Raw genomic sequence first — 72,089 nt, forward strand, 5'->3', positions numbered from 1 at the left:
TCAGCAGTTCTCAAGTCCTGTGCGTGTGTGTGTGTGTGTGTGTGTGTGTGTGTGTGTGTGTGTGTGTTCGGTGAATTTGTTGAATTAAAACTGGTTAAGAAGCAAGTAAAAATTGTACAATTCACATAATGTGCAGCTAACTTTTAAAAAAATTTTGCAGCCTTCAAAAAATGAAGCTACTCACAGGGGTGCCAGCATCCTATTTAACAGATGCCTCTGAGGTGTGATGGGGAGGAAAGTTTGAGAACAGCTTGATCACATCTAGCGGGAGATGGAAAGCCAGATATCCAAGATGATTCTGTAGTTTCCAACTTCAGTGCCCAGACTACATGGCTAACATCTACCAATATAAGAAGAATAGAGGAGAAATAAGTTGGTGGGGTGGACATTGAGTTTCTACTCCTAGAATTAGCAACTTGAATAGTTAACGGATATATGAATAAAAGAGTCAATTCATATAGAACCCTTCCAGCTGTTAGATTTGTATTATTTTCTTCTGACAAACAGGATGCTCTCTTCTACATAACATAAGAGGCTTCTGGGAAGATGATACTTTAAAATATTTGTGACTCTTTCCTAAGCCCTTTATCACTGGGCTTGTAAACCTACTTTATAATGTCATTTTCTTTTGGAGATATTTACTATTTGTCAATTACATTATATAGGATTCTTCCATGTTGCTTCTTCAGCAGTATAATGCCATAATTGTTAAATTACAATTGCAAATTGCCTAATGTTCCTGATTATATTTTAAGTAATCTTTTTTATCCCATATAGTGTGTTGAAGTAGTCCCTCTTGTGGGTGTAAGGAACAAGTAGTTTTCTCTCTGGAACTTTAGAAAATTTGGAAATGTGCATCAAGGAATATTTTCAAGTATTTTTCTAAAACTGCTTAAAAATGATGCCTCAGGCTATTTTTTTCACTAAGAATGAGTTCTGCCTTAATATGAATTTCCAAAATACATAGTAAAGGCAATGGACAAGAACTAGTGAGGAAGGCTAAAAACCATCATGTGAGTTGTTATCAGCTTGATTAGCTCGGATTGACTTTCTTCTATGTGCACACTTACATTTTCTACATTACCAACCGCTGGGATATTAAAAAATTCAGATTTTTAAAACATAAAGAAAATGTAGAATAGGGAATATAGATATTGAGTGTAAGGAAATGTGCTGTGAGAATTTTAATTATTGAAGAGAAGACAAAGAAAATACAACGTCTTCCTACTGAAGTTACATCAACCATGGTTCTCAGATTTCAAAGACACCTTAGAAACTTACCAGTCTCTTTCCATTTAAGAGAACAGAAAATTGAGATATAAGAAAATTTATGCTGAGAAATAATCCTTTTTAGCTATAATGTTTCATTTGCGGCAGTATGTCATCCTGCTTGGATGCACTGAGATCATAAAGAACTGAGTCAGACCCCAGCTCTGCTATTTACTTGGTGCCCAGACCAAGAACCTTATTACTCTGTTTCAAATTCATGCTTTGGAAGTATTTTTTTCCTAAAATGTAAGTGAAAAATGTACACAGAGCGCCAGTAAGTATAGTAAGACCTTGGTTTATGAGAGCTATAACTAGTATTACTGTTTATTTTCTTCAGGATTTGGGAAAGTTAGAAGTTAAAAGAAAGCAGTTTTGAAGTAAGCTTGATAATTGGATCAAAGAATGACACATTTTTTGCATATGATAGAATTGCCTAGATCTGGGTGATTTAGAAACTTTCAAGAAAGGTTATAGATAAAGACGGTATTTGGTCTATACAGATTTTAAATTATAATCATTTTTTTAGTTTATTTGCTGCTCCTATTGACTAAAGCCTCCTTGATGACAGGGACTATGTTCTGGTCCTCTTTAGAAGGTAATGCTGTGTAGAGGCTCTAACATAGAATTTGCACATAGCTAGCACCCCTCTCTCTCCAGTTCATTGATGGGGTGCCTTTCTCTTTGGATAGTAATAAAATCTACTACTAAGGAAGAATATGCTTTCAAACACATACATTGAAATTTTGGTTTCTCTTTATCGGCTCAGTATCCAATACAAAAATTCATTATATTTTCTGACTTTCTATACTGTACTATTTTGGAAGTAATTCAGCAAACTCTAGTCACAGCCTTTACATACACTAACATGTATAGTGAGGGAATCTCTCCATCATAGAGGAGCTAAGTCACTTACTAATTCTCCTTCTTACACAGGAATCAGGAGCAGAGAGGGAGTGCTGGAGAGAAGGCTGAATGGGCCCTGGTATGTCTTCTATCTAAAATGAAACCAGTTATGGGAACATTACAGCCACTTAAAAAAATTTTTTTAGGGTGGGTCTGTGTTTTTCAGAGGGTAAGAGACACAGCAGTAGCTATAGCTTTCATAAACACTGGAAAAATAACACAGAACAGCAAAAATCAATAGTAATAGTTTATTCATAAGGCAAACAGTATAATTAGTTGAGAGACACTTTCTGTATATCACAAATTTCATGTTCCACTGAGGACTGGCAGATTATTTGCACAGAAACTTTAGTCAGCAGATTCTTTTTCCATGAAAAGTCGTCAAAGAGACAAACACTTCTTAAATGTCCTCTTCTTGTCAATTACTTTTCAAATTAAATTGTTGATAAAATGTCAATATAAATGCATTATTAATTAATTTTTAATGTATTTTTATGAATATGCTTTTTAAAATATCTCTCCTGGTTACATATTTTCATATTCCTTTTCCTACTTCTTAAGGAATGTCCTTGCACTACAGAGAATTTTCAACCAATTTTTAAGTATCTATTAGCCCATAGGGTGTACTTCAGTCAGTTTATCCTTTTTAAAAAAACAATAAATCACAGGTTAAATGAAGCTGTAAACATCTTTGAAGTACAAATGATATGTGGAAAGTAAATGAAATGGAGAATACTTGCAAGTGAAATATGGGAAGTCTAAGAGATTAAAAGGTGAAAGCCAGAATTATTTATGGCCATCGTCCTGGGTAAGCCTTAGAATCGCATCCTGGAAACATCAAGTTCGTGTTACCATATGGCCCTGTATCTGAAAAGACATCCCTGTCTTGATGTAGTCTGCAGACATATCATCATCAAAACCTGAAAGCACTTAATGGCAGTAAGTCACTACGTTTGCAGATCATTAAAAAAGATGGAATCCTACTTAACATCTAGATTACATCTGCTTAGTTTCGGAAGGTCTTACTGCAGGGTTACAGGAGGAATAAGCATCTGGTTACATCCAATAAACTCCGTACCTTATGGCTGATTCTGAAGGCATCTGGTTCTACTATATTTGCTCAAAACTCTGCTTTATTTTCAACAAATGATTGTTTATATTGGTTCCCTTGTAGCCCATGGTGATGGTTTAAAAGGTGTTACGTTATTTTTGTTTACTTGAGTAGATATTTATGCATACACTCTTTGGCTTCAGGTATTTTCATTTTATTGTTAGAAATTTGGTATGCATACGCAGAGAAATGCTGATGAGTCACTGCACTTATCTATTGCTCAGAGAGATGATTATGTGTCGTAAACCTAGATATTAAAACACAGCTAGAAGAGTTCATTCTTTTGGGCTTGATCCCTGCATGTTTTTCCTACCTGCAAATAAAACAGGCAGCAGAAGGGAGTCAGATTAATAACCCCTTACATATTATATTTTCTTATATCATTGTTACACCATCAAGTAGAACAAAAACTCGATGCAATTGCTTATATTTATTGCGTCCTCACTCTGTGCCAGACAGCTCTCCAAATGTTGTACGTGAATCAATGCATTTGATCCTCACAACACCCTATGAGGTAAATACTGGTATTATCCTGATTTTGAAGGTGAGATAACTAAAGTACACAGAATATAATAATTTACTCAACATCACACAGTTGGTAAGTGGTAGAGCTGAGATTCATGCCTAGGAAGTTTGGCACTAGAATCCATATGGTTAGCTACCATGCTATGCTGTCTCTCAGTATAACTTGACACCTGAAAGGGCAGAATGATTTATTATGAAGGAATGAATGCTCATTTTGAAGAAATTTGTGAGAATTGTCCATCCAAATCAATTATTACAAAACTTGTCTGATTTATAGAACATTGTAAAATACAGGGATTGGTAAATCTGAGAACAGGTTCTGGGAAAAAAAGGAGAAAAGAAACCATGCAAATGTTTTTAAAAAGGCTGTAAAAATTTGTAGTAAATACTACAATCATATACATTAATTGAGATTGCTTGTTTTCTATTAAAAATTTCAATATCAAATTGATATAACAGAATTATAAAAAGTAGCAGACAATAACTCATGGAAAATTTTTCAAAAATATGAAAATACTACATCAAAAGCCACAATGTGTTTACATGTTCACTGGTGAAATCTTCCAAAGTTTGAAGAGGAATATAATTATCAAGTTACATTATCTGTTCTAGGTCACAAAAACAATGTGATATTAGCAAATTCATCACATAAAGTTAATATTATCTTAATCCCAAGCTCAGTGATAATTAAAAATAGAAAACTCTATACCAATTTCACACATGCACAGAACAAAAATTTTAAACAGAAATTCTAACAACTACAATTAAACGTGATTCAATATCACCAGAAAGAATTGGATCCAAGAATGCAAATAAAGGTGAGCTAATGAGATATATTAATTACTAGGTCAAAAAATTATAGCATCAGTTTAACATATGCTCAAAGTAATAATTTAAATGACTCATCTCAAGCTTTAAATCTGAATTTAACTGTATTAGAGGATGATTCTTATTTAATAAAATATTTTAAATCAAAAATTTAAAAACTCCTTATATTCAGGAAAAATGATTTCTGCTTTACCATTATTATTTAGTATAATTTGGAAATTTTGGTCTGGTCAATGATATAAGTAAGAAAAAATCAGTAGTAATAAATAATGGAAAAGGAGAGATAACTATATTATGTAGAGATGAGGTTATTTTATCCCTAAGAACTCCAAAAGGCATCAGATTAGATTTAACCCACGTTTAGCAACACAGTGGGTAATTTTATCAAAGTCAGTATGCTAAGTGACTACCATAGATAGTGGGCAAGCAAAGATGTGAGAAATCCACATCATATTGCAATGCTTAGAGAAGGCTTCCTGCAGAAGAGTACCAGGAAATTTGAAGGGACACAAGAATGAGCTAGTTGAACCCACAAAGGAGGGCCTTCTGAGTAAAGAGAGTACAAGTGAAACTTGGCATTTGATTGAATCTCTCTTTTTTTTTTTTTTTTTTAAGGTTTTTGTATTGTAATACTGCTCTCCTTTCTCTGACTTTCCTTTGATAGTGTCTCCTATTTGTTCTTACATGTGAAACAGTTTACCAAATTCTGCACGCAGCTGTTATCCCAATACTGTTAAACCCTATACTAAATTATTTGGAATTAATAAATATATTTATTTTGTAATTAAAGTTTTTGAGACACTGTAAATTTCTCTGAATGTAAGTTCAAATAAGGTTTTATATTTCTTCACTTTCATGGCTATGAGTGGACAAGGGCAACTCAGTCATTCTTGGAGTGGTTTCAACTTCATTTTGCTACTCCTGGGTAAAATTTCTCCATTTTGTTTCCTGTCTGTGACATAGTAAGGCGTGAATAGACCGAAGACACCTAAACAATTCTTGTTGTTTGTTTTTTCCACTTTTTGTAATTGAATCCAGTGCTACTCTGAGCAACTTTTTTTCCCCATCACTTTCTGGCAAAGAGCAATTTATGAAATAACAGAAAACTAACTTCTATAAGTAAAAAGTGTGTGAACACGTGTATGTGTGTGTGTGCATATGTGTGTATTTTAAAAATCCAATTCAATCAAGAAAAGAGACAGTCTGGGAACCATGAAAAGAAATCCAAGTACCAAGGAAGGCTTGCAACAGTTTTTACCACTATAGTATTTGTATTGGGCCAAATGGGCGTTATATACTGAATATTTTTGTCCCTCATGAATTCTTATGTTGACGGCCTAACCCCCAATGTAACCATATTTGGAGACAGGGTGTGTGAGGAGGTGATGAAGGTTAAATGAGGTTATAAGAATGGGGCTATAATCTTTTAACGGGAACAGACACCAAAACTCTCTTTCCTTACCGTGTAAGGAAAATGCTAGAAGGCAGCCTTCTGCAAGGCAGGAAGAAAGCTCTCACCAGGAACCAAATTGGTTGGCACCTTGATCTTGGACTTAGACTCTAGGACTACCAGAAATTAATTTCTAGTATTTAAGCCACCCAGTTTATGGTATTTTGCTATGGCAGCCCAAGCACTCTTATACAGATTTTGGTACTGTGGTGTACTGCTGTAACAAATACCTAAAAATGTGAAAGTGGCTTTGGAACTGGGTGATGAGTAGAGACTGAAGAGTTCTGAAGTGCATGATGGTAGAGAAAGCCAAGATTGCTGTAACAGGACTGTTTGTGGAAATACAGATGTTCAAAGTGATGAGGGCTCAGAAAGAAAAGAAGAGAGTCAGAGAGATATTCTTCTTCTTAGAGAGTACATAAATAATCATGAGCAGAATGTTGGTAGAAAATATGGATGTTAAAGTCCAGTTTGGTGAGGTTTCAGATGAAAATGAGGAACACGTTGGAAACTGGAGGAAAGGTGATATTTGTTACAAAGGGGAAAGAACTTGGCTGAATTGTGTTCATGCTCTACGATTCTGTGGAAGGTAGAACTTTTGAATGGCAAAACTGGATGTTTAGCAGAGGAGCTTTTTAAGCAAATTATTGAAGGTGTGGTTTGGGACCCTCTTACTATTTATAACAAAATGTGAGAAGATAGAGATGAGTTGAAGAAGAAACTGCTAAGCAAAAGGGAACAAGACTTGAAGATTTAAAAAATTCTCAGCTTACCCATATTGCAAAAAATTGAAAAAGCTTGTTCTGAAGAGAAGGCTAAGGGTGTGTTTAAACAGCGATTTGATAAAGAAATCATGAGTAAGACTCATGGACTCAATCAGCCATCTTAGCAGAGGCCAAGAGTAGAGATGGGATTTTATCATCTCTGCCAGCTGGCACCAAAGGAAACAGAGAAAATGGTGGGGACTGAAGGAGAGCTGTGAACATACACTATCTTTCAAGAATGACCCTGAAGTCCAATCAGAGATCATCAGGACTGTCATTCCCAACACAGGCCCAGAGGACAAGGCTTCCTCTTCCTAGGTTTCAGAAACCCGAGCCCTTGCAGAGATCTATGTGCGTTAGACCACCCCACAGAGCAAAGGGGCGAGGGCACCTAGTCAAGCTGTAGGGGTGATGCAGCTACCCCAGTGGCCTTGGAGGGCAGAGCATTGGTCCAAAAAGGATTATTCACCAGCCTTAAGATCTAATGGTATTCGCTTTGCTAGGTTTTGGACTTGCTTGGAACCCATCACTCCTTCCTTCATTTCTATTTCTCCCTTTTGGAATTGGAATGTCTATCTTATTCCTGTACCATCATTGTGCACATGTGCACATAATTTTGGTTTGGTTTCACAGGTTCACAGCTGGAGAGGAATTTTCCCTCAGGATAAATCATACCTCCAGTCTCACCCATATTTGGTGTAGATGATATTTCGATGAAACTTTGGGCTTTAGACTTTAGAGTTGATACTGGAATGAGTTAAGTCTTTGGAGATTGTTGGGATGGAATGAATCTATTCTTCATGTGAGAAGGACACAAATTTCAGATGTCAGGGGTGGAATGTTATGGACTGTGTCCCATCAGATTCTTAGATTGAAGCCCTAGGCCCCAACGTGATGATATTAGGAACTGGAGCCTTTGGGATATACTTAGGGTTAGGTGAGGTCAAGAGGGTAGAGCCCTCGTGATGAGAGTAGTGTCCTTATAAAACAAGAAGAGACACCAAAGATTCCTCTCTCTGCCAAGTGTGGATACAGCAAGAAGACAGCCATCTGCAAGCCAGGAAGAGGGCCTTCACCAATAACCAAATCTTCTGGCACCTTGATCTTGAACCTCCAGAACTATGATAAATAGATGTCAGCTCTTTGAATCTATGGCATTTTGTTATAGTAACCTGAGCTAAGACGCCCATCTACAAATTTCAATGGGCAGAAATGAATCCACTGATGGATAGACCTGAGATTATGGAAATGATAAGGCTTAAGCTGTAAAACGAGTCACCAAGTTTCCAAGAAGTCCTGAAGAACACATTTGGATAAGCAGGGGATTATTCCATGTGAACTCTCTAATAAGATTTCATTTGGCATTTAACATTATTAGCAGTAACCAGGCTTTTAGGCCCTGGAAAGAACTTTAATTCTTACTTTTCTTAGATGGAAACCCATTTGAGCATTCGAGCAAAGGAGTGGCATCAACTTATTTATGCTTTTCTTTAGAAACATTAGTGCAATATCTAGTAAAGTGGCAGGAATGAAGCAGGGAATTTTTCCTTAAAGTAGTTGCGGACGATTCAGGCACCATGACTGGTATATAAATATCTATTTCAATTACATAGGAATGTTTTGGGTTTTTTTAATTAATCAATTTATTTTTGGCTGCGTTGGATCTTCGTTGCTGTGCATGGGCTTTCTCTAGGTGCAGCGAGCGGGGGCTACTCTTCATTGCGGTGTGCAGGCTTCTCATTGCGGTGACTTCTCTTGTTGCAGAGCACAGGGTCTAGGCGTGCGGGCTTCAGTAGTTGTGGCACGTGGGCTCAGTAGTTGTGGCGCATGGGCTTAGTTACTCTGCAGCATGTGGGATCTTCCCGGACCAGGGCTGGAACCTGTGTCGCCTGCATTGGCAGTTGGATTCTTAACCACTGCGCCACCAGGGAAGTCCACATAGGAATGTTGATCAAATCCAGCATACCCAGTGAAACAACCTCCTATATGTAATATTTATAGACTAAAGAAAAAAGTTCCTGAGTTTTATAAATGTCTACTTTAGAAGGATATCAATGATCTCAGGAAACTTACATATTCATAGAGTACTTCCGTGTATCTTTATAAAGTTCAAAATTTACCAGTGCTCTCTCCAGTTAGTTCCTTTTACAAAGAGCTCTGTGTGCTCTAAAAGTATGACCTATTCATTTCATACTCATTAAAAAATCAATTTTTTAGAGCAAATGTTGCAAATGAATATTTAATTCAGTTGCAATTAAGAATGTGTATTTATAGAACATTTCTTATTAATTAACACAAACCAGAATGGCTAAACATAGAAAAGTTTGACCTTCTACTATAACCATTCATTTGGCTCAGCATGATTTTCAAAAGCAGGGGAGCTGGATCCAACCTGATCATGTATCCCTCTGTAAACACGTCTATTCCTAATGAGGTTCCACTCCCCAGGTGGTCTGCGGAGGTTCAGTTCTTTGCATTTCTCTGCAAAGGGTCAGACACCTAAATCTACAGCTGATATTGAGAAAGATTTAATATCCAGAAGCCATCCCAATAAGCTTTTATAAAATGTCTTTCCATTACTACTCAAAATGAGCAAAAATGAGTGACTTTCCTCAAAATGAGGCCTTTAGTACAAACATGAAAATACATTTAGATATGCACTTGACCTCTAGCACTAGGAATCACAAATCAGAGGAAAAACTGCATACTAATTTAAGTAGGTCTTTATCACCTTTTTCTCCTGGGGCTTTTCTTCTAATTAAAAGCCAAGACTGACATCAAATAGTTGCAAACTATGTTGTAAAATCTTTACTAAACCAGTCAACTAATTTCTGAATGCATGTGTTCACTAAAGCCAGGTGAATAAAAACAGGTCCCAGCATGCTCCTGGAAGCTTAAGGAAATCACCTGTGTTCTTCTTCCTGACCTTAACAGACAAAAAAAGAGATTATAAACATATTCTTCCCATGTTACACTAAGCCATACCTAAGCCACCAAGTCCCACACGTAGACTATGATGATTTCACACTTCATTTCAACCCTGTAAAAATAAACAACATGCCACATAAGCCACCAGCGTTGCTTATCATTTTGTTAAAATTGTAGTCATCTTCCTAAATATAGAGTCATGAAATAATAAGAGGTAGTTTCATCTACTCTTTTATCACCACTGAACAATGTTTTCTGGGATGTAGAAATTGATATTTGTCAGTTATACACTGACCTTGGGAAGATATATAATAGGGCAATAGTTACATTCTTATTAATATTATACACTAATGTTTTGAAAAGGTTGGCAGAGCATTGGTTCCTAATATTGCTAGAGCCAGTAAGTAGTTATTCATTGCAGATTTATCCCACAAAGTACTTATGTGACAACAAGCTGTTTTCTTAAATGTTAATTAAGGATCTTCTTAATTTATGAAACCCTGTGCTATTTCTGTGTAGCACTGAACTAGACCACTCATACTGCCAAATCAATTCCTCCAAATAAATCAGGTGTCAGTAATGATCATTTGCATTTCTGACAATGCAGGATAATTTAGAGAACATGTCTGAAGGCACCGTGCAGAATGGACAACCACAAAAGACCTCTTCCAACCTTATGATGACTGAGAAGATTTAGTAATATTATCTCTGGGTATGAGGAAACTTGCGTTTCTGCTGGTAATTATTTTTTATGAGAATCAGTAGTACATCTTTCATTTATCCTATTACCCAGGGCATATGCATTTTCAAATATATGAATGAATCATATAAAGGGGGCTCTTTTGGAATGTTATATAAGCATTTTATGATATATTTTTTCTTGGTGGGCACTAAAATGAATCTTTAGGGGAGAAATGAAGAGTCAATCAAGTTTCTATCTTGGAAGACTCAAATAGGAACAATGGTTACTTATTTTCTGTAGGATTCTTGTTCAAAATTGTGGTAGGAAACACTTTTCTAATATCACAATGTGCCAACACTCTCTTGCTGGGGTGAGGTGTGTGTGTGTGATATAAATTGATTCAATGATATATTTTCGCTCCTAGTTTTTAAACATTATATGGAAGGTGTGATGATCACACATAGAATAAATAGAAATGCAATCACATTTCACAACTTACTTAAAATGTTTTTGTATACTATAATGTTCTGTGGTCTATCCGATTTAAGGTAGTTGTATTTCCTTATATTTATATTTTACTGTTAGTGAAAAGATTTTGAGGTTTCATTTGGCAGTCTTGGAGTTCTAGGTTCTATGCTTCTGTCACACGGGTTTGAACAGACAGTCCATGATTTCTCATTCTTATCAACGTCTAATGGAGACTAAAAAGTACTACTGGTACATTAAAACAAAACTTGGTTTTCCAAGTCTCAGTCAATTTTGTGTCCTTTGTGAATGTTTTGATGCTGTCTTTGAATTTCCCTTATAATTCTTGGCATTATTTTAAAATCATGACACAGTTTCACCACACATTTCTGCATGAAGTATAATTTTCCCCTGAAATAGGGTCACGTAATTACCCACTGGTCAATTTCAAAATCCCTTCATATTCACCAATCTCCATACTATCAATAAAATCTTCATTTAGGAATATGAATTCTTTTTTTAAACCATGTTATTGAGGTAAGTTTGACCTATGAAAAGCTGTACATTTTTAATGTATACAACTTGATGAGTTTGGGGATAAGTATACACCCATGAAACCATCACCACCATCAAAGCTATAAACATACTTATCACCTCCAAATTTTTCTCCTGCTCATTATTATTATTGTTGTTGTTTTGTTTTGTGGTAAGAACACTTAACATAAAGCTTAGCAAATTTTAAGTATGCAATATAGTATTGTTAGCTACAGGCATTACTCTGTATAGTAGTTCTTTTAAATACGGAGGCTTTAAAATAATTTTTGTCATAAGGTTTTGGACATTTTTAGGGGCTAACATTTACATTATAGATGAGGAAAATGAGTTTGCTATCAAAATGTATGAAAATTAAATGAACATATAATTGTTTTGTTCTTCTATCTTTGGATATATCAGAACATTTTTGGGGTGGGCAAATTCTGTTTATTTATTGGGTTGTACCTTTTGTATCCTATTTTGTTACATAGAATAGCACTTTGAAAATGAATTTGGTCAAGGTAAGAATTCTGTAACTAAGGTGACAATAGACAGTTTGGTTTGGATATGTTTGAACAACAACAACAGCAATAATAATGTCAACTAGCATTTATTGAGGGATTACTAGTAATAGTGCTAAATAGATTACAAACATTCGCATTTAGTTCTCACAGCCCTACAAGATGAAGGCACAGATATGACCTCCGTTTCACAAATGAAGTTATTAAGACAGAAGTTAAGTGCTATGACCCAATGGACTCAGCAAGTGGTAGAATCAAGAAGCAAACCAGGACACATTATTTTTTGTTTTTTTAAATTGAAGTATAGTTGATTTACAATGTTGTAAAGGACCCATTCTTGCACTCTAACCTTTAGAGAATCTTCTTTCCATTTGATTTTTAACTTCTAGGTAGTCATGTTATTTTATAGAACAGGAATACAAAGACTCCAAATTTTTATTGCTTTTTTTTAAACAAAAAATGAATAAAAAGAGATGAAAAATATTATAGTGCAGAAACGTGCCTACTTTACAAACAGCCAGCTATGGCATAGTAACCAAATACCAGACTTAGAGTTGAAAGGCTAATTTAAATACTTACTATAACCCTTATTAAAGACATCTTGAAATTTCTGAGAATTCTGCTTTCTTTTTCTGTAAAGAAGTGGTAATAATTGTTACTTTATGGGTTTTTGAAAATACCATATTGAATGTATATATTAAAGGAAGCTTTTTATAAATGTGAGAAAACCATGTCTTATGAACAAACTCATTGTCTAATGATATCTGTGTCTTATCTAAGACTGATATTAGACAATTGACTTGACCTATCTTCCCTGTCTTCCTGTTACACATGAGCACTTAAGTGACGTACACATTGGGTTAGAATGTGTTCTGGGTGATTTTGCCAAAACAACTTCATTCTCTGCCATCACCTCCCCTCCTGTGTCCTCTGGTAATAGTTGTGTGCACTTGGAAGAAACAGCAACAAATAATTTAAGTGAAAATTTAGCTCAAACCTCTTTTTAGTTTTCTAACATCTTTATTGGAGTATAATTACTTTACATTGTTGTCTTAGTTTCTGCTGTAAAACAAAGTGAATCAGCTATATGCATACGTATATCCCCATATCCCTTCCCTCTTGCGTCTCCCTCCCACTCTTCTTATCGCACCCTTCTAGGTGGTTGCAAAGCACCGAGCTGATTTCCCTGTGCCTTGCAGCTGCTTCCCACTAGCTATCTGTTTTACATTTGGTAGTGTATATATGTCCATGCCACTCTCTCACTTTGTCCCAGCTTACCCTTCCCCCTCTCCGAGTCCTCAAGTCCATTCTCTATGTCTGAGTCTTTATTTCTTTCCTGCCCCTAGGTTCATCAGAACTTTTTTTTTTTTTTTAGATTCCATATATGTGTTAGCATACGGTATTTGTTTTTCTCTTTCTGACTTACTTCACTCTGTATGACAGACTCTAGGTCCATCCACCTCACTACAAATAACTCAATTTCGTTTCTTCTTATGGCTGAGTAATATTCCATTGTATATACATGCCACATCTTCTTTAACCATTCATCTGTCGATGGACACTTAGGTTGTTTCCATGTTCTGGCTATTGTAAATAGTGCTGCAATGAATACTGTGGCACATGTCTCTTTTTGAATTATGGTTTTCTCAGGGTATATGCCCAGTAGTGGGATTGCTGGGTCATATGGGAGTTCTATTTTTAGTTTTTTAAGGAACCTCCATACTGTTCTCCATAGTGGCTGTATCAATTTACATTCCCACCAACAGTGCAAGAGGGTTCCCTTTTCTTCACACCCTTCTCCAGCATTTATTGTTTGTAGATATTTTGATGATGGCCATTCTGACCTGTGTGAGGTGATACTCATTGCAGTTTTGATTTGCATTTCTCTAATGATTAGTGATGTTGAGCATCCTTTCATGTGTTTGTTGGCAAGCTGTATATCTTCTTTGGAGAAATGTCTATTTAAGTCTTCTGCCCATTTTTGGATTAGGTTTTTGTTTTATTGATATTGAGCTGCATGAGCTGCTTGTATATTTTGGTGATTAATCCTTTGTCAGTTGCTTCGTTTGCAAATATTTTCTCCCATTCTGAGGGTTATCTTCTCGTTTTTTTTTTTTATAGTTTCCTTTGCTGTGCAAAAATTTTAAGTTTCATTTGGTCCCATTTCTTTATTTTTGTTTTTATTTCCATTTATCTAGGAGGTGGGTCAAAAAGGATCTTGCTGTGATTTATGTCAAAGAGTGTTCTTCCTATGTTTTCCTCTAAGAGTTTAATAGTGTCTAACCTTACATTTAGGTTTTTAATCCATTTTGAGTTTATTTTTGTGTATGGTGTTATGGAGTGTTCTAATTCATTCTTTTACATGTAGCTGTCCAGTTTTCCCAGCACCACTTATTGAAGAGGCTGTCTTTTCTCCAATGTATACTCTTGCCTCCTTTATCAAAGATAGGTGACTATATGTGCATGGGTTTCTCTCTGGGCTTTCTCTCCTGTTCCATTGATCTATATTGCTGTTTTTGTGCCAGTACCACATTGTCTTGATTACTGTAGCTTTGTAGTATAGTCTGAAGTCCAGGAGTCTCATTCCTCCAGCTCCATTTTTCTTCCTCAAGATTGCTTTGGCTATTCGGGGTCTTTTGTGTTTCCATAAAAATTGTGAAATTTTTTGTTCTAGTTCTGGGAAAAATGTCACTGGTAGTTTGATAGGGATTACATTGAATCTGTAGATTGCTTTGGGGGGTAGAGTCATTTGCACAATGTTGATTCTTCCAAATCAAGGACATAGTATATCTCTCCATCTCTTGGTATCATCTTTAATTTCTTTCATCAGTATCTTATAGTTTTCTGCATATAAAAGACAGGTCTTTTGTCTCCTTAGGTAGGTTTATTCCTAGGTATTCCTAGGAATATTATTTATATATTTATATATATTTATAAATATATATAAATAGGAATATAGGAATATAGGAATATATTTATTCCTAGGTATTTTATTCTTTTTGTTGCATTGGTAAACGGGAATGTTTCCTTAATTTCTCTTTCAGATTTTTCATCGTTAGTGTATAGGAATGCAAGAAATTTCTGTGCATTATTATTGTATCCTGCTACTTTACCAAATTCATTGATTAGCTCTAGTAATTTTCTTGTAGCATTTTTAGGATCCTCTATGTATAGTATAATGTCATCTGCAAACTGTGACAGTTTTATTTCTTCTTTTCCGATTTGTATTCCTTTTATTTCTTTTCATTCTCTGATTGCTGTGGCTAAAACTTTCAAAACCATGTTGAATAATAGTGATGAGAGTGGGCAACCTTGTCTTATTCCTGATCTTAGAGGAAATGGTTTCAGTTTTTCACCATTGAGAACGATGTTGGCTGTGGGTTTGTCATATATTGCCTTTATTATGTTGAGGTAAGTTCCCTCTATGCCTACTTTCTGGAGAGTTTTTATCATAACTGGGTGTTGAATTTTGTCAAAAGCTTTTTCTGCATCTATTGAGAATATCATATGGTTTTTATCCTTTAGTTTGATAATATGGTGTGTCACACTGATTGATTTGCGTATATTGAAGAATCCTTGCATTCCTGGGATAAACCCCACTTGATTATGGTGTATGATCCTTTTAATGTGCTGTTGGATTCTGTTTGCTATTATTTTGTTGAGGATTTTTGCATCTATGTTCATCAGTGATATTGGCCTGCATTTTTCTTTCTTTGTGACATCTTGTCTGGTTTTGGTATCAGAGTGATGGTGGCCTCGTAGAATGAGTTTGGGAGTGTTCCTCCCTCTGCTATATTTTGGAAGGATTTGAGAAGGATAGGTGTTAGGTTTTCTATAAATGTTGGATAGACTTTGCCTGTGAACCCATCTGGTCCTGGGCTTTTATTTGTTGGAAGATTTTTAATCACAGTCTCAATTTCAGCGCTTGTGATTGGTCTATTTATATTTTCTTTTTCTTCCTGGTTCAGTCTTGGAAGGTTGTGCTTTTCTAAGAATCTGTCCATTTCTTCAGGTTATCCATTTTATTGGCATATAGTTGCTTGTAGTAATCTCTCATGATCCTTTGTATTTCTGCAGTGTCAGTAGTTACTTTTCCTTTTTCATTTCTAATTCTGTTGATATTAGTCTTCTCCCTTCTTTTCTTGATGAGTCTAGCTAGTGGTTTATCAATTTCGTTTATCTTCTCAAAGAACCAGCTTTTTGTTTTATTGATCTTTGCTATTGTTTCCTTCATTTCTTTTTCATTTATTTCTGATCTGATCTTTATGATTTCTTTCCTTCTGCTGACTTTGAGGTTTTTTTGTTCTTCTTTCTCTAATTGCTTTAAGTGCAAGGTTTGGTTGTTTATTTGAGATGTTTCTTGTTCCTTGAGGTAGGATTGCATTGCTATAAACGTCCCTCTTAGAACTGCCTTTGCTGCATCCCATAGGTTTTGGGCTGTTGTTTTTTCATTGTCATTTGTTTCTAGGTAGTTTTTGATTTCTTCTTTGATTTCTTCAGTGATCGTTTGGTTATTTAGTAGTGTATTGTTTAGCCTCCATGTGTTTGTATTTTTTACAGATTTTTTCCTGTAATTGATACCAAGCCTCATAGTGTTATGGTCGGATGAGACACTTGATATGATTTCAGTGTTCTTAAATTTACCAAGGCTTGATTTCTGACCCAAGACATGGTCTATCCAGGAGAATGTTCCATGAGCACTTGAGAGGAAAGTGTTTTCTGTTGTTTTTGGTTGGAATGTCCCATAAATATAAATTAAGTCCATCTTGTTTAATGTGTCATTTAAAGCTTGTGTTTCCTTATTTATTTTCATTTTGGATGATCTGCCCATTGGTGAAAATGGGGTGTTAAAATCCCTTAATATGATTGTCTTACTGTCGATTTCCCCCTTTATGGCTGTTAGCATTTGCCTTATGTATTGAGGTGCTCTTATGTTGGGTGCATAAATATTTACAATTGTTATATCTTCTTCTTGGATTGGTCCCTTGAACATTATGTAGTGTCCTTCTTTGTCTCTTGTAATAGTCTTTATTTTAAAGTCTACTTTATCTGGTATGAAAATTGTTACTCCAGCTTTCTTTTGATTTCCATTTTCATAGAATATCTTTTTCCATCCCCTTACTTTCAGTCTGTATGTGTCCCTAGGTCTGAAATGGGTCTCTTGTAGACAGCATATGTGCGGGTCTTGTTTTTGCATCCATTCAGCCAGTCTACGTCTTTCGGTTGGAGCATTTAATCCATTTACATTTAAGGTAAATTATCAATATGTATTTTCCTATTACCATTTTCTTAATTGTTTTGGGTTTGTTATTATAGGTCTTTTCCTTCTCTTGTTTTTCCCACTAGAGAAGTTCCTTTAGCATTTGTTGTAAAGCTGGTTTGGTGGTGCTGAATTCTCTTAACTTTTGCTTATCTGTAAAGGTTTTAATTTCTCCATCAAATCTGAATGAGATCCTTGCTGGGTAGAGTAATCTTGGTTTTAGATTTTTCCCTTTCATCACTTTTATATATGTCTTGCCACTCTCTTCTGGCTTGCAGAGCTTCTGCTGAAAGATCAGCTGTTAACTTTATGGGGATTCCCTTGTATATTATTTGTTGCTTTTCCCTTGCTGCTTTCAACATATTTTCTTTGTATTTAATTTTTGATAGTTTGATTAATATGTGTCTTGGCGTGTTTCTCTTTGGGTCTATCCTGTGTGGTACTGTCTGTACTTCCTTGACTTGATTGACTATTTCCTTTCCCATGTTAGGGAAGTTTTCAACTATAATCTCTTCAAATATTTTCTCCGACCCTTTCTTTTTCTCTTCTCCTTCTGGGACCCCTATTATTTGAATGTTGGTGCATTTAATGTTGTCCCAGAGGTCTCTGAGACTGTCCTCAATTCTTTTCATTCTTTTTCCTTTATTCTGCTCCCTGGCAGTTATTTCCACCATTTTATCTTCCAGCTCACTTATCCGTTCTTCTGCCTCAGTTTTTCTGTTACTGATTCCTTCTAGAGTATTTTCAATTTCAGTATTTGTGTCATTCATCACTGTTTGTTTGCTCTTTAGTTCTTCTAGATCCTTGTTAAATGTTTCTTGTATTTTCTCCATTGTTTCCGAGATTTTGGATCATCTTTACTATCATTACTCTGAATTCTTTTTCAGGTAGGTTGCCTATTTCATCTTCATTTATTTGGTCTTGTAGGTTTTTCCCTTGCTCCTTCGTGTGTAACAAATTTTTTCATCATTTCATTTTTTTTTTTTTTTTTTTGATGAGTGGTGCTGTGTTTCTTTCTTATTGGTTGTTTGGCCTGAGACGTCCAGCACTGGAGTTTGCAGGTAGTTGGATAAAGCTGGGTCTTGGTGCTGAGATGAGGACATCTGGGAGCCACACTCCAATTGATATTCCCTGGGGTCTGAGGTTCTCTGTTAGTCCAGTTGTTTGGACTCGGAGCTCCCACTACAAGAGCTCAGGCCCAACGTCTGGCCTGGGAACCAAGATCCCACAAGATTTGTGGCACAGTGAAAAAAAAAAAGAAATAAAAAAAGGAACAAAGAAAGAAAAAAAAGAGCAGTACAATATAAAAGAATAAAAAACAAAATAAAATTAGAAAGATAAAAAATATATTAGGAAAAATAAAACTATTATTGAAACAATTGCAACAAGGTAAAATAAAACCACAACAGAAAAAAGAAAAAAAAGGGGGGGAGGGGAGGGGGGCACTGGCAGAACAAGCCAAAAGGAGAGATCAGTAACAACATATAATGAATAAAATAAAATTAGAAAAATAAAAGATTTATTAGGAAAAATAAAAATATAGAAGAATCAACAACAATAAATCAACAAGGTAAAACAGAACCCCAATCTAAAAGAGGAACAAAGAAAAGAAAATTTTAAAAAAACCTTGGCTATGGTGGTTGAATTCAGGTGGGAGATGGAACTTAGGCAGGGGTGGAGTTTTGGGTGGGTGGAACCTAGGTGGATGGGGTGGTGACATTTGAGCATGGGGCGTGGCCTAGGCAGGGCAATGTTCAAGCATGGGACAGGGCCCCTGCTTAGTACCTGCACAGAAGGGGTGCGGCAGCACATTGGAAGGAGGGCCTCTGGAGTGTGGAGTTCCGGAGTTTGGAGTTATGGCCCTGGCTGATGGTGTGTGGGTGGGGTTTAGGCCCAGCACATTGGTTGGAGTCCCTGAGTGTAGAGGTAGGGCCCAGGGTGGGGGTATAGGTCAGGGCTTGGGCTCTGTGTGGCAGGAGGGAGACTCCAAGGGCAGAGGATTAGGCCTGGGAGCCCAACAGGCTTCTCAGTGCCGAAGTGGACAGGGAAAGCGCTGGCCGTATTCCCTTCCATTCCTTTGTGCCCCTCCACCACCGTCTCCCCTAGGGTCTTCCCCTCGCCACTGGACCCCTAGTAGGTGGGTCCCGCTAGGTGCAGGAACTCCTTCCCTCCCCCAGCCAACACTCAGGGGTGCCAGTCCTGGAGGTCCGGCCTTTACTTTTGCTCCCCCTTCCCTCCCTCCTACTCCCTCAGGACCCGCACAGCTGGAGGGGGTCTCTGTGGGCAGAGGATCAGGCCCGGGATCTCAGCAGGTTCCCAGGGGCCCAAGTGGGCAGGGGAAGCCTGGCCACGCTCCCTTTTGATCCTCTGCCCTCCCAGTGGTTCCCCAATTTCCCCCTTTGGGCGTGGGATCCCTTCCCCTCCCCCAGCCGCCCCTCAGGGATGCTAGTCCCATCCCACCTCCACTTGTCCTCCTCCTTCACTACTCCCAAGCCCCACATCTTACCTGGTCACTGGGGGTTCTTCCCGTCCCCTTATTTGTCCATGGTCCCCCACCAGTGCCTGGGAGGTGTCCTAGCTGTGAGGAGATGAGAATTCCACGTCCTCCTAGTATGGCATCTTGACTCCACCCCCCAAAAACCTTTTTTAATAGATGAAGAACTAGGTCTTGGGGAAAAAAAAGTTACTTGCCGCAGATTTGATTAGTGGCAGAGTGAAGATTAAGCCCTGGTCCTGACAACCAGTCCAAGGGTTCTCTTTAAATACACTCTTCCTGGTTGGAGCACTGTCAGGCTATGAACAAGGAAGACATTAATCGGCCCTTACAAGATAATAATAATGAATTACTTGACAGGTCTTCTATAGAGGAGAGCAATGATCATTGATGAATTAAAAGGTGGTTTGTGATTACCTAAAATATCATAGAATCCCTTCTAGGTATTGCCTTGCTTAAATACCATGTATCAATTCATGTGACAGAATCATTCATTTCTTCTGAAACATTATTCTATAAATGCATTGGGGGGTGATGGTGGGATGAATTGGGAGATTGGGATTGACACATATACAATAATATGTATAAAATAGATAACTAATAAGAACCTGCTGTATAAATAAATAAATAAATAAATAAAAATAAATATATTCAACGAACGTAATTGTGTCAGGCATTATTTTAGATGCTTAACTAGACGAAAGGAGGATGACAGTATAGGACGCTAATTCAAGGCGGGCTTTCATGTTTAAATTGGATCTGGGTTTTAGCTCTATTTCCAACATCAATTACCTGTGCAAACTTGATAATTATAATTAACTCCTTTAAATAGATCCTTATTGCATCTGTACATAACTGAGGACCTATTATAAATCAGGCATGTTTTCAGTATTCTTCATGTAGAAATTTATTTAATCCTACAATTGTGCATCATGGTATATATTTTCACCTTTGCTTTGTCGTTGAGAAAACTGAGGAGAAGACTGTTTAAGTAACTTACTCAAAATCACCCAGTCAATACATGGAAGACCTGGAAATTTGACCCAGGTATCTGTCTCTAGGATAGATTTTTAATCATTACATTATACTCTATCCTTGCACAGTTCTACCATTTAAAGATAGACTGAGATAATGCATGCAAAAGCACTTACACGTGTCTCATTTTGAGGGCTGTACCAGGGTTATTTATTATTGTTATATACTAAAGGCAATCTCACTAGGTCTTATGCATCACTGAAAGCCATTTGAAAAGCATATAGGACAAGATGCATTCTACGTCTCAGTGTTTAGTATGACAGTGGCAATAATCTATGTTTTAAAGAGCAAATAGAGTAAACAAAACATGATCTTTTTTCCCAGTGGGTTTCTTTATTTCCTCTTCTGCCTTTCCTATCACCATTTCACTATTCATTAACACTTTCATAAGAGGGTGAACTAAGTCAGGGCACCTTCGTGAAAGCTGATAGTTAATTTGGCAGCACTTATGAAAGATATGGATTTAAAAGAAGGAGAACATGAACATGAAACATTGTTTAAAATTAACCTTAAGAGTTTAAAGATTTTGATTACTCATATTACCTGTTTCCCTCGTGGCTATGTATAACAGAATTTCTTTTTGTCTCTATTCCATTTCATTATTCTCAGGCAACTTGAACTATAACCTGTCAAAAATATCATATTATTTTCATGATTTCATGAATAGGAAATTAAGGTTCAGAAGATGCAAAAATCACCAAACCCATCTAAGCATTTTAGAAGCTCAGAAAACATTTAACTTTCAGTCTGTCTTATAGGCTTTCATTTTTTAAATGGTAGTTCTTTCCAGTGGCTACAGAATATTAATTTCCCCTAGTTTATGATGCATTTGAAAAGTGCCATGTTGCCCAAATGGTCTGGAAATATACATGATGGTTGTAGGTTGTCATATTCCAATGGATGATGGTGCTGTTTTAGGATTTCAGTGTTCTGTTTATTGAAGATCAGTTTATTTGGAATGGGAGAAAAGCTTTGTTAGATCCATCTTTTTTACTTTATTCCCCACTTTAAATATTTGTCAGAGATGGCTCATCTTACTAACAACAAAGCCATTGTCATCTCTATATATGCATTTACAAATAAATAATAAAGTTTTATAATATTCTCAACAGGAGTTCCCTATGGTTTCTATTGAAAACTAATTAGCTGAATTTAGATTTTCAATTAATGCTACACTAGAACAATGCAAGAAACCACTAAACATCAAAAAAATACATGCTATTTATATAAAAGCTATTATTTCTTTTTTATGTTGGTTTCTAGGATAAGCTTGCTATAATATGGTTCTAAAAATTATGTTCTAGTTTAAAAAGTACTGCTGCACTCTGCAGTGGTTTCAGTAGAAAGAGAGGAATAATGGTACAAATTACCTCTCTTCCATACAGGGTTCTAACCTTTGTAATATATTACTGAAAATCACTAGTAAAGCAGAAAATAGATATCAGCTGTGCATCTAAATCTTGGGGCCATATTATGTTCAGACGTGCTTGCTGAAATATGACAGAGACCAGATATGGTTTTCTCTTACCCAAATAGTGACATAGGGAAGGATTACAGGCCTGATATATATTCCCATTTACAAGTGAGAGAGACACTATGTGGTTCCTTCTTCTAGGAAGAGTGGAGAAGTCATGCTTTGATATGCCTCCCAGGGGAAAGAGAAGTTCAAGAGAGTCAGTTGTGTATTAGCCAGTAATGTAAAGAATTAACCAGAAGACAAACTTGCAAAAAATAAAATTGGAGGGCTTATGATACCTGCTTTCAAGACTTATTATAATTTTAGAGTAAACAGTGTTGTATTGGCTTAAATGTAGACAAATAGATCAATGAATAAGGATAGGAATGAAAAATAGACCCTAATTACATGATCAATTGATATGTTTTACAAAAGTTGCTAAAATGATTTAATGAGATTAAGAAAGTCTTTTAAACATATAGTATAGAAAAATTTAATATCTGTATAAAAATAAAAAGATCATATTTTATATCAAACACAAAAATTAATTTGAGATGGATCATAGACCTAAAAGTAAAGGTTAAAGGAAATAAGCTTCTAGAAGGAGAGACGGAAGTATCATCATGATCTTGGAATAAGCAAAGATTTTCTTTTGATGGAACATGGCTGCAGTACATATATTTGTTAAGGGGCTTCCATTCTGAATGTATAAATAACTCCTACAACACAATGATAAAAAAGACAATAACTGAATAAAAAGGCAGTAGATATAAACAGGCACTACAAAAATAAAGAAATACAAATGATTTAAAAGCACACACAGTGGATTTCTCAGCAGAAAGTCTACAAGCCAGAAGGGAATGACATGATATATTTAAAGTGATGAAAGGGAAGAAACTACAACCAAGATTACTCTACCTGGTAAGGATCTCATTCAGATTCGACAGAGAAATCAAAAGCTTTACAGACAACAAAAGCTAAGGGAATTCAGCACCACCAAACCAGCTGTATAACAAATGCTAAAAGAACTTCTCTAAGTGGGAAACACAAGAGAAGAAAAGGACCTATAAAAACAAACTCATAACAATTAAGAAAATGGTAATAGGAACATACATATCGATACTTACCTTAACCGTGAATGGTTTAATGCTCCAACCAAAAGACACAGGCTCACTGAATGGATACAAAAACAGGACCCATCTATGTGCTGTCTACAAAAAACCCACTTCAGACCTAGGGACACATACAGACTGAAATTGAGGGGATGGAAAAAGATATTCATGCAAACGGATATCAAAAGAAAGCTGGAGTAGCAATACTCATATCAGATAAAATAGACTTTAAGATAAAGAATGTTACAAGAAACAAGGAAGGACACTACATAATGATCAAAGGTTCAATCCAAGAAGAAGATATAACAATTATAAATATATATGCACCCAACAATGGAGCACCTCAATACATAGGGCAACTGCTAACAGCTATAAAAGAGGAAATCAGCAGTAACACAATAATAGTGGGAGACTTTAACACCTCACTTACACCAATGGACAGATCATCCAAACAGAAAATTAATAAGAAAACACAAGCTTTAAATGACACAATAGACCAGATAGATTTAATTGATATTTATAGGACATTCCATCCAAAAACAGCAGATTACACTTTCTTCTCAAGTGTACATGGAACATTCTGCAGGATAGATCACATCTTGGGTCACAAAATAAGCCTCAATAAATTTAAGAAAATTGAAATCATATCAAGCATGTTTTCTGACCACTACGCTATGAGATTACAAATCAATTACAGGGAAAAAAACCTTAAAAAACACAAACACATGGAGGTTAAACAATACGTTTCTAAATAACCAAGAGATCACTGAAGAAATCAAAGAGGAAATCAAAAAATACCTAGAGACAAATCACAACGAAAACACAATGATCCAAAACCTATGGGATGCAGCAAAAGCAGCTCTAAGAGGGAAGTTTATAGCAATAGAAGCCTACCTCAAGAAACAAGAAAAATGTCAAATAGACAATCTAACCTTACACCTAAAGGAACTAGAGAAAGAAGAACAAAAAAAAACCCAAAGTTAGTAGAAGGAAAGTAATCATAAAGATCAGAGCAGAAATAAATGAAATAGAAATGAAGAAATCAATAGCAAGGATCAATAAAACTAAAAGCTGGTTCTTTAAGAAGATAAACAAAATTGATAAACCATTAGGCAGACCCATCAAGAAAAAGAGGAAGAAGACTCAAATCAATAAAATAAGAAATGAAAAAGATGAAGTTACAGTAGACACAACAGAAATACAAGGCATCCTAAGAGACTACTAGAAGCAACTCTATGCCAATAAAATGGACAACCTGGAAGAAATGGACAAATTCTTGGGAAGGTATAATCTTCCAATACTGAACCAGGAAGAAACAGAAAATCTGAACAGACCAATCACAAGTAATGAAATTGAAACTGTGATTTAAAATCTTCCAACCAACAAAAGTTCAGGACCAGATGGCTTTACAGGAGAATTCTATCAAACATTTAGAGAAGAGCTAACACCAATCCTTCTCAAACTTTTCCAAAAAATTGCAGAGGAAGGAACACTCCCAAACTCATTCTATGAGACCACCATCACCCTGACACCAAAACCAGACAAAGATACTACAGAAAAAGAAAATTACAGACCAATATCACTGATGAATATAGATGCAAAAATCCTCAACAAAATACTAGCAAACAGAATCCAACAACACATTAAAAGGATCATACACTATAATCAAGTGGGATTTATGCCAGGGATGCAAGAATTCTTCAATATATGCAAATCAATCAATGTGCTACACCATATTAACAAACTGAAGAATAAAAACCATATGATCATCTCAATAGATGCAGAAAGAGCTTTTGACAAAATTCAACACCCATTTATCATAAAAACTCTCCAGAGAGTGGGCATAGAGGGAACCTACCTAAAATAATAAAGGCCATATATGACAAACCCACAGCAAACATCATTCTCAATGTTGAAAAACTGAAAGCATTTCCTCTAAGATCAGGAACAAGACCAGGATGTCCACTCTCGCCACTATTATTCAACAGAGTTTTGGAAGTCCTAGCCATGGCAATCAGAGAAGAAAAAGAAATAAAAGGAATCCAAATCGGAAAAGAAGAAGTAAAACTGTCACTGTTTGCAGATGACATGATACTATACATAGAGAATCCTACAGATGCCACCAGAAAACTACTAGAGCTAATCAATTAATTTGGTAAAGTTGCAGGATACAAAATTAATGCACAGAAATCTTGCATTCCTATACACTAATGATGAAAAATCTGAAAGAGAAATTAAGGAAACACTCCCATTTACCATTGCAACAAAAAGAATGAAATACCTAGGAATAAACCTACCTAGAGAGACAAAAGACCTGTATGCAGAAAACTATAAGACACTGATGAAGGAAATTAAAGATGATACAAACAGATGGAGAGATATACCATGTTATTGGATTGGAAGAATCAATATTGTTTAAATTACTATACTACCCAAAGCAATCTACAGATTCAATGCAATCCCTATCAAATTACCAATAACATTTTTTACAGAACTAGAACAAAAAATCTTAAAATTTGTATGGAGACCCAAAAGACCCCAAATAGCCAAAGCAGTCTTGAATGAAAAAAACGGAGTTGGAGGAATCAGACTCCTTGACTTCAGACTATACTACAAAGCTACAGTAATCAAGACAATGTGGTACTGGCACAAAAACAGAAATATATTTCAATGGAACAGGATAGAAAACCCAGAGATAAACTCATGCACCTATGGTCAACTGATCTATGACAAAGGAGGCAAGGATATGCAATGGAGAAAAGACAGTCTCTTCAATAAGTGGTGCTGGGAAAACTGGATAATAAAATGTAAAAGAATGAAATTAGAACACTCCCTAACACCGTACACAAAAATAAACTCAAAATGGATTAGAGACCTAAATGTAAGACTGGACACTATAAAACTCTTAGAGGAAAACATAGGAAGAACACCCTTTGGCATAAATCACAGCAAGATCTTTTTTGATCCACCTCCTAGAGTAATGGAAATAAAAACAAAACTAAACACTGGGACCTGATAAGACTTAAAAGCTTTTGCAAAGCAAAGGAAACTACAAACAAGATGAAAAGACAACCCTCAGAATGGTAGAAAGTATTTGCAAACAAATCAATGGACAAAGGATTAATCTCCAAAATATATAAACAGCTCATGCAGCTCAATATTAAAAAAACAAACAACCCAATCCAAAAATGGGCAGAAGACCTAAAAAGACATTTCTCCAAAGAAAACATACAGATGGCTAAGAAGCACATGAAAAGCTGCTCAACATCACTAATTATTAGAGAAATGTAAATCAAAACTACAATGAGGTATCACCTCACACCAGTTCAAATGGGCATCATCAGAAAATCTACAAACAAGAAATGCTGGAGAGGGTGTGGAGAAAAGGGAACCCTCTTGCCCTGCCGGTGGGAATGTAAATTGATACAGCCACTATGGAGAACAGTATGGAGGTTCCTTAAAAAACTAAAAATAGAATTACCATATGACCCAGCAATCCCACTACTGGGCATATACCCAGAGAAAGCCATAATTCAAAAAGACACATGCACCCCAATGTTCATTGTAGCACTATTTACAATAGCCAGGTCATGGAAGCAAGCTAAGTGTCCATCGACGGATGAATGGATAAAGAAGATGTGGTACATATATACAATAGAATATTACTCAGCCATAAAAAGGAACAAAATTGGGTCATTTGTAGAGACATGGATGGATCTAGAGACTGCCGTACAGAGTGAATTAAGTCAGAAAGAGAATAACAAATATCATATATTAACACATATATGTGCAACCTAGAAAAATGGTATGGATGAACCTGTTTGCAGGGCAGAAATAGAGACACAGATGTAGAGAACATACATATGGACACCAAGGGGGGAATGTGGCGGTGGGGGTGGTGGTGGTGTGATGAATTGGGAGATTGGGATTGACATGTATACACTAATATGTATAAAATGGATGACTAATATAAAAAAATAATATAAATAAAAAAATAAATAAAATAAAATTTTATAAAAAATTTTATAAAAATTATAAAATAAAAAATAAATAAAATAAAATAAAAATAAATAAAATAAAATTCAAAAATTCAAAAAAAAAGTATGCTGAGTAAAAGGAAACATGTACAGAGTATGTACTTTGTGATTCAATTTATATTAAGTTATAAGACCGGCAAAAGAAATGGTGAAAAAAATTAGAACAGTAGTTGTCTATTGGTTTGGGCGATCTGGGAAGGAAAGTGGCACAAAGGAAAATTCAAGGGTGATGGAAATGTTCTATATATTGATAAGAGCATGAGTTATGAGTCTATTTGTCAAAATTCATCAAACTGTCCTCAAGATTTGTTCATTTCATTATATGTAAATTCAAAAATTTAAAGTATTACCCATTCAGTGAAAAATTTCTGTGGACAATGAAAATAATTAGGTAAAAAAATAAAAGTGCTAACATTCTTTATTCAATCCATCACCCATGGTAAGCACGATTTTGTCTGTAGTATACACTATGATCTAGCTGCTCCTCACCACTTGTACATGTACAACTCTACCAATATAATATCTTTCTTAGACTAATTCATTAACCTCTTGATTTGTTTCACTATTTCAATTCTTACTACCCTATAGTTATTTTGTTCTTCAAGCAGCATCAAAGATAAAGAAAGCCAGACAAGAGTTAAAGTGGTAAGAACAGATGCATTCAGTGATAACTATTGCAATAGGGTAGAGGGTCCAGCATGAACAGATCTCAACTTTGATTTGTGTAGAGGTGACTGGGAGTTTTAAAGGGAGAGTGAGGAAATGGGACAATTATTGAAGAAATTTGCTTAAACCTATTTCCAAATGTTACATTGGCAATTTGATGATATTATAGACAAGATATATTGAATCTGATAAAAGCTGATAAAAAATTAAGGTACTTTTTGATTAATAACACATTAATTAGAAAAATAAGCAGTGATACAAACACACAAGAATGGCAGTGGGTGGAGAACACTTAACTACCCTTGTTCAGCAGTATACTCTACTGAATTTAAATTAATAGAGCTATTCCGTCTACAGAATGTCCATCTTGGGCCTTTTTTCAACTCGAAATAAAGTAAGCACTTACTTGAAAGAAAAGAATTGTCATTTGATGGTGGTGATAATGACTTTTGTACATTACATCTCTGTAGGATTAAGGATTAGATATTCTTCCTGGGGACATGGGTGCCTCCTGAATGACCATTAATCTCCAGGAAGTCACCTGCACTTTGATTCTTATCCTTAAATTAAAACTTAGGGGCAACACCAAGGACCAGGCAACGGATCACAATTCTCTCAAATTCAAGTACCAAATTATGTTCCAGTAAAGAATTCTAGTCTTAATAGAATCTTATAATAAATGACAGAAGAAAATAAATGGATGTGTTTTTTAACAGCCCTGGCCAGATAATTGAGAAGCCTTGATACAATTCAATATCTAAATGGTAGCAGGTCTCCAGGTATTTTAAAAACTTATATGAAAATTACTGGATATACATTTCCTCCTCTATTTAAATTAATTTTAGGCTTTAATAAAGGGATATCACTAGTGGGAAATGTGTTTGAATGGTGAATTGTAGGGGGATGAAAAGGGGGAGTGGTGGGAGAAAGAAGATAGTAATGGTCATCTTTCCATAAGCTCTCAGGACTAAAAGGTAATAGTCAACAGGAAGGCAAGGTCATTTCTTTATATAATAAGCAGTGGAAAGTCCAGACACTAAAATTAGACTTCTGAGCCTTGTATGCAGGCCATAGATGGGCAGTGAGGCAATGAAGTTTCATTAAATCCAAAGTAATGTAATTAAGCTTTCTTGAGGCAAAGTACGGTGGTGGTTCTTTGATTAATGTTAGAGACAAAATTGTCTTTAGGAAACCTAAACTAGTAGATTAAAAGTCATTTATGAAGTGAAATGTGCATTTCTCTATTGATGCAGAAATAAAAATTGATATAATTGGAGATAAATGTTTGTATATAAAAAAAATAACTCCCTGGAAGTATTTTGAAGAAGGTATATACTTTGACTCTATGTCAACTAATAAATAAAAATAAATTAATAACTTTTTGGAAGAGTTTTCCAGATTTCGAAAGGAAGGCACAGCCAAAAGACGAAAAGGACTCATTTCACTTTGTAGTGAGGCAGGAAGTGGAGGAGAAGGACGAAGCATAAGGGAAGACAGTATATAACCAGTAATTAGGTAGGATAAACCTTTCTAAAAGGGGGAGAAAGTTAGAAGAAAGGTCCCTTAAAATAAACGATGCACTAGTGCTTCAGAAAGTAAATGGAAATCAGCTGATTTTAACCATGGCGTATAATATGCATTATTTCTTGACTCTTCAGTAATCTTTAAAGGTTAAAACTTTCAGTAAAACTAATGAATCCTTCATTATCTCATTGGTCATTAAATCTATTTTCTTTCTTGGTTCTTCTTCATTTCCTGAACCTTTTAGTGTATCCCAAAGTGGAGGCCATGGCCTCTTCTCTGTGTACTCACTCTCTTGATAGTGCCCTAAAATTCAGATGCCTATAACCAACTCTCTGCAGTATATTTACCTGAGTATCTAACAGGCATTATAAAAGTAATACGTAAAAACAAACTCATAATATTTCTACCTAGTGTATTGCCTCAATCTTACCTTTGTTTATTATAGGCAGTTCTGGTTATTGTACTTGCTTACGCTTAAACACCTAGAATTATACTTAACCTTGTTCTTATTTCTTGTACCTCATGTCCAATCCATCAGAAAATCATGCTATCCTTTCGAAATATATTTATAATTTGACCACTCCTTACCACGTCTAAACCACCCATTATTTCATCCCTGCATTATTTTAATATTCTTCCGGGTGGTTGTGTTTTGCTTCTACTCTTGTACTCCTACAGTATGTTTCAATAGTCAGAAAGATGCTGCTAACATAGAAGTCAGATCAGGTCACTCCTCTGCTCAAAATATTCCAAAGTTTCCTCACCTCACTCAGAGTATGACCAAAATCCTTTTCAGTGGGTTACAAGACTCTACTGGAATCAGACCACCGTTATTTCTTTAAGTTCATCATCTACGAGTCTTCCTTTTTCTCACTCTGTTCCAACCTTGTTATTCCTTGGCCACACCAGGAATATTCATGTCTCAGGGCTTTTGCCCATGCTGTGTCCACTTTTGGAAAGTTCTTCCTTCATGTCTTCAAACTGTTCCCCCTTCACGTTCTCCAGGGGTTTCACTAAATCAGTCAGGCTGTGCTTGAGAGCATATTTAATTTGTGAGTCCCTATTCCCACCTCTACCTCCAGATCCTTATCTCCCTTTTTTGTTTTACTTTTTTCCCAGAATGTTTGCCACCATCTACATACTATATATTTTATTATTTATTTTGTTTTAAAGTAAGCTACTTGGTTGTGATATTTATTTGTTCCCTGCTTTTTCTTAAGCAACCAGAACCTGACTGGCATATAGTGGGAACTCAATAAATATTTTTTGGATGAATTAATGAGAGGTGATATTTGTCAGCTACTACCAGGCAATAATCTAACTCAGTGCCACAGTTTTTTCTTAAAATAATATAACCAAATAATTCAAAGAGACCTCATCCTTTTACCATTAGACATGGTTTGATTATTTTACAAAAATGGATGCCAACTATATCATCATATGATCATTTAAAATTTCTTACCATTTTCTTATTCTTTCACTTAAAAAAGAAAAAAAAAACTTTTGTCTCTTTCTAGTGTTTTTTACTTTCAATTAATTTGTCAAAAAGGCAATACATATTTGAAAGATGATCAACCTGATAGTCATGGAAATTCAAATAAAACAATAAATGGGATGCCATTTTTATCCCCATCATTTGACCCAAAACTAAAAGTAGATAAATAGCTGTTAAAGATATATATATTGGTAAGACAATTTTGGAAAAGAAATCAATGTTATTTTGTGACATTGGAGAATATGCCTGACAGTCTAATGCTAGGTGTATATGCCACATATAAACTGTTGGCAATGGGAACCAGGACATATTTACAAGTCATTGCACTGTTTAAGATAGCAAATAGAAGAAGTTAAGGGGAAACTGCTTGTAGATATTTATATCTTTCATTTACAGCTGTTTGCCTCCCTGCCCTTGCCACATTCCCTTAAGGGTAGGGTATATTTCCCACACTATTGATTTCAGGCTGTCATGTAAGATCACACAACCAATGGAATGCAATGCCATGATTTGTTCATTTATAATAATAATTGCACAAATAAATGTTTAACTAAAATATGAATAAGCTTTTATGAACTGAACCAGATACCCCATTATACAAGGCTTCTGAGTGATGGACCTGCAGAAAAGACAAAGACAAGCAAATAAATGACTTTTTAGCGTTTAGGCCCCAAATCCTAAGAAGCTAGGGCATGTCATATGGAATCCTCATCTCTCCCTGTGTCTCTCTCCCTTCTTTGTTTTCTTCTTTAAAAAGCAACAAGTCTAAGACCTAAACACAAATCTGGCTAAGTGGCTTTCTTGCTTTTTTTCTGACTAAATTCACATATAGCCCTCAATATTCTCTTATCTTGCCACCCGAATGGTGAGGTAAGGTCACTTCAAACAAGATGGAACCAGTCAATGAGTATAATAAATAAGTATTTGTCTCTAATGCCAAAGAAGAGCTGCTCTTATTGGCAGAGCCTTGGGCAGTGGTAAGAGTCCTTTGTGTGACCCAGCCAACCTATGTAGGAGAAAGTACTAGAAACAGAGGCATTTACCCCCATAAGCAAATGAGTGGGAGGAATCAAGAGAAGCCTTGAGTCATCTCTGATGTGTAACAGTAACTATGCCTATTCCTAGGTCTTCAGAGCTAGATTTATAGTTAACAAAATACCAGTCAAGGCTGGTATATTACTTCAGCTAAACAACTCATTAGATGAGTAAAAGAAATAATAGACCAGGAGATGGAAAAGGAACAATTCTGTAATGACTGAATCTCTCACTTTTTAATTCTTTGAATCATTTAAAAAAATCCACGCCTTTAGGCCAATAAAAGACTTGAGAATGTTCAGTAGAAGGATAATGTCAATCAACTTTTGTAGTCATCAGATAATCAGGCAAATAAGATATTCAGTGTAATGGTCTGGGTTCTCGCAAGAAACAGAACCAAATGGTGATATCTTTATATCTCTATCTCTATCTCTCTCTCCAGCTCTCTATCTCTATTTCTATAAGGAATTGGCTCACATGGTTATGGAGGCTGAGAAGTCCCAGGATTTGCAGTGAGCCAGCTGGAGACCCAGGAGAGTTGATGGTAGAGTTCCAGTCTGAATCCAAAGCCTGAGAACAGGAGAGCAGATGGTGCAAGTTCTACACTAAAGGCTGACAGGTTTGAGAGTCAAGGAGGGCCGGTTTTTCAGTTTGAGTCTGAAGGCAGGAAAAGACCAATGTCCCAGCTCAAAGATAGGCAGAGAAATTGAATTTTTCCTTACTCTCCCTTTATGTTCTATTCGGGCGTTCAAAGGATTTAATGAGGATCACTCACATTGGAGAGGGGAATCTGCTTTATTAATTCTACCTATTCAAATGTTAACCTCATCCAGAAGCACCCTCCCAGGCACACCTAGAATAATGTTAAACCAAATACCTGGGCATGCCATAGCCTGGTCAAGCTTGTTAACTATCACATTCAGGCATCTTTGAAAACAGAACTTTTTAGGAAGCCGTAGTTCCTGTGTTAAGAAATCCTTGATGTTTGGTTTCATCACTACTTTTTTTTCCCTAAATTTTCCTTTATTTCTTTTTACTTCTAACAGGATATATTTTCTTCAAATGATTTTTATAGCTTACAAAGAATATATTGTGTACAACAACAAAAAAAGAAATAAAAACTTAAGCCCTAGGGTTAGTAATATTTAGCCTTGCCATACATCAATTAACTTGGATACTTTGGGAAGTTTAGATCTCGGGTGGTCTCGGCGTGCAACCACTTGAGCAGGATTTCAGTTCCCATCCAGAGGTTGAAGTCAGCCTGCGGCAATGAGAACGCTGAATCCTAGCCACTAGAGTAGCGGCCATTGACAAGGCCCTGGCCCTTTGGCTTTGTAGAAATGAATTCCCACCAAGACAGAAAGTAGTAAAACAAGTAAAGTATTAGGAGAAAAAAGAGTACGTGTGAATAAGCACACGTGGGTGGACTCAAAGAGAGAGAGTCATGCCCTCATGGTAGTTTGAATCACTTATATGGGGCATACCTTCCAGGTTTCCTTTGGCCAGTCGTCTTGCTTTACCTGGTTCTAAGTCCGTATTTGGTTTATCTCAGGGTCCTCCCATGTGTGCATGCACAGATATCTCTCAACTAAGATGGGTTCTAATGAAGAGGCCTGTGGGTAGGTTGACATCACTCCCTTTTTGACCTCCAAGGAGCTTTTTTGTGCATGTATAGTAAGGAAGGTCTCCTTGACCTTGAGAATGAGAAATATGTGGTCTTTTATCTGGGTAGGGCTCAGCTCCTCCTCTTATCTTGGAGTATCTATCCACAGGGGACAAACTCCAGCTGTTCAGCCTGGGGCCCATCTATCTCCTGCCTCAGTTTTATTAATCTTTTCAGGTATCATTTAATAGATTGTAATTTTTCCTGATGGCCAGAAATATCATGATTGATACATAGAGAAGAACGTACAAATTGGAAGATTAGCCTTTAATATTTGCCTTTAAGGATGATATTTAAAGCCTTCCATAATTTGCTCCCGATTGTGTTTATTTCCTTATTTGCTAGTGCAGCCCTTCCAAGACGTCTCTCAATTTGGTTGTCTCACTGCCTTTACCCTTTGACTTTGTCCTTGCTTCCTTGCCACATGTTTTTCCTGCATTTGGAGTTGCCCACCACTGAGAAACATAATGGAAAAGGCACTTTAAATGGGTTCAGAGACACTGGATTTGTTTCAGCACTACCACTACCATCTGTGTAATCTTGTGCATAAACATCTCTTCAAGTGGGTTTAACATACATTATATATGTTTTATTCTCTAATCAGAATAGATTTAGTTTATAGTCAAAACTTTTTAATCACAAACATGCAAACCAGTTCTGAGTCTGTGGAGGTAGAAAAAAATTTCTTACTATCGAATGTTACAAAATCATCTTCCATCATGATCTTCCATTTTTATTGTGAATCTTATTAGCTCTACGTTTTAAAAGAGCAGGCCAGGTTAAAGTGTTGGATCATTTTAAGATACTCCCAAAATACCGCTGAAAGAAAATTGGTAATTTGATTAATATCAAATCTTTGGCGATGACAATAGTGAAAATAACAAAATGACTATAAATATACAGTTTTATCTTAAAAACTATTTTGGGGAAAATGTGTTTTTCTTAGTTCAGTATAATGTTTGACGTCGACTGAAAAAAAACGCACGATGTGAGAGCTGTGAGTTAAGTTTTAATGGGAGCAAAATGAGGACTATAGCCTGGGAGACAGACTCTTTGATAGCGCTGCGGAACTGCTCCGAAGAGGTGGTGGGAGGTCAGTATATATGTGATTTTGGTGGAGGGAGATACGTGCAGTCAAGCACACGTTTTGGCTGAGGGTTGCTGCTAGTCACGAGGAGCAGATGTCTCCGTTAAAGATTTTAGTGCTTCTCTAGATATGAAAAGATGCAAGAAATTGGGCTCATAAAATCTCCTGAAAATATCTAACTATCTGTTCTGCCAGTTTTTTTCCCAGAGCACAGAGTGCCTCATTCGTGGTCTTGGCCCTGAACTACTTTTAGGGTGTATTGAAGGTCAGCGACTGCAGTGGCTAGTGACCTAACCCTTGTAGAGGCAGATGGCAAGTGATCATTTTTAGTTGGCATTGATTAGCATGAAAGAATTCAATATAGGTTCAATAATATAAGGAAAAAAAGATGCAGAACAAATTAAATTCATCTGGAAAAATAAATATGTCCTGATTTATTGTCCAAAGAGAATCCACAGAATGGTGACTATATCTACTTCTACGTTTAGTACTGTACCTACCATATTAATAGGGCTCAATAAATGTAAGAGTAAAGTGTTCAGTTTATGTGAAAGTGTAAAAGAAACTTCTTGGAACAGAATTACTTGATTCTATATCTTAAATTTTATAGAATATTGGGAGTATTATATCTCCAAAATGAACTTCAAAAATCACTAGGGCCTTGAATTTTAAAATGGTCTTGCATGAATTCTTGCATGAGTCACTTAAAGAACAAAGTTACTGTATCAAGCATTTCATTTAAAAAGCAGCGATTTCCACAGAAATAGAATAATCAGAACTGCAGTACTGTGAGAAGCTACAACACTAACGATGGTACAGAACTCAAGTTTATGTAGATAAAATGGATTCTGACAAAAAATAAAGCCACAAAGTCACCACAAAAAGTAAATATATGTAAAAAATTTCCACTGAAAAATGACAGTTCTTAGGAGATCAAGATTGAGAACAGTTTCCGTTTTCATAAGTACTATTGCCTGTATCTCATCTCTTGTCAGACAGACATAGAAGTAGAATTTTTTATTGCAAATATTAAGTTGGAAAATAGAAAAGATGATCTATTCTAAATGAAATATAGAACATCATTTGTTTACAGTTATGTAGTGGAAGTAAAACAACATCATTGTATGCAATTATGAAAATTATAAACTAAATTAAAATAAATTTCAAATGATTAAATATTAAAACATAATCTTTAATACTAGTCTGGCTCAAAATGTGAATAAGTAGATGAAAAAATTCATTATTATGAGATAAGATGACATCTTAAAATTAAATCACAATATCATTTATAAAGTACATCATATTGGTTTATGATATAAAAAAATACAAAATATTTTTTCAGTATATTTCTGATTAGCCAAGCATGGAATCTGCACAGTTATTTCAAATAGGTTTCCTGAACATTAGAAATTATATTTCTATATTACAGGAAACAATAGTATTTTTTCAGAGACAATAATTCTCCAAAGGTAGTTATTGAAATTGCCTTTAATTATTGAACTGAACAGTTCAGAAAACAAGCTCATTTTCACTCCAGTATTGTATGTGCACTTGTTATTCTTATTTAAAATTATGCAAGTACCTTAGGTGCCCTGCTGAGTATAATTGTATAGATTAAAAAGTTACTTATGTTATCATAATTGTATAAATTAATCCATGTCTGGTCTAGTGAATAACCATAAATAAACATAAACCAGCTAATTCTTGAAAAAAATTCATAAACTTCTGGTCATTTACCTAAACACAACATTGGAATACAAACTTATAATTCTTGCATACCTTGGATTCTGCTGTTTTCTGTCTTAAATGGCTCTGTTCTTATTCCACCTCAATTTATATGTGACCTACACTCTGAATAATACCCAACTTCCTGGAGCAGATTTACCACTTCTTTCTATATTAATCCTATGAATATTTGATCTATCAAATATCATTTTAGCATTATTTTAGCATCTATTGGGTTATACTGCTCTATTTTGTTTAAAAAATCTGAGTCTCTTAGGTTTGGACATCTTAAAGGCAGGAACCCTATTAAATTAATATTTGTAGCCATGATGCATAATACAGTAAAAGAAGAAGAGGGTTATCCAATAAATAATGCTTATGTATCCTATTTGTTAGATATATATGTATACATAAATATATAAATGTATATAAATATATAAATGTGTGTGCATATATATAGAGAGAGAGAGGGAGAGAGAGAGAACAGGACCTCATTGAAGCTATTTTTAACACAGAAGAAAGAATACTGGACAGATTTTGTAGAGCCTGAAACAAATAAATTGGGGGGTCTTTTTAAAGAAAAAGAATGCAATATTATAAGTAAAAATGATGAATGAAAATAGGTCGTTAGAGCATTCTTTGAGCCATTCCTATGACCAGCACTAGCACTAACTACTCATGGAAGGGACTGAAAATCATATAAATATATCCCATAAGCCCAACTAAATGTATATCCAACTCAGGTTCCCCTTAGTGGATTGCCAAAATGTCCCTGGCCACTCCAAAGATACAACACAATAGGGAACATGATGAAGGGGTGGTTAGAGTTGAACTAGATGGTATTATGAAACGATTGAAGTGAAGGTACTTCTGCAAAATTTACAAAAGCAGTAATTTATGTGAACACATTGCTTGACTGTTTCTAAAGCTTTGGATGGGGCCAGTGAAGGTGAAGGAACATCAAACCAGCTTCCTTACTTTCACAATGGAGCCACCTCTGCCAGACAAGTTAAGAGATGTGTAAACAAGTTCCAGACAAGAAGTTAGGAGACTTGAACTCAAGTTCCAGTTTTTCCACTTACCAGTGTTATTAATTTTTTTTGTTTCAAAGTTCATTTTCTTTCCTTATAGAATGAAAAAAATTTAAAGGCCATCTGGTTTTGGATTTCTCTATCACATTATAATTCTGTCACGATATTTTACTCTCCTTTCAAGTTAGTTGATTCTTACTCTATAGATGAAAAACTTGAGGCTTATAGAAATTAAGAAAGAGGCCATGGCTATAGAGTGAGTAGATAGCAAAGTCAAATTGAGAATTTAAACCTAATGCATTTAGTACAGAACATGCTACCTTCCATTAGTCAAACTGGAAATTTTATAAAATTAAGCTGCAAAAAGAATTTGAACTAATGCAATCAACTTCACCAATTCTTCTGGGAAATTTAAATATACAAAGAAATATAATCATTCTTTGTCATTCAAATAAATTAAGACTTACAAGCAAAGATAATTCTCTGTAGCCATTTAAAAACTAATGTTTATAAATAAGGAATTACTATAAAAATTGCATCACACTTTTCTGTAACCTGCTATTTTAAATGATAATAACATGTTGGAAAAGTAATCTCATATTACAAATGCAGAAATACTTTGTTATTTTAAATGGCTTGCATAAACATATAATCATTTAATTTCTTATTGTCACATAATCTATTTTTAATTTTCAGTATTATACATAATGATTACGTTAGTGAAAACATTAGTGATAATGTTTTCAAAATATATCTTTTTAAGTCAGACTTTTTTCTTTTGATCCATATATCAAACTGTTTTTCTTCCCTCTCTCCTTGGATATAATAAGGGCACTGGAAACTCAACATGCTTGTAACCAACAAATATTACTACATCTCTATCTCTGTCTTCCTCCAAGATTCCTTCTCTGTCTCCAAAAATGAACTCATCACTACACTTTTGTAAAAGCCAAAGACTGAGAAGTTATTAGAATTTCCCTTTCTGCTAAACTCCATATATAATTAAAATACGTTATTGATTTTCTTATATAGTTCTCAAAACTATCACCTTTTCTCCATATTCACAGCTTCCATACTTAAGTCACTATCAGATTTTGGTGGGTTTCTAGGAAGTCTTGTAATTCCAGGAAGTTTGCACCCTCCAACAACTTCAAATTATAGTCCACACTTCAATAAACACATTTTTGGAACACAAATATGATCATGACACTTTCTGCTTAAAACCGTCAATAGGTTTCGCACTTCTAGTAGAATGAAATAAATGTCCTTGATATAGCTGTTAAGGTTTTGCACAGTCTGACCCCTCTACACTGTCCCTGCCCTCATTCGATAGCACCAGCCACCACACTGGTCGCACCACTCATAATAGCTTTGTTCCTCATGTTCACCATTCTCCCACCAACTTCAAAAAGTATAGGTACTTTTTGTTCCATTAATATTCTCTTTCATATTGACAAAGAGATCAATTGATTATAGTTCAGCCCTCAACTAGCCATGGAAACTGAAATTAATAAAATGGAGCCCACAGGAATAGTAGGAAACTTAAAGAAATCTAAATGATAGGCTTTTAAATGACAAAATAAAAAAAAATTCACAATCTTGAATTTGAAAGAAAAAGAAAAAAAGATTGAGGAAGAGTGCAGTTAGCAAGATGGCAGAATAGGAGGTCCGAGCCCTAATACCCTGAGGGAAACAGATTTAGCAAATATCCACAGGTAACAATGCCTTTGTGAGAGTTCTGGACCCAAGAGATGAGGTTGTGCTGCCTGGTAGTACACAAAAACAGAGAAAAGCTGCGTTAAAAGAGGAACCGTTTCACTTTGTCCATATTGCCCTCTCCCGGTGCAGTGTCTGGCTGAGAAGGATCCTTTGGGCTGGTGATTTCTCTAGTGGGGCAAGAGAAACCAAGGTGGATATCGACTTTCCCAGCATTTTGGAGCACTGCCTGAGAGGCCCACTCTGTCCTGCCTCACACAAAACATTGGAGGAATTGGAAGGGCTGGACCACCTGAGGACAGCAGGAAACAAAGAAAAGGGGTAGAGACTCTTAGCTACCCTGTGATCCAGGAATCCCACTTCTGGATATACGTACAAAAGAACTGAAATCAGGATCTCAAAGAGACATCCATACAACGATGTTCATTGCAGCATTATTCACAATAGCTAAGATATGGAAACAACCCAAATGTCCATTGACAGATGAATGGACAAGAAAAATGTAGTATATGCATACAATAGAGTATTACTTATTATGCTAAGTGAAATAAGTCAGTCACAGAAGGACAAACACTGCATGATTTCTCTTATGTGAGCCATCTAAAATAGTCAATGGTATAGAAATGGAAAAGAATGATGGTTACTAGAGAATGGAGGGAGAATAAGGGGAGTTGTTGTTCAATGATTAGAGAGTCACAGCTATACAAGATGTATAAGTTCCAGAGATCTGTTGTGCATAGTAGTGCCTGTGGTTATCAAAAAGGTATTCTGCAGTTAAAAATTTGTTAAGAGGGTAGATCTCATGGTAAGCATCCTTACCACCACAATAAAAAACCATAGGACGCAAAGAAAATTTGCAGGTGATGGATATGCTTGTTACCTGGATTTTAATGACAGTAATATTAGTATATACATATGTTCAAACTCACCAAATTTTATACATTAATTATGTGCAGATTTTATGTACCAATTATATCACAATAAAGCTGGAAAAAATAAAAATATTAAGAGAAAAATGAACATGATTAGAAAAAGGAAAGGATTCCAAACAGAAGATGTTGGTGTAATTAAAATAATTATAAGAAAGTTCTAAGTGCAACTTTATGGTTGGAAAAATGAATGAATGAATGAATGAATGTTAAAGGAAATGATTTCTTGAAAAAAATTAAAATTAACAAAATTAACCCCAAAAGAATCAAAATACTTGATTTAACCATTTATCATTGAAAACAGTGGAAAAACTATTAAGACCTACCTTTAAAAATAACATCAAGACCAAACACCAGTTATTTCTAATATTATTTAAATGATACCAGGCCCTAAAAGATACAAATATACAAACTGCTGTGGTTGGAAGGTTTGTGTCCACCAAAAATTCATATGTTGAACTCCGAGCCCCCAAAGATGATGGTATTAGGAGATACGGCTTTAGGAAGGTGATTGGGTCATTAGGATGGGACCCACATGAACGGAATTAGTATTTTTATAAAAGAGGCTCCAGAGAGATCCCTAGCCCCTTCCATCATAAAGACATAGCAAGAAAGCACCAGCTATGAACCAGGAAGACAGTCCTCATCAGAAGACAATCATACTGGCACCCTGATCTTGAACTTCCCAGCCTACAGAACTGTGAGCAACGAATTTCTGTTGTTTATAAGCCACCCAGTCAGTGATGTTTTGTTATAGCAACCCAAACAGACTAAGATGAAAACTTTACTAAAAACACTAATTAAAAATAGTTCAGGGCTTCCCTGGTGGCGCAGTGGTTGAGAATCCGCCTGCCAATGCAGGGGACACGGGTTCGAGCCCTGGTCTGGGAGGATCCCACATGCCGCGGAGCAACTGGGCCCGTGAGCCACAACTACTGAGCCTGCGCGTCTGGAGCCTGTGCTCCGCAGCAAGAGAGGCCGCGATAGTGAGAGGCCCGCGCACCGCGATGAAGAGTGGCCCCCGCTCGCTGCAACTGGAGAAAGCCCTCGCACAGAAACGAAGACCCAACACAGCCATAAATAAATAAATTTTAAAAAATAGTTCATATATACACTACTTATACTATGTATAAAATAGATAACTAATGAGAACCTACTGTATAACACAGGGAACTCTATTCAATGCTCTGTGGTGACCTAAATGGGAAGGAAATCCAAAAAAGAGGGGATATATGTATACATATAGCTGATTCACTTTGCTCTACAGTAGAAACTAACACAACATTGTAAAGCAACTATACTCCAATAAAAATTTTTTAAAAATAGTTCAGAAAAAGAAATCTATATGCCAATTTATAGGGTTATTGGAATGGATAAACAATTTGAAACTTACATATTTTAAAAAATAGGCAATAGTAATTGGGTAACACAGATTTATTCTAAAAAAAAATGCTTAACTAAATTCCTGGTCTCTGCCAAACTAGTAATTTGACAATTTTAAAATTTTGTGTTCTTAAGTAGTAAGTAATTTTGTCACTGAAGCTGTGAAGCATAGTTTTCAAATTTCACCATCCTCTAGTGTACGAATTTGGTCAGTCATTTACGTTACCATAAACTTTCAGGAATTAGAAGTTATTTTGGGGGTTAATCTAAATCTGTAGTCATCTATTTACTGTTATTTATCTTCATATTCAAGAAAATGCACAACATTCATGGGTTTATCAACAGCTTTGTTTGTACAAGTATAATTCTATTATAGGAGATCCCTGAGAAAAAAATAAAGGAAATTTAGAAAAACAAAACCATTCAGCATGCTCCAGTGGCTGCATATAGGAATTTAAAAATAGTCTTCAATGTCCCCTTCAATGTCAAAAATTCATTTGTTTGTAAGTTTTGTCTCTCAGAGACCTTTGATCTGAATCCTATTTCCCATCTTACAACTTCAACATTTATAATGTTGATTCATTATTTTCTGACATTTTGCTTCCTAGTGAGCAGGTGGAACTCTAAAATGACATATAAAAGCAATTTCTACTGGGTTTCCAGCACCTAAGAGGCTATCTGTTTTTCAATGACTCATTTGAATGCAGAATCTCATGTTTGAGGCTCTGAAGATTTCATAAAAATGTACACATTTTTTACATTACTATTCAAAGGAGTTTTGATGATTTAAAAAAAAAAATCTCCTCTTAGTGTGTGAATGTAAATTATTACTGTGAGAATTAGAGAGTACTCATAAACGCATTGGCTGACATGAAGTTTGGGATGCCATCACTGTTGCCCTGAGCATGTTTATTACTTTATAGTGAACAATACTGAATTTCACAACCTTTCCCAGATTTCACTGCTTACTGAGACCATGAAACATAAAGCAAATCGCGCTTGATTAAATATCAAAATTAAAATAGTGATTGCCAGTTAGTGTGGTTAAGAAAAAAAAAGAAAACTTAGAAGTTGGAAATTAGGCAAAGGGTGGGTAGCATGAACTTTCAATGTCTTACTTGGGCATTGTTTAACAGGGCTACCTAAGGCTTATTCAACTCTCTAGGAGGATGTGTCTGTGTTTGACTTTGCCATTTACTCTTGATTAGAGCCCACATTCTATGGAATTATAAATTAATTTGTAGGTTTTTGTCTGCTAGTTATGCAAATGATCTATTTCTGATAGAAATCATAATGTCAAAGGTTATAGTTCTGATTTCATGGCCTTGTAGGTTATTAACTAGTTTTATATATAATGTAACAATTTTATTCTCATGTTTATTTTTCATTGCTTGTAAATTACTCATTTCAACAAATAATATTTGAATCAGCTTTACCATCTTGATAGTTTATTCATGAATAAGTTAAATAACTATTTGACAAATTAATGGAATAAGTTCAATATGGTTCACTAAAAATTAGTAGACATTCTTCAGGTCATGCTACATTTATATAATAATCTTTTAAATTTTTTTTTGAAAATTATAATTTGGCATTTTCAATCATAGTCCATTAATTAAATCTCTTCAAATTTGATGCAGCTTTTCTGAACTTATTTCACCATGGAAACTTGTCATGTAATAGGCATGAAATTCCATACTATTAGTAATGTAAATTGCCTGAAATATGGTTACAATGGCAACCTACTGACCCTACAATTTTTGTGACACCATCGTTACCAAAGTAACTAAATGCCTTGGTCATCACAGTGTATCTCCTAATGCTTTGCTAATCACTTGCCCTTCTTTCAATGTCATCCTATTAATAATTTGTTTAATTATTCCCACACATTCAAGGATTGCCAATGTCTCATTTCCCTTAGCAAGCAAGTTATGAGCAATCTTCAAATACGTGATGTTGTCAGATATTACCAGGAATAATTGTTACTCCTGGTATTAATTATATTTTAGTTTACTGGCAGGAAAAAGATAGATGCTTAAAAAAGATAAATAATGAGAGAATAAGTTAATGGATTATTTACAAAGTATGGTCAGGGTTAAAGGAGACCTGTAAGGAGTGTTGAAGTACTCCAGGACTTCCAATAACAGGGAGCCATTGCCTAAAACCCAGTGGTAAGAAGGCAGGGAAGTGAACCCCAATCTCTTGCTGGTGACTACCATTGGAGGTCAGGAGTCAAGAGGATTCAGTTGATGCAGTCCACAGAGGTCAGCTTCACAGGGCATGAAAAAGAATGGAGAGTGGAGATATAAGGGCAAACAGAGAATATCCAAAATATTCAGAATATTATCTGAAATTTGCACAAAATTCCCTTGTCAGACGTGTCTTAATTTTTATTTCAGGTCATTACTAGAGAGGACCATCCAAGCTCAAGTTATAATTTGATAATCCCAACATTTGAACTATGAGTACATGATTTACAAAAAACCTGTCAATTCAAAAATGAATAACAGGGCTTCCCTGGTGGTGCAGTGGTTGAGAATCTGCCTGCCAATGCACGGGACACGGGTTCGAGCCCTGGTCTGGGAAGATCCCACATGCCGCGGAGCAACTGGGCCCGTGAGCCACAACTACTGAGCCTGCGCGTCTGGAGCCTGTGCTCCCCAACGGGAGAGGCCGCGATAGTGAGAGGGCCGTGCACCGCGATGAAGAGTGGCCCCTGATCGCCACAACTAGAGAAAGCCCTTGCACAGAAATGAAGACCCAGCACAGCCAAAAATAAATAATTAAAAAAAAAGAATAATATTTGTTTAATTTTCGGACCAAGTTAAGATCTCATGTTGTGCATTTTGACCCTGGTATAAGAGAATCAACAACTATAAAAGCAGCTGAACTGACAAGAGTCCTTCCCCTGGAACACTACACCTTAGAGAATTCCAGAAAATGGAAGAAGCAGGGCAAAACTCCCCCATCCCTATGAAAAAAATGCCCCTTTTTTTCAGATGGGAACAGAACTTGCCGAAATAGTGAGATATTTGCTGGGTTGATTTTATGAAAGCCCTTGATTGATTTGTTTCCTGAATCTTTTGTTTGTTTGCCATTTGAACCTTCCCTTTTTATAGGAATAATTTCTCCTTCTTAAAATTTTAATGATTGGGATGCTCACTGATGTTAATGAGGAGATACCAGAGGGGTGAGAATGGAGCTGTAACAAAGCTAGTTTAAATTCTGTGAAGAAATCCCATGAAATGTTCTTCATTCTTTCTCCTTTTTCACTCATATCTTCTCATACGACCCATACTCACCCTACTCCTTCAAATCTTCTGCAGCTTTATTGCCCTACAGTAGCATCAAGCTGAGCCTGTACCATTAAAGAGTCTCCTAGACTCTAAAATACTCTTGACCCCTTAGTACATGCAAAGTGAATAGTAGTTTCATGAAATTTACAAATGTGAATATAACTTTCAGTATTTAAAAAAAAATTATTCATGAGAATTCTTGGTAGGCAAATGATATGAATTAGAAAACTCTGAGCAGAGGCATTTCTTCTAGTGTCTCTTTAAAGATCCTATAGTCTTTTGAAATTTGTTTACTAATTGTATTTCTTAATTTGTGAATTACCTTTTTCTGTTCTCCGCCTATTTGCTTTTTAAAATATCAAATTCTAGGAAAATAATAAATAACCATCAAAAAAAAAAAAAATCCTATAGTGTGTTCCTACTCACCCTTCTAGCACATTACCAAGAAACAAGCAAATACATAAAACAAAACGAGGTTAAACAACTGTCATCTGTGAATTCAGGAGAGAATTTTGGACCAGTATGAAGGTTCTGTTTCCTTGAAGGTACACTGAAAGTTTACTGTATCCTTTGAATACATATAAAATGCATATGAAAAACAGTCCCAATTCTCTTTCTATAATCAACTGACTAAAGAGTTGATCTAGATCTGTAGAATCCTGAATTGCATTTTTGAAAATTGTTTCTTAACATATTTATACTTGTTTTTAGAGCTATTAAGCTTTGAAGTTTTTTCTTTTCTTTTTTTTAATGTTTAAGAATACGCTTCAGTAACTTTACTGATTCTGGAAAGACAAAATTTAAGACTCTAAAAGTTCTTTTTGGATTAATACAGCCAGGGTTATAACAAATATGATGTTATCCAATTTGAGCAGAATACAATAAAGATTTTGCCATGTTATAGGTACTCCCACATGTTCCTCTGATGCCATCTTTGCTGGTTGTTTTCATATGTTTTCAATGCACAGGTGAGCTATGGTGTGGCAGTGGGTGGGTCAGCTTTCCCTGAGGCAGTAGTAGAGGAAGACTCCTTCCCCCAAAACAGACACACTCACCAACAGCTGCCAGGGGTATCATCTTGCTTTTCTTAGTGTTTCACTTCCATGGGGCATAATTCAAAGGTAGTGTCTGGAGAGAGCATACAAAGTTTTTAACCAATTATTTTAATATTTGGTACTAGCACATGATATTTGCTTTTAGTCCCATTAAATCTGAGTTTTAAAAAAAAGTTAGAATTAAGATATAGGGACTTGATCCTCTGCATAGAGCACACTGAGTTTTGCAAATAGATGAGCCCAACTTAGAAATCCTCATTTCCCACGTGCAGACTAAAAATGATATAGGATCAATAGAAAAGGGATGTCTTAATTAAGGCTCTTTTGTCAACATATAATTGAAAGCCATCCCAGCTGTTTGTTTATTTTTTTACAGCTTTATCGAAGTAGTATTTACATACCATAAAATTCATCCATTGTAAGTGTACGATTTTTCAGTAAATTTATAGGGTTATACCATTATCACTGCAATCCAGTTTTTTAACATTTCCATAACACCACAAAATTTGCATGAGCTCTTTTATAGTTAACCCCCACTCCCAACCCAGGCTGCCAACAATTGATGATTTTATTTCTTCTGTATTCATCAATTTGTATTTTTCTGAATATTTCTCATAAATGGACTCTTTGGTATCTGTCTTCTTTCACTTAGCATACTGTTTTTGAAGTTCATCCATGTTGAAACATCATTCATCAGTATTCCTTTTTACTTGCCTTTTAGTGCATCATTCTCACAAACATGGAAACATGCTGTAATTTTCCCAGTCTTAAAAAAGAAACAAGCAGAAAACCCTCCCTTGACACTGCATTCTGTCCCACTATTGCTCTCATCACACGAAAGTCTCCAAAAAAGATGTCTCTATTGTTATCTCCATTTTTTCATTTCCTTGTTCTCATGAAACACTTCCAGTGTGGGCTTTTCTCCCACCTGTCCAAGTAACTGGTATTTCCACAATCTACAATGGATTAAATTTCAATTTTTGTTTTATTTTACAAGTTTATTCTTTTTACAAGTAGAAAAAAATCCTTTTAAAATGTAAGTCTAATCTCTTCATTCTTTTACTTAAATTCCTCCAATTCTTTATCATTTCAGTCAGAATAAAAGTTAAAACCCTCATAATAACCTATTATGCCCTACCTGATGTGAGCTCATGTTACCTCTTTTTTCCCATCTCCTCTTCCTTGTCCCTTTGAGCATCTATAAGAGCCATCACGGCCTTCTTGATATTTTTGAAAGACATCATTTCTGCTTCCACTTTTCAACTGGCTATATCTTCTTGCCGGAAGGCAATTCATACATGTATTCTCATGACTTAACCCTTTCTTTCTTCTTATCAATAAGGATTTCCCTGAATGTATATTTAAAACATTCCATTATCACCTTCTTAATTTTTCTCCTTAGCACTTATCAACATCTGACAAACGATATATTTTACTTATTTATGTCATATTTTTTTCTTGTCCCACCACTAGAATGTACACTCTGATGGCACATATTATTAGGTGCTTAATAAACATAATGATTGAATGAATAAATTTTAATCATTTTCTTTCCAGTAAAAAGATACTATTGAGGAAAAAAAAGAAATCAAAATCTTGGGGAAAATAATAATAGGATCATGGAGGACTGTTTTCATTAATGGCACTGATTTTTCATGAATCTCTAAATTCTCTCCATTTGTCAGTTGCCATCCCAAATTGACGCTGTGCTTGGCCATGTGAATAGCCATGGCTGATGGGATGGTAGCCCACTTGATATAAGTAGATACTAGAAAAGTACTTGCATACTTTTACCTTCTATCTTGTTCCACTGCCTGCTTTACTAGAACTTCCTCAGGCCAGCCTGCTGGAGGATGAGACACAGAGAGCAGAGCCCAGTCAACCCCAAAGCCCCAGCCTAAGGCTCCAGACATGTGACAAATCCCAACCAAGATCTTCAAAACTACCAAGTCAAACCTCAGCTGAGAGCAAATGCATGAGTGAGCCAAACTGAGCCCAACCCAGATAAAAACAACTGACTAGACAATCCACAGACTAAGGAGCAAATATAAGCATTTATTATTTTATGACACTAAGACTTTATGGTTGTTTGCTGCACATCATGATAATAGCAATAGATAGCTAGATAATACAAGAATGATTTTATACTAGAGTGTCTGAAATATAGCTGAATACACCAAATACTGATGTACAGATACTGACTCACTAGATATGAGGATGTAAAGAATAGAAACGTTACCTTTAAAACTCAAAACTAAAAATGGAAGTATCTATTTTTGGACATAACTTGTCCAAAAATTTGTATATACATATAAGTATTTGTGTTAGGAGATATACAATAGGCCTAAATGGACAATAATGCTAATATATCAAATTAACAACACAAATTATTTTTCCTTTACAAAAAATAGGAATCCAGCCTTCAATTTAAGTATTTCTCATACCATTTAATGTTAAGAATAAAAAATTTAAAATTTCTTTATAAAACAAAGAAAAAAGTGTAACAGATGATGGGACTTTAAACTTGAATTGATGATCTGATTTCTTAATGAAAGTGCGTACTCCAAAATCCCAAATGTCTTAAAACAGTAATACAGATTGAGAATTGTGAATATAACAGCAGCATATGGGCAATATCTTAACCATAAATGTCTGCCAACAGAGTTCGAATCTACACCAAAAAAGCTCAGATAATGAGCTATCAACTATGGAGAGAAAAACACAAACCTATGCTTTAGTTGATTAATTTTTTAACATGCAAACAAAAAGAATCTCAAGCTAATCAAGTACATCTCTGTTTAATAGAATAGATTGCTCCTTTTTCATAGCAATATTCTGTTAATTGATGACAGGAGATAAATTCTTTTTTTTTTTTTAATTAATTAATTTATTTATTTTTGGCTGTGTTGGGTCTTTGTTTCTGTGCGAGGGCTTTCTCTAGTTGTGGCGAGCGGAGGCCACTGTTCATCGTGGTGCGCGGGCCTCTCACTATCGCGGCCTCTCTTGTTGCAGAGCACAGGCTCCAGACGCGCAGGCTCAGTAGTTGTGGCTCACGGGCCCAGTTGCTCCGCGGCATGTGGGATCTTCCCAGACGAGGGCTCGAACCCGTGTCCCCTGCATTGGCAGGCATATTCTCAACCACTGCGCCACCAGGAAAGCCCAGGAGATAAATTCTTATCATGATCTAAACCAACATGTTAACTAAACTAGGAAAGGTATCACAATTAGTGTGATTTGATCTCACTATGAAGGTTAAATAGGGTGGGAGACAAATGAAGAAATACAGAAATTGGGATCTGTGGAATCACTTTGAAGTCTGCTTACTAGCTTATTATCTTTTTGTCAATACAACATTTAGAGAGTTAAAAGATTGAGGAAGTTCTACGTAAAACCAAGATCTTCAGGTCAGCAGGTGGCCATAGTCTTCTGCTTTTATGGTTCTGGCATCCTCCCCCTTTATTTGTAATGTCTTTGAATCATACTTATCATCAAGCACCAGAACAAATTAAAAATGCACTAAGGTCCTAAATTTTGACCACCCTACCATTGGCAGCCAAAATAGTGATATAGGTAAGATTTACCTGTAGAACTCATTCAGAGTTGTCCAGCTTTTCCTTGGTTTGGCTTTTCTCTATTTTCATAGTTTTAATAGTTATTTCATGTCATTTTTTTAAAAAGGCTATTCCAAATAGTCTCATACAAAAAATCCAAACGAATATGTTTAGGAACAAGGGACAAGTATGCTACTTTTCTAGATGGTTTACTTTTTAACATATTTGCATTTTGTTATTGGGCTTTGATGGGTTAAAGCATAAATATTTCGGGATGTATAAGCACTTTGGTGAGGAAAACTACTCTGTGACTAGGCGATGCTTTTTTCCATTAATCAGAGTGTGTAGCCATTTTGAAGACTGGGTGATTCTAGGCCATACACCAGCAGGTATAACTCATTCCCAGTAAAAAATACAATGCCTTACATGGAGAAAGTGCTTTAGAAATAAGAGTAACACTGTTTTAATAATAGCATCATTCCAATACTCTTAGAAAATAACAAATTATATTTAAATTTGTCCTCCCTTCATTTTTTAAATCTCGATTTTTTTCTCCTCATTAAATTATTAACATGTTTCATTTATTAACTTTTATCATTTTGCTTAGTAGAGAGATATTAAAGGAAAAGCTCTGGGTTGCCGTAAACGTCCATGAAATTAAGTCATTTTGTTTCCAAACTAAAATAATTTGCAATATACCCCATTTATTTCAGAAATTGTTATTTAAAAATAAAACTCCAGAACAAATGGGATATAGAAAAAGTAAAAAAAAAAAAAAAAAAATACAATGAACTAATGAGCAAGTATACAAATAATTCAATTTGTATACACCTATGTATATTTTAATCAATTGAAAACTATTCAGACTTATAATTTGTTTACTTTTGCATAATGAAAAGCACTTTGATGATATAAGAAATGTATGGTAGTTTATAAGAAATGTATGGTAGTTTATAAATTCGAATTGTGATTTATAAATACATAACTGTGATATTATGTCTATGTATGACAACTTATTATTGAAATTGATATTCATTTTTGGATTTCTACATAGTATAATACAATCACCTTCTTATAATTCAGCACAATGTGCTTAAGTAGACATAAAAAAGATAATGTCTTGCAGAAAAAAAAATCTTACCAATAAAATGGAGATGTTCACATTATAAAAATGTTTTACAGTGACTCCACTACCCTCTAGAAGATAGTATCTTTTATTATCACTTCTTTAAAACTTTCTTCTAACATTCTTCATTTTTAATGTTAATTCTTATTTTTTAAAGTAATTAAAATGCATGAGTGTGTGTATTTAAAAATTCAGAAATATGTCCCCAAATCAACCATTTGTAAAGAGAACTTCTATAGTTACTTCAGTCATATGACTGAGTCTACATTTATTTAAGCTCATTGTTGGAATGTTCCAGAAGGACAGAATATATGCAAATAGGAATGGAAGTCTGTTCTAATTGGAAAGTATAATAAAAAATACTAATTCCTTTTGTCAAGAGAAATTAATGTTTTGACATTGGGAAATAAACTTAAAAGTTGGAGGAATAGAAAATTGATATACTCTTTACCTAGATTCACTATTATAAACTTTGTATGCTATTTGATTTTAATTGTGCTTTCTTTCCTCATTTTCACTTGTCTGGTGTTTGATCATGATTAAATTCAGTTTATTCCTGGCTGAAGTATTAAAACACATAACTCTGTGCTTTGTGGGTATTACATCTGGAGACACACTATTTCCATCTGGCATTTACTGGTGATATTAATTGGTCAAGGTGTTATCTGATTTCTCCATAGAATAAGTACTATTTTTTTCCCCTTGTAACTACTAAGCAATCTATTGGGAGAGAAATAGTCCTCATCAAAATTTCACCCTAGATTTATCATCTGTCCATGATTCCTTTCTAAATGAATTTTTAAGATGATGGTTGCAAAATGGGTATTTGCCAATCCCACTTCTTCCTTGTTAATGAATTAACACTCAGCATTCTATAGCCAAGGAGGTCTTCCTTTTCCCTTTATCTATCAATCTATCTATCATTTATCTACCTAATTTAACAATCATCTATTATCAGTATAAACTCATGAAATCCTACTTTTCCAGTTGCTTATAATCCATTTCTCTACCTAATGACTTTTTGTTTAATCTGATTTCCCAGATTTATCCATAGGAGCTCCTTTAAGCTAGCTCCTGTATCCTTGTGACACGTGTCCATCATTTTTTGAGCACTTCCTTTATTTCTGGTATAACAAAATACACCCAGCTCATTTTGTACTTAGCCTGCCATAAATCTGAAAACAGCAAATTCTTCAAAAAGCCCTCATTCTTTTAGTTGGAAATAACATTAGAGACCTAGATCTGAGTGCTAGATTTGCTCATTATACTGCAAGAATTTGCCCATTCAGTGGACTGTACAGGAAAATAAATGCACGTATTAATATAAACTCTATAAATACATATACATGTGCACATTGTTAAAGGATGAGTTTTTTTCAAAAGGCAAATTCAAGTTTCCCATCAAATATAAAATGAATACATGTCAAAGATTTTATGTAATTTATTAATCAGTGAGGACACTATGTATTACAATTTGTTCAAAAGATAATTCAAAGAGCAGAGATATATAGAAAATAAGTTATTTTATAAATAGAGGCAAAATACATCTATCAATAGGGCAATAAGCAATTGCATTCCTTTGGACACTGTATTTGCACTTCTATTGATAAAAATCTTTCACATTATTACCAGTTTTCAGAAACTTACAGATTTGGAAGTAGACTTTCATCTTGGGGTGGGCATAACAGTCTGGCTTCAACTAATGGGATAATCTCTCTTAAACCACAGAAATAAATGCAGAGAAAGGCATGGAAACCTAAACCAATCTAATCAGACTAAATCCCAGGATTTCAATTTGAAAATTGGTGGCAAAATTATGTTCTTTCTCTTAAACAAGAATGAGGAAGAATTTATCCTAGGAGTCATTGACAGTACTCATGGGTCCAAAAGTACAGATATTAGATGAGTATGAATCCTATGCTAAAGCAGAGGAGCCAAAATAGAAAAGCATTTTTTCAAAGCAAATACTATTTCTGACGGTCTTACAACTATTTCTAACTACTCATTCTTAGAAAATTAGATGCTGGGTTAGTACAAAAAATAATTTGATATTGAACTAAAAGTTTTTGCCACCCAGGGTTATTAGGTATTGCTGTTGTTAGTTAATTCTGTGATATATTAAAATACTGTGCTGTGATTTTCTAAAGCATACTTTTAGTCAATGCATAGTATTTCCTTTGAAGTTTTGTGGAATAAAAGTTTATTCCAAAGAATCAATGAAGCTAGAGAAAAACTATATTTTTGAAGGTACTTAATGGGGAAGTAAGCCTTTAAATTTAGTTTTTAATGAACTGAAAGTATAGTGTTGAAATTTTCTCTTCCTCTCTCTTTCTCCATAAATATATTTAGAAAACTTGAAAAGAAATAGCAGACTAATGTACTTGTTATGAACTCTACATCATCTTATAAAATTCCCCAGTTATCCATCAACATACAGGAAATCATTGATGAATCAAAATTTTATTATTTACTGATATTTTTGTTCTCAGAAAGTTTTAAAATTTCATTTAAGATTCACTGGCAGCAGAATTCCCTAGCAGGAGAATATTAGCAAGCAACTTATATAATAAGATGTATAATATCAATTATACTTCTAATATGATTTGATACTTTTCAAGAGAGAATTATGTTAATTATGATTATCACATTTTGGCACCAGTTAAGGCCAACCTTACTTTGCTACTGTTCTTTTCCATGTAGTTTATACAAGCACAATTTCCAAAAGAAAATCTTACTTATAACTAGAGCAGTTTTCCTCACATAAATTAATGCCATTCTTTATTTAAAGAACTCAAATTATTTTATCTAAGTTATTACAAAGCTTAAAGCTGATTAACTGAAAAGAAAATGTGCCATGGTCTTAAGGAAATTCTTTGATCAGACCTCTTTAAATTCTACCTGCGCTACAAAATTTTCAGTAGAGAAGTGAATATGTTATTGACATTGTGCGTGTCTCATAAAAAGATACATGATTAAAAATTCGAGTAAACCACAGAACTTAAAACTTCAGAGCCACAAGATGTGGCTCAACAGGAACAGAAAACTTAGAAATATGTCAGCAAAATCAGAAAATGAATTTTGTAAAGCACAAACACTCAAATAACTCTCTTTAGAACTGCAGTAAAGTAGGAGGCTGGAGTAGAATCTGGCTTTCTGCCAAAAGAGCTTTTTAATGCTTCTGAAGTGATTCATTTTCATACATGGAAGAAAGCAAAGAGAACATGATTTCCAGCCCTGGAAAGATATCATCACTGCATAGAAGTTTGTACACTTTTTAAATTAAACCTTGTAGCATACAGACATAAAAACGTATCCGTAACAAAGATCTAATCTTTTAGAAGATTTGGGATGACATAGAAGAGAAAGACTGGTTAAAGTCTTCACTGCTTCCCTGAAAGGGGATTAGTATTTTAATTTGAATTCCTTTTGTCCAGAAATGTAAATTTTAGTTGCTGAGTAATGCTGACATCTTATGTGAACACCCAGAATAGACTTGAAGCCAAGTCTTCTTATGTCCTTTCTTGTTCCCTTTTTGTCCACTGAATTCCTAAAGAAACCATGAAAACAATCATTTTATTTAAAAAATACTAAGGGCAAACAAACCAACTTTATACACATGGTGTTTCGAAAAGTTGACCAGGCTTAAGTTTGGTGAAGTACCTTTGGAAATGATCTAACTTAAAAAAAAAAAGACTATTTCCATGGCATAATATACTTTTATTGTATTGAATTTTTAAAAAAAGAGAAAGCCTGTGAAACATTTTTAAATGTTGTTACTTTTATGTGTGGTAAGATGTCACTGGAGTTATGCTTAATTCTTTTGGACACCTATTCCCATATCAGAATTTAATGTAACCTCTAGCTCTTACTTATTGGGGTTGTTTGTTTATATATTTATTTTATTTATTTATGTATATATGCATGTTTTGGTCCCTGAGCCCCAAGACCTTTATTCCCTTACCTCGAAGTGTATTAAATCAGTGTTTTACACTACAGTGAATTATTACTGCCCTTTTGCTTCTCAAAGTTCTGATACATCCCCTGGGTGATCTTTAGATACTGAAGAGAATATATACTCACCACTTTTTTTTAACAAGGTATGTTTTAATGGCCTTTATTTCATAAAGTTTTGTTTTTCTCCTCATATTTTTTCAGTCTGACTATATCTCTCTATGTTCCAGTTTCTTCCCCTGTAAAATAAATATAATAACTTGCCTCACAGGGTTGACTAAGTCTCACATGAAGGCGCATAAATTGTCTAGTACAATGCCAAGAACAAAGTAAGTATTCTGTAAAAATATATACGATTACTTTTAACATCAGGTTTGGGAGGATTATTTGAGACGTATCTCCAACCAAAGTGTACAATAACATCTGATACTCTAAGAAAATGAACTGATCTACTTGTTTTTAAATAACCAAAACTTACTGTTGAGTCAATTCGTTAAAATTTATTTTAAATTGGAATTTTTCTAAAATGTGACATGTATGTTTTTTTTCTTTCTAAGTCAAACAGCATAAATAAAAAATAATTACAATTACTCTTGATGATGAGGTCTTTTAGGAGAAGTAAAATTTAAAGGTATCTTTAGTAGTTGCTTGCTGTATGCCATGCCTTATACAAAACACTTTGCACAGATTTTCTCATTTAATCCTCCTCAAAAACCTACAAGTTAGGTATGGATAATACATTTATAGGCAACATAACTGAAGGTCAGAAAAGTTAAGAAACTTGCTCAAGGTCAGAGACAAGGAGTAAATAGCACAAGCTACATTTTTAAATCCAGTTTTGTGTAAGTTGAAAACTTGTAGTTTTGATTACTATGAGTAAGATTTGCTAAAATTTGAGATAAATAGTAAACACTATTATTTTCATGACATTTTCACAAAGTGCTTTCCTGTATATGAGTTTTTGTGGACAGGTTAATAGAATTATGCATGCTTCATTTGCATAATGGGAAAATTGCAGTTAAAAGAGAGTATATGTTTTGCCAAGTGTAAACAGTAACTGGTAGATATATTGTCCCTTTTTTCCAGTATAATGTGTGATCTAAATGAGACACAGAATGTGATAGGATATGTGGATCCAGTTTTCATTGAAGTTAATGACAAACTGTAACTTTGAATTAAACTGATTCTTACTCAGTGCTTACTCTTGGTGTAAAAACTCATTGTTAACTTGGACTGTATTGATACACATATAGTGTTTGGGTTAAGGAAGTCCTTTGTTCCAACATACTAAGCATAATATTTACTGCTGCTGGTATGATTTTCAATAGGACACAGACAATGAAGACAAATTAAGAGCAGTGTGAACAAGAAAATCAAATGTTTGTAGCTCCTGTTACTGAAAAACGTTGGCAGATACTGAAGATACTCAGCTTCAGAGGAGTTGGCGGCATGATTTCTGCTTTCAAGTATTTGAAAATCTGAAACCTGGAAGAGGAATTGGAATTGGTGTTCCCTAGAGCTACAGGAATGAGTTAGAACAATTGAATGGAGACAGACTTTGATTTCAGTATAAGGAATAGTTGCCTGGCTGAGCTATTCAGCAATGTAATGAGTTGCTTATATGATTAGGAAGGTCTCATCCCTAAAATGTTTTGTCTTCTCAATAAAATATGTTGTAGGTTATATAAAATTTAATAGTCTGTAAAATGTATGCTTAGGTGACAGTTTGATTATTTTTTTCATCCTAAACATCAAATATGTGCTCATTACTCTCAACTCTCAATTCCCAGTAGAAATCAAGGTAAGTATAGCATGTTAATGAAATCTAGAACTGATCCCCAAATCTCATTTGAACAATTAAATTCCAACCTCCTTTCTTTATCAAAATCTTCCTGGCTTGGTTAACAAGCAGGCCTACCAGACTGATTTACATTTTAGAACTTCTTCATTTTCTGGTTTAAGCAAGTATGGGGGGGAATGGGGGATAAATAAGCAACGGGAAAGAAACAGACACCTGAAGTTTTAAGATGATAGTTTTAAAGGGTTAATTTGTTTGCATATTGACTCTCCATAGTACAGTCTATATTTTCTCTATTAGTAGATATTTGCAAAGGTTCATTGAAATTATTTTACCTGTCTTCCTCTTTGAAAACAACTCTCTTTTTATTTCATCTTTCCCTCCTCTGAATACTCTCTTAGTTTTCCATGCCATTGCTCCTCAGCAGGTGACCTCACATATAATTTAATGAGAAAATTGTCAATTCTTTCATAAAGAAACAGTGTTAATTTCTATACCTACAATTGAACTTTCATCTATGTATCTTTGTCTTGAGTTAAATACTCTATGCCATTGCTTCTTATGAGTGGTCCCAAGACCAGTAGCCTTGCCATCACCTGGAGCTTGTTAGAAATGCAGAACTTCAAGCCCCATCTCAGAACTTACTGATCTGACTCTACATTTTAACAAGATTTCAAAATGATTCCACTCCACGCTAAAGTTTGAGAGGCAATTCTCTCAAAGCTTTAATTTTCACCTATATGCTGATTTATTTGTTCGTCAATTCATTCAATCACGCTTTCATTAGAGAAATATTTTTTGAGGATCTATTATGTTCATAACACTATTCTAAATGTTAGGCATACAGCACTTAAAAATATAAACAAGATCCTGACCCTCTAGTAGCATATATTATAGCAATGAACAAACAAACAAACAAACAAAATAATTTCAGACATATGTTGACAAATACTTATCTGAGTCTGTGGTTTGCCTTTCCATCCTCTTAATACTGATTGGTTTTTTTTTTTTGAAGGGAAGCAAGTTTTAAATTTTGGTGATGCCCGGCTTCCCAAAGTGTTCTTTTATGGATTGCACTGTAGTGCTGTAGCTAAGAGATCTTTGCCTAAGCCAAAGTAAAAAAAATTTATTTCTTTTAGGAATTATATAGTTTTGAGTTTTATATTTAGATCTATGATGCATTTTGAGTTATTTTTGTTTATGATGTGAGGATGCATGAAGGTTCATGTTTTGTTTTGAATAGGAATATCCAATTAATTAATACCATTTGTTGAAAAGATCCTTTCTATACTGAATTAATTGCCTTTGAATTTTTGTCAGAAATTAGTTGTCCATAAATATATGGGTCTATATTTGGACTCTCTATTCTGTTCCTTTGATTTGTTTCACTACTTTTGCACCAATATTGGATTCTTTCGATCACTGCAGCTTTATAATAACCATGCCACAATTTATGGAATCAGGAGTCTTAGCCCTCCCACTTTCTTTTTCAATAAAAAGATATTTTTGTTTTAGCTATTCCAGGCCCTAAACACTTTGAATTTTAAAATCGTTTGTTGGTTTCTATTTTTTTAAAAAACCTGTAGGAATTTTGATTGGTATTGTGTTGAATCTATACATCAGTTTAGGGAGAATTTATATGGTAACAATATTGAGTCGTCTGACTCATGAACAAGGTATATTTCTCCATTTATTTAAGACTTCTTTAATTTCTCCCAGCAATGATTTGTAGTTTTTATTTATAACTCTTGCACATATTTGGCAGATTTATATGTAAATATTTCATTTATTTTGATGCCATTGTAAACGGTATGTTTTTACTTTCAATTTCTTATAGTTTATTACTAGTATATAAAAATACACTTCCTTTTTATATTGTATTTTGAAATGCTGCTAAACTCATTTATTTGTTCTATAAGCTATTTTTGTGGGTACCATCAGGTTTTCTACATAGATGATCACGTCTTCTTCAAATAAAGGCAGTTGCACTTCTCCCTTTCCAATCTGGATACCATCTTTTATTTATTTCAGTTTTGCCTAATGGCACTGACTAGAATCTCCAGTACAATGTGTTTTATATATATATATATATACACATATATATATATATACATATATATATGTATGTATTCTTAAAACTCACTAATAAAACAATCATTACAATTTAAAAATAGGCAAAGATTTAAACATTTTACTAATGGTGATAAATGGATGGCATATAAACATGTGAGAAGATGCTCAATATCATTAGTCATTTGGGAAATGCAAATTAATACTATACTAAGCTATCACTGTATATCTATACCAATTAGAATGGCTACAATTGAAACAACTGACCATTCTAAGTGCTGGCAAGGATGTAGAGGAACTGAAAATCTGATACATTACTGTTGGGAATACAAAATGGTACAATCACTTTGGAAAATTTGACATTTTCTTAAAAAAGCTAAAATGTACCTATCATGTTATTCAGACACACTGCTTGTGGGTATTTACCAAAAGAATAGAAAGCATATGACCATACAAATCCTTTAAATGAATATTTGAAGCAACGTTATTTGTAATAGTCAAAACTGGAAAGAATCAAATGTTCATCAACAAGTGATAGGTTAAACAAACTGTGATTTATCAATACAGTGGAATAGTACTCAGCAAAAAGAGTAATAAACTATTGCTACCTGTAAGACAGCTAATGAATCTCAAAGTAACTATGCCAACTGAAAGACACCTCAGACAAAAGAGAGTGCCAACTGCTTGATACTATGTATATAAAACTCATCTACTAACAGGAAACAGTTCAGTTGTAGTGGGAGGGGCTGGAGAGGGTATTACACAGGGTCAGGAAGAAACTCTTGGGAAGGATAAATACGTTTATTATCTTCATTGTGGTGATGGCTTATACATATGTAGATATAAAACTGTTTTTCATTCATTCATTCATCCATTCATTTATTAATTCATTCATATATTTAGTCAGTGTAGTGCATACTCCATTAATTATTTGTTAATTCCTTATATCATAATGTCTAAAAGCACAGATTCTGGACCCAAACTGCCTGGATTCACTTCTGGTTCTATTACATAATACTGTGTGATCTGAAACACACTGTTTAACCTCTCAGGTTTCTCTTTATTTATAATGAGTCTAACAGTAGTAGGTACCTCATAGAGACCTTATAGTTCTCTGAAGGGCATTAAATGCTTTTGATATAAGTTAAGCATCTAGCATGCCAGGTATTATATAAGTAAGAGATACTTTGTTTAATACTTAGATGCAGACAAACGCCTTTCATAACTTTCACACTTTTCCCCTTTTCTTCCGTCTATTTTCTCTTTTCTCTTTAGATATAAAAATTTAGGCCTCACAAAACATGTGTATAGGACCTAAAGGGAAGCATTTTCAGCTGAATGAATTCAAATTCTCCATATGCACTAGGTGTAGAATGATATAATCAAATAAGAAAGACTGTTAGTAGAAAAGCTCATCCAGCCTCTTTCTCCATGAAAACCTATGAATACAATAAATGATGCTTTCACAGCTGAAAATCAACGGGCATTATAAACACTTACAAAGTGGGTTAAGAAAATGTTTTTCTTCTTATAGGAGCTGCAGTTTAGAGGCCTAATGATGCAAATTATGATAAGTAGCTGGTAAATGTTTCATCAAAAACACTGACCCACACTCTCTTAGCAGGTGCTCATTAAATGTGGTAGATTCTACTCTTAATAACAATTTACCGCCTTGTAATATATACATATGTAGTAAAGGAAAAGATAGCATTCAATATTTTGCTGGAGAGACTCATAAGGCTGTGATAACTAACATTAATGCTGTCATAAATGTTTTCTTTTTTCAGGCATGATACTAAAAGTTGTCTTATATATGCATACTTTTCATCCACAAAATGATATTAAGAGAATGCCATTTTTAGGTAAAGTATTTAAAAGCTCTAGATTTCTATAATTCTAAAAATTATATTAATGAATATTTGATTAGACAAGGGACATCTTGGAAACAACTATCTCAGTTATTGTTTTATTTTATTTATTTCAGATTTATAGCACAAATTCTTCTAAAACAGAATGTAAGGGCTGAGTTAAAATTCTTCATGTTTAATGTAGACAAAAATAACCAGTTTTTAAAAATATGTAATGCATTCACTTGGTTAAAAAATGAAATCATATACAAATGTTTAGAGTGAAAATCCTCAATCTCAACACTGCCCTTTCCCAGTCCACTACTTAAGTAACTAATTTTATTAATGTCTCTTTCCAAGGAAATATGACCATAAATAATCATACATTTCTTCCATTTCTTTCACAAAAGTTAATATAACATGTGCCTTGTCTGCATCTTCTTGTTTTTTGTTTGTTTGTTTTAGAATGAGTAGTATAAACCAAATAAAACTGCCCAAGTACTATTATATTTGACTCACCAATTTCATATATCTTGAAAATCTATTCACATTAGCACATAGAGAGTTTCCTTATTTTTTTTCCTTCATGTTTTCAACAGTTGCAGGCATTCCATTGTGCAACAATTTCATAGTTGACTTAATCAGTCCCATATTAATGAACACTGGTTTGTTACAATCCTTTGACCAATCCTTTGGAAATATAAATAAAAATCAACTAATATGCTCTCAAACGCATTTTAATCATATGCCATAGTATCTAAAGGATGTACTCTTAGAAGTAGAGTTAGACAAGTATATTTGTAATTTTGATAGAAACGGGCAAGATTAAGATTTTCTATCAATTATTAGCTAAAGAGTTAAAAACTGAAGCTGCAGCACAATTGTAGCAGCATCCCCCTGGCCAGCGCTTCCAACTCCTGTGTAAGTATCTTCCAGATGGAGCTGGAAGTCTCTAGGTTATACTTTATTTGGCCTAGTATGTGAGAGTCTTTCTGGGAAAAACAGCTAAAATTTCTGATAATATTTTCTGTTCGTGTGTCTAGTTTAAAGTGAAACTTTTCTAAACTACTAAAATATTTTCATGAGGGAATAGTTCATAAGAAACAGAGTATTCTTCATATTCTGGCCACATAGGAATTCAGGCCTAAACAATACTGTCTAAATTAGGTGTTTAGGGACCTGCTTTTAGCAGATGAGGGAAATCAGAAATTAGAATGTCTTTGTTTCCATAAAAAATGGCACATCAAAATCTGTTAACTATGTTTATACTGTCAATTTTAAAGTAAAGTCATTTTCCCTAGGTAATGATGGGTTCCTTTCAAATTGTCACAAATTCTGACTGAAAGGTGTTCATATTAATAACTTCTATTCAAGGAAGAGTCAAATGATATACTGCCTACACTATATCCACATTGACTTCTGAAGTATGACTTCAACTTATAAATTCTATTGCATAAGATTCCAAGGGAGGAGCCATTATGTCCTCTACCTGACCTCCTCCAGCTGGATTTGAGCTTGGACAAACAATCTCCCTGCCCCTCTGTTGGTCCACCACTGGAAAGAATGATTACTGTATAGTTGAAATGGTCTTCGTGCTCTGGCCTGGTGCCAGGCCTGAGCCTCTGAGGTGGGAGAGCCGAGTTCAGGACATTGGACCACCAGAGACCTCCCGGCCCCACATAAGAGCTCTTCCAGAGATCTCCATCTCAACGCTAAGACCCAACTCCACCCAATGGCCAGCAAGCCCCAGTGCTGGATGCCTCAAACCAAACAACTAGCAAGACAGGAACACAACACCACCTATTAGCAGAGAGGCTGCCTAAAGTCATACTAAGTTCACAGATACCCCAAAACACACCACGGAACACAGCCCTGCCCGCCAGAAGGACAAGATCCAGCCCCACCCACTGGAACACAGGCAACAGTCCCCTCCACTAGGAAGCCAGCACAAGCCACAAAACCAACCTCATCCACTGGGTGTAGTCATCAAAAACAACGGGAAATACAAACCTGCAGCCTGCAAAAAGGAGACCCTAAACGCAGTAAGTTAAACAAAATGAGAAGACAGGGAAATCCGCAGCAGATGAAGGAGCAAGGTAAAAACCCATAAGACCTAACAAATGAAGAGGAAATCGGCAGTTTACCTGAAAAAGAATTTAGAGTAATGATAGTAAATATGATCCAAAATCTTGGAAACAGAATGGAGAAAATACAAGAAACGTTTTAAAAGGACCTAGAAGAACTAAAGCACAAGCAATCAATGATGAACAACAAAATACAGGAAATTAAAAATTCTCTAGAAGGAATCAATAGCAGAACAACTGAGGCAGAAGAACTGATAAGTGACGTGGAAAATACAATAATTACTGCAGAGCAAAATAAAGAAAAAAGAATGAAAATAATTGAGGACAGTCTCAGAGACCTCTGGGACAACATAAATGCACCAATATTCTAATTATAGAGGTCCCAGAAGAAGAAGAGAAAAAGAAAGGGTCTGAGAAAATATTTGAAGAGATTATAGTTGAAAACTTTCCTAACATGGGAAAGGAAATAGTCAAGTCCAGGAAGCGCAGAGAATCCGATACAGGATAAATCCAAGGAGAAATATACCAAGACACATATCACTCAAACTATCAAAAATTAAATACAAAGAAAAAAATATTAAAAGCAGCAAGAGAAAACCAACAAATTACATACAAGGGAATCCCCATAAGGTTAACAGCTGGTCTTTCAGCAGAAACTCTGCAAGCCAGAAGGGAGTGGCAGGACATATTAAAAGTGATGAAAGGGAAAAACCTACAACCAAGGTTACTCTACACAGCAAGGATCTCATTCATTTCAACGGAGAAATTAAAAGCTTTACAGACAAGCAAAAGTTAAGAGAATTCAGCACCACCAAACCAGCATTACAACAAATGCTAAAGGAACTTCTCTAGGAAGGAAACACAAGAGAAGCAAAAGACCTACAATAACAAACCAAAACAATTAAGAAAATGGTAACAGGAACATACATATTGATAACTACCTTAAATGTAAATGGATTATATGCTCCAGTCATAGACTGGCTGAATAGATACAAAAACAAGACCAGCATATATGCTGTCTACAAGAGACCCACTTCAGACCTAGGGACACATACAGACTGAAAGTGAGGAAATGGAAAAAGATATTCCATGTAAATGGAAATCAAAAGAAAGCTGGAGTAGCAATACTCATATCAGACAAAATAGACTTTAAAATAAAGACTATTACAGGAGAAAAAGAAAGACACTACATAATGATCAAGGGATCAATCCAAGAAGAAGATATAACAATTGTAAATATTTATGCACCCAACATAGGAACACCTCAACACATAAGGCAAATGCTAACAGCCAAAAACGGGAAATCGACATAACACAATAATAGTAGGGGACTCTAACACCCCACTTTCACCAATGGACAGATCATCCAAAATGAAAATAAATAAGGAAACACAAGCTTTAAATGACACATTAAACAAGATGGACTTAATTGATATTTATACTACATTCCATACAAAAAAAACAGAACACACTTTCTTCCCAAGTGCTTATGGAACATTCCCCAAGATAGATCATATCTTGGGTCACAAATCAAGCCTTGGTAAATTTAAGAAAATTGAAATCATATCAAGTATCTTTTCTGACCACAACACTATGAGACTAGATATCAATTACACGGAAAAAAACTGTAAAAAATACAAACACATGGAGGCTAAACAATATGCTACTAAGTAACCAAGAGATCACTGGAGAAATCAAAGAAGAAATTAAAAAATACCTAGAAACATATGACAATGAAAACACGATGACCCAAAACCTATGGGATACAGCAAAAGCAGTTCTAAGAGGGAAGTTTATAGCAATACAATCCTACCTCAAGAAACAAGAAACATCTCAAATAAACAACCTAACCTTACACCTAAAGTAATTAGAGAAAGCAGAACAAAAAACCCCAAAGTTAGCAAAGGAAAGAAATCATAAAGATCAGATCAGAAATAAATGAAACAGAAACAAAGGAAACATTAGCAAAGATCAATAAAACTAAAAGCTGGTTCTTTGAAAAGATAAACAAAATTGATAAACCACTAGCCGGGCTCATCAAGAAAAAAAGGGAGAAGACTCAAATCAACAGAATTAGAAATGAAAAAGGAGAAGTAACAACTGACACTGCAGAAATACAAAGGATCATGAGAGATTACTACAAGCAACTATATGCCAATAAAATGGACAACCTGGAAGAAATGGACAGATTCTTAGAAGAGCACAATCTTCTGAGACTGAACCAGGAAGAAATAGAAAACATAAACAGACCAATCACAAGCACTAAAATTGAAACTGTGATTACAAATCTTCCAACAAACAAAAGCCCTGGACCAGATGGCTTCACAGGCGAATTCTATCAAACATTTAGAGAAGAGCTAACACCTATCCTTCTCAAACTCTTCCAAAATATAACAGAGGGAGGAACGCTACCAAACTCATTCTAAGAGGTCACCATTACCCTGATACCAAAACCAGACAAAGATGTCACAAAAAAAGAAAACTACAAGCCAATATCTCTGATGAACATAGATGAAAAAATCCTCAACAAAATACTAACAAACAGAATCCAACAGTACATTAAAAGGATCATACACCATGGTTAAGTGTGGTTTATCTCAGGAATGCAAGGATTCTTCAATATACGCAAATCAATCAATGTGATACACCACATTAACAAATTAAGGAATAAAATCTATATGATAATCTCAATGGATGCAGAAAAAGCTTTTGACAAAATTCAACACCCATTTATGATAAAAACTCCAGAAAGTAGGCATAGAGGGAGCCTACCTCAACATAATAAAGGCCATATATGACAATCCCACAGCCAACATCATTCTCAATGGTGAAAACTGAAACCATTTCCTATAAGAGCAGGAACAAGACAGGGTTGCCCACTGTCACTGCTATTATTCAACATAGTTTTGGAAGTTTTAGCCACAGCAGTCAGAAAAGAAAAAGAAATAAAAGGTATCCAAATGGGAAAAGAAGAAGTAAAACTGTCACTGTTCGCAGATGACATGATACTATACATAGAGAATCCAAAAGATGCTACCAGAAAACTACTAGAGCTAATCAATGAATTTGGTAAAGCAGCAGGATACAAAATTAATGCACAGAAATCTCCTGCATTCCTATACACTAATGATGAAAAATCTGAAAGAGAAATTAAGGAAACTTCACATTGACCATTGCAACACAAAGAATAAAATACCTAGGAATAAACCTACCTAAGGAGACAAAAGACCTGTATGCAGAAAACTATAAGACACTGATGAAAGAAATTGAAGATGATACAAACAGATGAAGAGATATACCATGTTCTTGGGTTGGAAGAATCAATATTGTGAAAATGACTATACTACCCAAAACAATCTACAGATTCAATGCAATCCCTATCAAACTAACAATGGCATTTTTCACAGAACTAGACCAAAAAATTTCACAATTTGTATGGAAACAAAAAAAGACCCTGAATAGCAGAAGCAATCTTGAGGAAGAAAAACGGAGCTTGAGGAATCAGGCTCCCTGACTTCAGACTATGCTAGAAAGCTACAGTAATCAAGACAGTGTGGTACTGGCACAAAAAGAGAAATATAGATCAATTGAACAGGATAGAAAGCCCAGAGGTAAACCCATGATATATGGTCACCTTATTTTTGATAAAGGAGGCAAGAATATACAATGGAGAAAAGACAGCCTCTTCAATAAGTGGTGCTGGGAAAACTGAACAGCTACATGTAAAAGAGTAAAAGTAGAACACTTCTTAACACCATACACAAAAATAAACTCAAAATGGATTAAAGACCTAAATGTGAGACCAGACACTATAAAATTCTTAGAAGAAAACATAGGAAGAAAACTCTTTGACGTAAATCACAGCAAGATCCTTTTTGATCCACCTTCTAGAGAAATGGAAATAAAAACATAAATAAACCAATGGGACCTATTGAATCTTAAAAGCTTTTGCACAACAAAGGAAATCATAAACAAGACGAAAAGACAACTCTCAGAATGGGAGAAAGTTTTTGCAAACGAAGCAACTGACAGGAGATTAATCTCCAAAATATACAAGCAGCTCATGCAGCTCAATATCAATAAAACAAACAACCCAATCCTAAAATGGGCAGATCTCAACAGACATTTCTTCAAAGAAGATATACAGATCACAAGCAAACACATGAAAGGATGCTCAACATCACTAATCATTAGAGAAATGCAAATCAAAACTACAATGAGATATCATCTCACACCGGTCAGAATGGCCATCATCAAATATCTACGAACAACAAATGCTGGAGGGGGTGTGGAGAAAAGGGAGCCCTCTTGCACTGTTGGTGGGAATGTACATTGATACAGCCACTATGGAGAACAGTATGGAGGTTCCTTAAAAAACTAAAAATAGAACTATCATATGACCCAGCAATCCCACTACTGGGCATATACCCTGAGAAAACCATAATTCAAAAAGAGTCATGTACCACAATGTTCACTGCAGCACTGTTTACAATAGCCACGACATGGAAGCAACTGAAATGTCCATCGATAGATGAATGGATAAAGAAGATGCGTCACATATATACAATGGAATATTACTCAGCCATAAAAAGGAACAAAATTGAGTTATTTCTAGTGAGGTGGATGGACCTAGAGTCTGTCACACAGAGTGAAGTAAGTCAGAAAGAGAAAAGCAAATACCGTATACTATCACATATATATGGAATCTAAAAAAAAAAAAAAAAAAAAAAAAAATGGTACAGATGAACCCGGGGCAGGACAGGAATAAAGACATAGATGTAGAGAATGGACTTGAAGGCAAAGGGAGGGGGAAGGGTAAGTTGGCACGAAATGAGAGAGTAGCATGGACATATATACACTACCAAATGTAAAATAGATTGCTAGTGGGAAGCAGCTGCATAGCACAGGGAGATCAGTTCGGTGCTTTGTGTGACCACCTAGAGGGGTGGGGTAGGGACAGTGGGAGGGAGATGCAAGAGGGAGTGGATATGGGGATATATGTATACATATAGCTGATTCATTTTGTTATACAGCAGAAACTAACACAACATTGTAAAGCAATTATACTCCAATAAAGATGTTAAAAAAAAAAAAAACTTCTACCCAGACAAGACAGAAGGAATTATTGCTTCTGAGAATTTTATGCCAATGAAATGTTTGAAGCAAGTCATACATTATCTTGAGGGCATGAAAAGATAATTTAATTTACTTAAAACCCAGTAATTTATATTCATGAATAATGGCAAGATATTTATAAGTTTTTCAAGACTCAATTATTGGATATTTAAGTTAAATTACATATTCATTTATTACATACAGAAATTGGATTGAATGCAGTACAATGTTTCTTATCAAATATGCTTTCTTCAACAAATTATAGTTTAAAGCAACCATTAATTTGTTAAGTCTAAGCATTTCTATGCCTGCATGCAGATCCTGAGCTTTATTAAGTATTCTCATGGACACATATACTATGGCAGCGGTTCCCAGCCTTGGTTAAATATTAGAACCACTTAAGGAAATTTTAAAGATTCTGGTGCCAATTAAATCTCTATTTGGGGGAGTTAACTATGGAGAAGTATTTGTAAAGTTTCCCAGGTGATTATAAGGTAGAGCCATAGCGGAGAACCACTGTACTATAAACTATCCTAAATGAATCATAACTAAGGTCTCTCTGGTCTGTATCAGGATGCTCAACATAGGTAAACTCACTTCCCAATTACATCGTCAGAGAAACCATAAATGAGAAGTGCATGTACTTTTCATTCTCATGCTGTTCAAAAGCACCTCACTTCTGAAGATGTTGTCGATAACTCCAACTTTGTAATTTTTCTGGGATCTTAAAGAATTTTATTTTCTTCAACAAGTTTTCAATAAATTTTAATGGAAACATACTATGTAACAGGTACTCTACTATTTCTTCCATACTCTAATTTTTATGCCTTGATATCTGTCCTTTAATTGAAGTATCTAACATCTCCAATAAAATTGTAGTCACTTTGAAGGCATGGATAGGCATATTCATCTCTATAAAATAGCACAGTGTAGGGCTTCCCTGGTGGCGCAGTGGTTAAGAATCTGCCTCCCAATGCAGGGGACATAGGTTCGAGCCCTGGTCCGGGAAGATCCCACATGCTGTGGAGCAACTAAGCCTGTGCACTACAACTACTGAGCCTGCGCTCTAGAGCCCACAAGCCACAACTACTGAGCCCACGTGCCACAACTACTGAGCCCATGTACCACATCTACTGAAGCCCACACACTCTAGAGACTGTGTTCCACAACAAGAGAAGCCTGCGCACCGCAACAAAGAGTAGCCCCCACTTGTCACAACTAGAGAAAGCCTGCGCGCAGCAAAGACCCAACACAGCCAAAAATAATAAATAAATAAAAATAATAAATAAATTTAAAAAATAGCACAGTGTAGAGGAACAGTATAAACTTGGCTGTGGAACAATATGGAATATGGAATCAAACATGTATGAGTAAGTGTCCCAGTTTTGCTACTGTGGAGTCTCAGATAAAATAATTTCTATGAACCATGGTTATCTGAACTATAAAATATAAGTGATAAATGGATTCATCAGCAAGCCAAGAAGATCAAATGATATATCAAATGTGAAGTACTTACCATAGATTTGAGCATGAAAAGCATGCATTTGTACATCTCTCCATTTATTTAACAAATATTTGAGTGCTTGTTCTCTAATAGTCCCTTTTTTAGATGCTAAGGACAGTGAGGTGAATCAAAACATATTAAATCTCTGCCCTGATTGTGCTTAAATTCTTATGAGGGAGTCAGGCAATAGTAAAAGAAACAAGTACATATATTTTACGAAAAAAGTAAAACATGGTAAGGAAATGATAGTTACAGAGTATATTATATTACATAGGTTTGTTAGTGAAGGGCTTTTTGAAAATAGAACATTTGAGCAAATGAAATAACACAAAGGAGAATTTGAAGCATACATCTTTGAGAAGACTTCTCTTCAAGGAAGAAGGAAAAGATGATATAAGGTCTCTGCCATTTGAGTGAAATCCACATTTTCAAAGAACAACAAGGAGATTACAATAGCTTAGTTGTGTCAAGGGAGGCACAGAATGGTAAGAAATGAAAGTGGAAAGTTCATCAAGGGTAGATTATATGAATTTATAACAAATATGCATGGTAAGTGGAATAATAGTCCCCAAAGATGTCCACATCCTAATCCCCAGAATCTGTAAACATTTTGTTATATGATATGCAGGAATTAATATTTAAAATGGGATTAAGTTTGCTAATCAGATGACCTTAAAATAAGAAGATTATCCTGAATTTTCTGATTGGACCCAATACAACGACAAGGTCTTTAAATATGGAAGAAGAAGAAGCAGAAGAATCAGGGTCAGAGTGATGTCGCAGGAAAAATGTTGACTGGCCATTGCTGACTTTGGAGTTGCAAGGAGGACATAAGCCAAGAACATGAGCAGCCTTTAGATATTGATATTGATATTAGCCCAGTGAAGCCCATTTCAGACTCCTGAACTCCCAAACTTGACATAATAAACCCATGCTGTTTTAAGCTACAAAAAAAAAAAAAAAAAGATTTCAAGGGAGGATTTACTTTTAATTGAAATGGTGACTTTTTTTACATCTAATAACAGGTGGGTATTTTATTTATTTTATTCCCTATCATCTTCCACACAAGGAATTGTTGCTGATATATTTGTAAATAAAACAGAAAATAATTTACAAGATATTAAATTATAATATTTAATATTATAATACAAAATATTAAATTATAATTCCAGAAAAATAAATCCTCTTCTTACTGTGACTCAAGAAATTAGACTTCTTCAATCTTGCTGCTCAATGATGCTTCAATAACTTAGTTCAGGAGAATGACATTTACATCCCAGGTATCATGTTCTAAGCAGCAGGATGGAGGAAGAATTGAAAATAAGATAGTAACACTTATGCCAGTGGTCTTGTAAGAAAGTTTTCTGGAATCTGCCACATGGTAATTTTCACCTCCTTCCCACTGACCAGAACTTAGTCTTTTGGCCATGTTAACAGAAAGGGAGGCTGGGAAACGTAGGTTTGTTGTTGAGAAGCCATTTTCCAAGATGAATATCAATATGATTGAATAAAGAGGCAAACTGATATTGGGGGCAACCAGCAATTTCTTCCCCGTGTCCTTATACAGTTCTCGAGAAACTATTACATATATATAACTGTATATTAAGGCATCTCAAAGCAGTCATATAATCCTAAACAAAACAGGTATATCTTCGAAAATAAAATATTGTCTAGCAGTCTGTGAAGTTCTAGCAAAACAGGGAAGGAAAATAAAAAGTGAAAACATTAAAAAGATAGAAACTCATGAGAGCATCAAAAATTATCATGTCTGGTTACACAAATTCTTAGAGTCCAGGAAGACTTTCCTTTAACAAAAGAGCTTCACTGGGAGACACGTGGCCGGCTTAAACACATTTTCTTATTTGATTCCTGCCACCCAGAACTAGTCAGGAAAACTTGCCATCATTACACAAGGTTTTGAGTATTTATGTTCTGCTCTTGGTCTCCAAACTTTCAGACTAAAATTCCCACAAAAATCAAAGTGGTGGACCTGCCTATGGCACAGTGCAAAGAGGGAAATGAAATCCTCACAAGTAAAGTCCTGTAGGAGTCAGTGAAAGCCTTGATAGGTCTACATGAGGGATTGTAGGTATTCTGTATGTGCATGTATGTGTGTGTTTCCTGAGAAGGTGGTTTTGTTTACTAACTTCACGTGGTCATAGAACTATTCAGTGGAAAAAGGGGAAAAGTCTACCTCAGATCAGTAAAGATTAATGTCTTTACTGATATATACTGTTAATTGGACCAGAAGCTGTGCATATCAGCTGATTCTTCACTTAACTATCTAAGAATGAGATTTTATTATTCATCTATTCAAGAATATTATATATTGAGCTTTTTTTTGCTAAGTACTAGGTATACAGTGGTAATCAAAATAGCTGTGGTCCCCACCCAAGTGAAAGATGTCATCTATTTTGTTGGGCAAGAGTTAATTTACCTGCTCCCTCCCCTTCATTGTTTCCACACATTGGCAAACTCCCATACTAGATAAAATGTTCTTAGTTGAAGAAAATAAACCACCGTGGGATCTATGTCACAAAGAGTATCCTATGCATGAAGATATGGTAATACATGCATGAGAATATGCATAAAGAGAAACCCTTTGATATATTTTACTAAAAACGTCAGGAGAAAATTGTAGAAAGTTCTATGATCTAGGATGGATGAAAAGCTATAGGAAGCAATAAAGAGGAAGTGGATTGAAAATCACTTTCAATCTAAAGTGGGGAAAGTTGCTTGGGTTCATCAAAGTATTTAAGACAACTCAAAATTCACTGACTACAGAAAATATAAATCAGAAATTGTGGAATATAATTAACTGCAGAAAATGGAACAGTATATGTGTAGAAATTTTGTGGAAATTTTCTACAAAAATAGTGATAAAAGAAATATTAAAGAAAATGATTAAACAAGAGAGACACACAAAGAAGACAGAGAGAGCAAAGTCAGCATAAGACTTATATATGCCTAAATGAGTTGCAGTTTGAAGAAAACTTTAGCAGCTAACATAGACCTGAGGGTTTATTGTTTTGGGGGCAAAATTAATAAAAAAGACATGATCATC

The sequence above is a fragment of the Balaenoptera physalus genome (assembly GCF_965194825.1).
Source record: "Balaenoptera physalus genome assembly, chromosome: 5".
Taxonomy (NCBI): Eukaryota; Metazoa; Chordata; class Mammalia; order Artiodactyla; family Balaenopteridae; genus Balaenoptera; species Balaenoptera physalus.